This window comes from Solanum dulcamara, chromosome 7 (genome assembly GCF_947179165.1).
Source record: "Solanum dulcamara chromosome 7, daSolDulc1.2, whole genome shotgun sequence".
Taxonomy (NCBI): domain Eukaryota; kingdom Viridiplantae; phylum Streptophyta; class Magnoliopsida; order Solanales; family Solanaceae; genus Solanum; species Solanum dulcamara.
The window spans coordinates 1,476,474-1,541,442 of NC_077243.1; the positions used below are offsets into that span (position 1 = coordinate 1,476,474).

The 64,969-nt window shown below is 34.1% G+C and overlaps 5 protein-coding genes across 6 annotated transcripts; 2 read left to right on the plus strand and 3 right to left on the minus strand.

Annotated features, from left to right (window-relative positions):
* The first annotated feature begins 323 nt into the window (after window positions 1-323).
* Window positions 324-17,317, plus strand: LOC129894301 (WD-40 repeat-containing protein MSI4). Its single transcript, XM_055969922.1, has 15 exons — window positions 324-569; window positions 2,655-2,718; window positions 3,301-3,387; window positions 3,484-3,546; window positions 4,943-5,008; window positions 5,164-5,238; window positions 5,320-5,395; window positions 6,501-6,696; window positions 7,086-7,167; window positions 11,676-11,749; window positions 11,954-12,065; window positions 12,184-12,258; window positions 12,745-12,824; window positions 16,311-16,410; window positions 16,731-17,317. The coding sequence occupies exons 1-15, from the start codon at window positions 433-435 to the stop codon at window positions 16,821-16,823; spliced, it is 1,380 nt and encodes a 459-aa protein (XP_055825897.1). The 5' UTR covers window positions 324-432; the 3' UTR covers window positions 16,824-17,317.
* Window positions 17,318-18,328: 1,011 nt separating this feature from the next.
* Window positions 18,329-22,143, plus strand: LOC129894994 (transmembrane 9 superfamily member 7). The gene is made up of 7 exons (XM_055970605.1): window positions 18,329-18,579; window positions 19,428-19,592; window positions 19,719-19,828; window positions 20,053-20,161; window positions 20,248-20,360; window positions 20,485-20,635; window positions 20,733-22,143. The coding sequence occupies exons 1-7, from the start codon at window positions 18,475-18,477 to the stop codon at window positions 21,888-21,890; spliced, it is 1,911 nt and encodes a 636-aa protein (XP_055826580.1). The 5' UTR covers window positions 18,329-18,474; the 3' UTR covers window positions 21,891-22,143.
* Window positions 22,144-22,921: 778 nt separating this feature from the next.
* On the minus strand, window positions 22,922-27,933 carry LOC129896128 (uncharacterized). Of its 2 annotated transcripts, XM_055971960.1 has the most exons (7): window positions 27,099-27,933; window positions 24,310-24,362; window positions 23,826-23,913; window positions 23,626-23,724; window positions 23,308-23,435; window positions 23,145-23,222; window positions 22,922-23,022 (listed from the first exon to the last, which is right to left on the minus strand). In XM_055971960.1, the coding sequence occupies exons 1-6, from the start codon at window positions 27,771-27,773 to the stop codon at window positions 23,186-23,188; spliced, it is 1,080 nt and encodes a 359-aa protein (XP_055827935.1). In that variant the 5' UTR covers window positions 27,774-27,933; the 3' UTR covers window positions 22,922-23,022; window positions 23,145-23,185. The 2 variants fall into 2 exon arrangements, with proteins under 2 accessions (XP_055827935.1, XP_055827934.1); XM_055971959.1 differs by having other exon boundaries at window positions 22,922-23,222.
* A 934-nt stretch (window positions 27,934-28,867) lies between these two features.
* On the minus strand, window positions 28,868-33,013 carry LOC129896683 (uncharacterized). The gene has a single exon (XM_055972620.1). It carries the CDS (start codon window positions 32,801-32,803, stop codon window positions 32,168-32,170), a length of 636 nt encoding a protein of 211 aa, XP_055828595.1. The 5' UTR covers window positions 32,804-33,013; the 3' UTR covers window positions 28,868-32,167.
* A 1,539-nt stretch (window positions 33,014-34,552) lies between these two features.
* LOC129894157 (beta-galactosidase) lies at window positions 34,553-40,989 on the minus strand. Its single transcript, XM_055969698.1, has 19 exons — window positions 40,653-40,989; window positions 40,382-40,477; window positions 40,182-40,294; window positions 40,035-40,101; window positions 39,822-39,914; window positions 39,557-39,700; window positions 38,625-38,713; window positions 38,409-38,514; window positions 38,227-38,314; window positions 37,705-37,823; window positions 37,453-37,617; window positions 37,133-37,305; window positions 36,910-37,019; window positions 36,512-36,621; window positions 36,302-36,412; window positions 36,110-36,220; window positions 35,708-35,913; window positions 35,289-35,625; window positions 34,553-35,181 (listed from the first exon to the last, which is right to left on the minus strand). Exons 1-19 carry the CDS (start codon window positions 40,818-40,820, stop codon window positions 35,071-35,073), a joined length of 2,517 nt encoding a protein of 838 aa, XP_055825673.1. The 5' UTR covers window positions 40,821-40,989; the 3' UTR covers window positions 34,553-35,070.
* Window positions 40,990-64,969: the final 23,980 nt, after the last annotated feature.

Consider the following 64,969-nt stretch of genomic DNA (forward strand, 5'->3'; position numbering starts at 1 on the left):
AAATGGTAGAAATAAAAAAAATTAAAATGAAAAAAATATAAATATAAATATATATATTTTTTAAAAAAGATTCATGTAATTAAATGATGTAATTACACCAATTCTTTACCCTCCCTTGAAAATTGAAGAATGTAATTACCCCATTTCAATTATACTCAATTTATCTTTTAGCAAGTAATTATTTAATCTATCAAACATATCAAAAAATATAATTACACCCAATTATAACAACAACAATAACCCAATATTACATCCAATTACATCGAATCCAATTATATTATCAGTGTCCAAACATGCTCTAAATGTAAATGGGAGATAAGTACCGGAGCTATATATTTAAGTGGAATCCTAAAAGGTACATACACACTGTTCCGCGTGTTGGTTGTCCTTTCATTCTAAAGAGGCGGGAAAACGCGAGGAAGAGAGGAGAGAATGAAGGAGAAAACGGAGAAAGGCGGAGAACATCCGCCGTCGGTGGACGAACGGTACACACAATGGAAGTCTCTGGTACCTGTTCTATACGATTGGCTTGCTAATCACAATCTCCTTTGGCCTTCACTCTCTTGTCGGTCAGTATATCTACACTCACATACATCCCCATTCCTCTATCTAGGGTTTTGTTAACCAGCACTTCGGTGCATTTAGCGTGTTAAACTGCTCATTGTTAGTTTAACGAATTTGTTCATACTCTTGCTCTATAGTGTTTTTTTCTTTCATGTATGAAGTACTAGTTGGTTTCATTATGGAGTAGCAAATAAGTTGCTTTAATTTGTTTGTATGGTTTTGATTTGACACAGAGTTCTAAGTGTTCTTAAACTAAAAATACCTAAAATGTATCAGAATGTCCTTTAATTTTGTGTTAAACATGCCATGTGGGGATATTATGTTTTTGAAACAAACTAAAAAGTAAAGTAAGACAAACAAATTGATATTGAAGCAAAATATCTGTTTGTTCCCTGTACAAAAGGATATCTCAAGACTAGGGAGCCAACAAAGTTAAGCAGAATCTACAGGGGATACATTGGCCCAACTATATAGATCCAAGAGTTGTTTAGCCTTAAGAGAGTGGTTTGGAGTTGATAGTCCATCAAAATGTCTTCTATTCCATTTCATTCCATATGCTCCAGGAAAATGCCATGTAGGTACCAACTTCCATATTTTGTTGTTGGTACTGTCAACTTTCCAGCTGCACAAACTCTCAAAAGCTTCCTTCATGATGTATGGCACGACCCAGTTAATTCCTAAAACAGAGTAAAACATATTCCATAGATTAGTTGCAGCTAGGAATAAGTGACTGTAGATTTATGCATCCTTATGGCACGTATACCATCTGTTAACTATCTGAAAGTTTCTTTTAATAAGGTTGTCCTGGGTTAGGCATTCCTTCATAGAGTGCAGTCCAACTGAAGCAGATGATAGTAGGTAGTAGCTTAGTTTTCCAGATTAATTTCCATGGCCAGCGATCAGTGATTTCAATGTGAGCTCCTTATAGCTTGTATCCTGCCTGGACAGAATACAACCCTACATTTCCACTTCCCCATTTGAACTTGTCTGCCGCCAGTTCATTCATTGAAAAGCCATTTAGTGCAGCTAGCTAGCATCCTGACCAAGTCGTCAAACTCTCAATCCTGACCCAGTCATCAAACATAATCTTTTTTTCTTCTCATCTTGTCATCTTGATTAGTGGGCTTCTTGAATATCTTGAGTGGCTTTATGATGATTTTACTTGGAAATATTAAGCTGTGAACATTTTCTTTAAAGATATTGACTAGCGAAAATTGATAGTATTTTGCCTTGGTTTCTTCACTCTTGGTATTTTCTTGAGCCGAGGGTCGATCGGTAAAATCCTCCCTACCTCCTAAGGTAAGAGTAAGGTCGTTGTTCACACTACCCTCTCCAGACCCCACCTGTGGGATTACACTGGGTATGTTGTTGTGACTAGCGAAAATGAAAATTTAATTCGTTGGTGTTGTTTTCTCAACTTATTTCGGTCTTTTTTCTTGAATTGCACCTTTTCTTTCCACCATTATTGTTTTGAGAAGTAGTTTTTGAGCGATGTACATACATGATTATTTCTATGTTGTTACGAGTCTAGAGGTTCTGCTTTGCTCCCTCTTTCCATTTTGGGTGTTTTAGGTGTGTGAGTGCATTGGGGGGGGGGGTAGTGCTTCGTGCAGCTACTTCTTGAGAAACTCGTGTTTATAGATTTCCTGTCAACCTAGACATCCATGTGAAAATTAATTAAGAGTAGACAAATGATACCCTTGGATTTTACTTACTTATTTAAGTAGTCTTCTCTATGTCTGTGTAGACGCCAGTGAAGGTTCCAGTATTTTCTTGCTGTTTGTTGAGTGACGCATCAAATTTAATCAAACTCAGCCTACAATCATGTCACTAAGTTTGACAGTGAAGTGTACTGGCAGAATATTGGTTCATCTGTTGTTGGGATGCAGATTGTCTGCCGTATTTGATTGCAGATTCTTTGGCCATTGGTTTCTACTTTTATACTTCTCTCTATGTTTATGTGTCTGTTTTGGTCTTTTTAGAGATTTAACTGTTTTACTGAACTTCAGCCTCTTCATGTGATGGTATTGCTTCTTTGCTCTTTTGTTTATGGATACTAATTAATGAAATTACTGATTTTTCTCTTTAAGATGGGGGCCCCAGTTTGAGCAAGCAACTTACAAAAACCGCCAGCGCCTCTACCTTTCCGAGCAGGCAAGATAATCGTTTCATGCCTTTAATTTAGGATTGCTTTCAGTTTGTATCCACTATGCTCATATAGGTTTCTTGCTTCGGGTATGGACTTGAAGTGCATAATGATCTTTCCGTAGCAAAAAAATTGGTACCTTGTCAAAATATGTTGCACTACCATGAGTGTATTTTTCCGTGTTGATGGTGGTTTATGGAACATTGGAGAGAAGGATGGATTAGTCTTATTCATGCCAAAGATTTGACGAAAACTCAGCCTAAATATGAACAGGAACTTTAAATCAAGACGGAGTAAATGCCTGAAAAATGTAAATTAAACATGGAAGTTTCTATTTGACATTTATATGTTATGTTTTCATGATGTTTAACACATTAGATTAGCCTTGATAAATATTCTTATAAGGTTGCTAGTAAAGAGCTTGGAAGTATCAAGAATATTTGTTTGTTCAGTTTTTGCTTTAAATTCCATAGTGAGTGTGGTAGTTATTGTTATCACATCTTTCCAGTTCAGTCATCTCATTTTTCTCTTACATCACTCCTAAGGCCATCTCAACTTTCATCATAATCCCTTTTTTCCCCTCCCTGCAGACTGATGGCAGTGTTCCAAATACTCTTGTCATAGCTAATTGTGAAGTTGTAAAACCTAGGGTTGCAGCAGCACAGCACATATCTCAGGTGTTCTCCTGTGCATAGATGCAAGCTTTTTCCTATTTCTTCCTGTTGTTGTTTCCACTTATTCACTTTTTATGATATTGATTGCCTGTTTTTCAGTTCAACGAAGAAGCACGTTCGCCTTTTGTAAAGAAGTTCAAAACTATTATTCATCCTGGTGAGGTAGGTACATCTTTCTTTGCCCCATCTTACTATAGGATCCAAACATGAATTTTTCTCTTTTTGGTTTATTTCATAATTTGATTATATTGTTAAGATTTTGTATTACTTTAGAATACATGTGGTGCACTAATGCACTCAGTTAGTAGAATTTCCTGAATGGTTATTTTCCACTGGTAGCTTGTTTCATCACTAATGCAGTGGAGCGTTTAGTGCATTTTATTTTTTCAATTAAACTAAGAGTCGAACCCTCTTGTAACAGCCTCATTTTTCCGGACTATTTTTGCCTATTATAGTGAATAATCTGTTATACACCTATAATATCATTACATTTACATCTTATGTGGCTAGTATAGACAAAAACTACTCAAAACTCATTCTTCTCAAAAATTCTCTCTTATAAAACATAGGAAAAATCATTTAAATTTAAAATCTCAGAAGATGTTCAAGTTCACAAGAACTTTTGACATTCCAGATTCCTAGTTGGGACTTACAAAATTAATTGAAGTTACGTCTCCAATAAAATAAGATATAATAAATATATATTTTTTGTTATTATAAAATAATAAATATAATATATGGATATGGGAGTAAGGATGTTATAGATGTAATTTTTCAAAGGGTGTACCATTATAATGATGGATGTTACTGTTTTACGTAAAAACTGTTATACAGGTGAAATATAACATAAAAATTTAGATTCAAATAAAACTTGCCTGTTATAGTGTAGTGTTGTAATAGATGGTGGTTGTCATTAGGTGCTTATATTGAAATCCTCACATGGTTTCATACTTAAATTCTTGTTTTAGACTTCATAATGGCTTTATCTGGTTAATGTTGTGGAACTGTGAATTACTCTTGCATAGTTAGCTTTGGAGCAAAAATTGATGAAACTTATTGCATAAAGCCAAATAAAATAGCGATATATTTTATAAAGCCAAACCAGGTGATGTTTCCCAACACAGATAATTTGGGGTCATAAATTTGGATTTAGACTTGGAAGAGATTCATAGTGAGTATTAGCGCTTAGAGGTCCCCAATTTCTGGTTTGATTAATTGAACTTCTGCCAGTATCTTTTTCCCCTCATTTAGTGGGAAAATAAATTTCCACATAAACAGTTTCCAATATAATTGTGCAGCTGTTTTATTTGTCATGATTCTTTTGGTGTCAGTTGTACTTTCTACTGTGAAGATGAATTTATTCGTCGTATTTTGCTGAATCCTTTCAATTATACTAATCGTTTTCCTTCCTTATTCTCACTATAAGAATGGGAGTTGATTGACCGATCCGTGTTGCTTAAAAACATCAATTACAGAAGCACTCATAACATGGAATATGTACTTGAAAGACAATAATCTGCTTTAATAGATACACTGGCATTCTATATTATGATTTCAGGTGAATCGAATTAGGGAACTGCCTCAGGATAGCAAAATAGTGGCTACACACACTGACAGTCCTGATGTAAGCATCTGCTTCTGAATATTTCAATTTCCTTTTCTAGCCCTATCATACACAATTGATTCCTCCCTGGTGGCTGCTGTTTCTTTTTGGCGTCCATATCAGTATTTAGTTTCCATTGAAATCTTTAAGGTGACCTTGGAAAATTTTGGAATCAGGTTCTTATTTGGGATATTGAGTCTCAGCCTAATCGTCATGCTACCTTGGGAGTAAATAATTCACAACCAGACTTGGTGGGTTTTCTAAACAACAGGTTCAGTTTGCCAACTTTGTATTCTTACAAGTAGTAATTGAGAGTCTATATTTACTTGCAGATATTGACTGGGCATCAAGACAATGCTGAATTTGCGCTCGCAATGTGCCCTTCTGAGCCTTTTGTGCTCTCTGGAGGTTGACCGACCAGTCATTGACTGTTATCTTCTTTTTAAGGATTTTGTGATTACTTTTATTCCAACTAGCAGCTCATTGTTAACTGCACTTTTGTTGACAGATAAAATGTGTTGTTTTTTAACTGGTAACCAGTTGGTCACACTTACTACGCAATCTTCAGAAAATTTCTACTCCCCCCGTTTCAATTTGTTTGTCCTACTTTCCTTTTTAGTCCGCTTCAAAAAGGATGCCTTTCCTTTTTTGGCACCTCTTTAATTCTAACTTTCTACATGGCATGTTTGAGACCACAAGATTAAAGGGCATTTTTGGTAAATTCTACATATTTTTAGTTTAAGACAACAAGATTCAAAAGTCTTTTTTATTTTCTTAAACTCCGTGCCAAGTCAAAGCTAGACAAACAAATTGAAACGGAGGGAGTATTTCTTTTTAGCTTTTCCCCATGGTGACATGTTCTGATCATTGGTGGTGGGTGGTGGAGTATGGTTTTTGTAGCTTATTCCTTGGATAGCAATTTTCAGCTACCGGTGTAACCCATATTTTGTTACAAAACAATTCCTTCTTTTTGACGCCTGAGTGGATTTAGTGTTGAATTGCTTCTGGCTAGGTAAAATGAGACCAGTATAATGAATACTTTCAACCTCATAATCGTTTTAAAAAGTAACAATATATGCCACAACCTAGTTGGCATAAAATCAAATCAGGGTTTGATGAAGAACACCATGCTATGGTTTAAAGTCGAATTATTAAATGAATTTGTAGTTTTAAGATTTAAGAGTTATATGGTATATTTTCTTTATGTAAGTGTGCATCGACGAAGCATTCGGACGCAGGACGCATGAGTGGTGTTCGGCTTGTGTGGTTAGGTTGGATCCCTGCTCGCGCAGCGACGTCCTGACGCCGCATGAACTGTGTTGGTGGGACTATAATCTCGTCCTTAAATGGATATCTGTAGTTAACCTAGAAAACTTTTGGAACACATCAGAGTTCAGCCTCTTACTATTTGCAGTCAATTATTATTACCTCCTTTAGTTCTTACCTCAGATATGTTAACTTTTCCGAGCTTGTGTATTATAAAGCTAATGCAATCATGGATTAATTCTTGTAGGGAAGGATAAATCGGTTGTTCTGTGGAGCATTCATGATCATGTGTCTACTTTGGCAGCAGACCAGGGAGATACAAAGTCTCCTGGATCTGGAGCAAGTAACCCAAAATCTTCTGCAGAAGGCCCTACTGTTCAAGCTCGAGGTATTTTCCAAGGACACGATGATACTGTAGAAGATGTTCAGTTTTGCCCTTCCAGGTAGCTATCACATCTCCCACATTGTATAAGATACTGAGCTTAGTCCTTCAGTTTTTTTGTTAGGAGTTGTGATACTTGATGTTGTTTGGGGTTAACACTGTCAAAACCTTAGTGTAGCACGAGCTTGATTGAAGATGAGCTAATACACATATGAGCTGTTGTATCGCATCTCAAACTTCTTTTCTTCTGAATCATGTCTTAGAAATTTTAACCTTAAGCCATTCTATTCCTTTTTTTGTCTTTTTTGCCTGGATGAAGTAGCTTCCTGACCACTTTTCAAATAAAAGATAAAGAGAGAAAAATAAAAAAGACAACAGAAAGAAAAGTAATTTGTTCATCACTTATCCTGGCCTAACACATCCTTACTGGATTCCTCTTTTTTGATGAAGTGCGCAGGAGTTCTGCAGTGTTGGAGATGATTCCTGCCTAATACTCTGGGATGCAAGAACTGGTTCTTCTCCTGCTGTCAAGGTTGTATTCATTTCTTTTACTCAAGCACTTAGTAGCTTGTTTTCTACCCTTTTCTTTGTGGATAAGTGGAGAGCTTCTCTTGATTTGCGCTTATATAAAAATGACTTCTCCTTATTTTTAGTGAAATCTTACTATAGATATATGGCCTCTGCGTGCATGTGTGTAGAGGTCACGAGGGAGTTCCTGTCGTATTTCCTGTTCTTATATTGTAGTTTGTGATATCAGGTAGATAAGTGTCGTGTCCCAAAATACCCCCAAAATGTGATTGGCAACCCAACACACACCACCGGCAAGGCGAACCCAATTTTCATACCTTAACCATTAATTCACAGCATTTGATAAATTAAATAAGTATTCAAACAATATGATAATCAACTACGAACAATTAGCTTTTCAAAATATTAATCTAAAACTCTTGCCTAAATCTCATTCTAGACCATGGAGCATCTAAGAGAATGAAATGAGTTTGAATGTCGTGTGTGGCCTAGTGGTCAATGAAGTGAGTTGAGCACCCGGAGGTCTCATGTTCAACTCCAGTAGAGACAATAACAATAGGTGATTTCTTTTCATATATTCTATCCTTGATGGACCGAGTTATCTGGTACCAGTTGCTGGTGGGAGGTGAAAGGTAATTCGCGGAATTAGTCAAGTTGCGCGCAAGCTAGTATGAACACCACAGTCCACAGTTATAAAAAAAGAATGTCGGGCATGTAAACCCAAAACAAATGAAATAATCAAAAATAAACTAAGTAAAGCTGAAATGACGGCCTCCCTGAGCAATGCGGTTGCTCACCTCAACAACAAAATCCACTCAACAAAATCTTTAGCCACTAGCCTCGTCCGCAGTAATGGTGTTTGCATGGACATACAGGTAAGAAGTGAGTTCTACGTAAATATAATTGACCGTCACTTTAAATACCCCTGGAACAACTGTTAGAAAATACAACCACACCACGAGCACAAAAATTTATGCACTAAGGGCTTGTCATAAATGGTAGTAATGGTGTTTGCATGGACATGCAGGTAAGGTCAAACAACTGTTATCAAGAATACTTTATATCTCAACACAATTTACACTAAGGACTTGTCATAAATGGCAGTTAAAGCAATTAATCAATACTACGGGTCCTCTGCAGCATACACAATACTCCAAATGTATCAGTTTCCATATGATTTTTCCATCCTAATCATTGCCATGTCATTATTTTCAATCGTGACATAAGCATTGATTCCTATATTCTACCTTGCCCTCTTTCCCAGTTGGTCAATATTGATTGAAAAAGCATACAAAAGTTTAGCGATACCTGACGCATTTCTTATAAATCTGTAAGGACTCCCACTGTAATGTCTCTTCGTTTGCCGTCATCAATTTGGTCCAACTTGGGTATACTGTCTGTCTCCATTAAATTGGGAGCACAAATTATCAAATATATACCTTAGGTCATCTCATGTGGTCAACAAGAGAATGGTGGGTCTGGTCCACATCTAATCCCTTAACCAAAATCTCCAAATCTCACAATGAATAAGTATGTAAATAAATATCATTATTATAATAAGAAGTAAGGGGTCGTTTGGTAGTTGGTTAGGAGTAAATATTATACATGTATTAGATCCTACATAAGTAATCTTGCACAATTAATACCATGTTTGGTAGTTGGTTAGGGATTATGTATAAATTAATACATTGTTTGGTTTGCAATTTAGAAACCTGCATAATTACTACATGTATAGGGTGTGAGAGAATCTATGTATAAGTTATGCAGGATAGAAGGTGGAATAACTAATACATGAATAACTAAACCCTGCGTAACTAATCTCTGCATAAAATAATATATAAATTTCCTCATAACTAATTCATGTATTACTAATACTTGTATAACTCTAGCCAACTACCATACGAGTTGTAAATGTCTTAGTTTGCAACACAGATACTTATTAAAATATTATAGGTGGGGAGAAAATGAGCCAATTTGACCTTCTGATGTTTTTTCTTCAACTGGAAAATCGAGAATTCTATTTGTTGGCTACGGCAGAATGCTTTTGTAATTTCTTGTCTTTGCAGTTATTTTTTGGTTGCTTCTGGTCATGTTTCCTTCGATATTTCTTGTAGCACATTATATGAGAAAACCCTGTTCTCTGAACCATCTTCTTGAGTTAAATTAAGCTTGAGTATAGTAAATCTTGGCAATATGTGGTAGTGAATAGCAGCAGGATTTAGGAAAAATGGTGATGGATAATTGTTAATTATGAGGGGTGGTGATAATTCTTAGATTTACTTTTTGTGTATAGCCCTTTCATAAGAAAACCATATATTGCCAAAGCTAGGCACTTGTTGGCTTTCGGATTCTACTTTATACATCCCGATTTAATTGTTAGTTTGACTCGACACATTTATTTAGGGAAGAATTGAAAATATGAGTTTAGTATTTGATAGGACAACATGTTGGCCTACACATTAAAGTTTAGCCTTTTCGGAGAATAGATTAGAGAAAACGTGTGTTGCAAAGACTAACTTATTAGGAAGAGAACCGTTTTGGGACAGCCCACTTTGGGCTATCTTTTATGTGACTGAAGGAGTGTTGATTTTGGTAATAGGTAAATGAAGTCTTACCTGGAAAGCTCTTCAGAGTAGATGCAACCCATGCAGTTCTTGACTCATCCACTTATCATCAGTCTTTCCATTCAATTATGCATCTATTTGTTTTGCATTCCTTGAAATTTCTTTTTCCTTTTTTCTTATCATTTTTATTTCTACGGTCGAGGAGGTTAAGGGTGTTGTTCGTAGGATGCGCTGGAGAAGAGCGATTGGACCTGACGAGATTCCTAGGGAATCTTGGAAGAGCGCGAGCTCGGTAGATTTGAAGTGACTGACTAGGTTATTTAATGTCATCTTTAAGATGTCAACGATGTCCGAAGAATGGAGGTCGAGCGTAATGATCCCTCTATACAAAAACAAGGGGAATATCCAGAGTTGCAACAACTATAGATGTATCAAGCTATTAAGCCATACTATGAAAGTGTGGGAAAGAGTGGTGGAGATGAGGGTGAGGAGAGGCGTGTCTATTTCAGAGAACCAGTTCGGATTTATGTCGGGACGCTCAACTACAAAAGCCATTCATCTTATGAGGAGACTGGTGAAGCAGTATAGGGAGAGGAAGAGGGATTTGCATATTGTATTCATTGACCTAGAAAAGGCTTACAATAAAGTTCCAAGAGAGATACTATGGAGATGTTTGGAGGCTAAAGGTGTACCTGTGGCGTACATTAGGGTGATCAGTCCATTTTTATTTGTCTTGGTGATGGATGGATTGACGCGACAAATTCAAGGTGAGGTGCCATGTTGTGTGCTTTTTGCGGATGACATAGTCCTGATCAATGAGACTCGTAGCGGAGTTAACGCTAAGCTGGAGGATTGGAGATATACCTTGGAGTCTAAAGGGTTTAAGTTGAGTAGGACCAAGACAGAGCACTTAGAGTGCAAGTTTAGTGAGACACGTCAGGAGGTTGGAATGGAAGTTAGGCTTGGTGCCCAGGCCATCCAAAAGAAAAGTAGTTTCAAGTATCTTGGTTCTATTATACAAGACAGCGGGGAGATTGACGATGATGTCACACATCGTATTGGGGCAGGGTGGATGAAATGGAGGCTCGCTTCCGGAGTGCTATGTGACAAGAAGGTGCCACCACAACTTAGGGCAAGTTCTACAAAGTGATGGTTAGACCGGCTATGTTGTATGGGACAGAGTGTTGACCAGTTAAAATCTCCACGTTCAAAAGATGAAAGATGCCGAGATGAAAATGTTGAGACGGATGCGTGGGCACACTAGGAGCGACAAAATTAGAAATGAGGCTATTCGGGACAAGGTGGGAGTGACATCGGTGGAAGACAAGATGCGGAAAATGCGACTGAGATGGTTTGGGCACGTGAAGAGGAGAAGCACAGATGCCCCAGTGCGGAGGTGTGAGAGGTTGGCCATTGATGGTTTCAGAAGAGGTAGGGGTAGGCCGAAGAAATATTGGGGAGAGGTGATTAGACAGGACATGACACATTTACAGCTTACCGAGGACATGACCTTAGATAGGAGGGTGTGGAAGACCACATTAGGGTAGAAGGCTAGTACATAGTCTCATTATTCTTCCTTATTAGTAAGCGCATTACAATTCCTTGTGCTCTGATTTCTGTTATTATCTCTTACTGTTTTTACTTTGATTACTCTAATTTATCTGTGTCGCTTTCGTTATTTGCTTTCTCATATCGCTTTGAATTTCTTAGCCTTATCTGACCTCTTTTTATGCTTTTATTGAGCCGAGGGTCTTTCGGGAACAATCGTCCTATCTTGGTAGGAGTAAGGTCTGCGTACACTTTACCCTCCCCAGACCCCACGTTGTGGAATTTCACTGAGTTGTTGTTGTTGTTTTATTTCTACGGTCGTTACTATATTATTTGCGGTATCTTTTGGTCATAATCATGTCTCTAATTGGACTTTGCGCTCTCATAATTTTCCCTGCAGGTAGAAAAGGCTCATAATGCTGATCTTCATTGTGTTGATTGGAATCCTCACGATGTAAATTATATTTTGACCGGGTAATGATTGTAATTGTTTGTCCTATTGAACTCAATAAAGGTTTTCGAGTAGGTTGATCCTTGTACAGTGCATTAAGCTTTCTGTAATATTTATGTGGTGTGTATCCTTGTTTTTTTCCTTTATGTGAATGTCTGGTTCCATGATTCCGCGGATGCTTTTCAATTTTTATGGAAGCCTTAAGATTATAGCTATGTCTCCTTTAGGTCGGCGGACAACACAGTTCACATGTTTGATCGACGAAACCTCACTTCTGGGGGAGTGGGATCGCCTATACATATCTTTGAGGGCCATAGTGCTGCTGTGCTTTGTGTACAGGTTTGAGAGTTACTGACATCTTTGCTTGCTTTTGCTGTCCACCCTACTTTACATTGATAAGGGTAACCTATTTGCTTGAGGCCTGCACTGGTGTTTGATAAAAAATTCTCTGTTCCAGTGGTCCCCAGATAAATCATCAGTCTTTGGAAGTTCAGCAGAAGATGGTATCCTGAACATCTGGGATCATGAAAGGGTTAGAGATCCTTATCTTCTTATTTCTCTCTTGTCTTTCCTTTTCCTCGCAGACTATATGCTGAGGAAGTTCTTCTAGTTAATGTTGAAAATCAAGTTGTTAACTCTTTTAGAAAATCACTTGACTTGCAGAAAGTAATGTATTTATATTTATGCAATGATTTAGAAAAATAGAGTTTTTATGCATAAAACCTAAGAGGCTCTAAATTGACTGCTATTTTTGTGGTATATATAAGCTCCTTTTTTTTCCTAGTAAGACATCATTATTTGTTAGGCTTCATGATATTCGGAAGCCCTTTCTTTGATCTATCTATTGAGTATTGACTGACATTGTTAACAAGGTTATAGCTTATCATTTGCTTCATTCAAGTGGTGGCATTGCTTTGATTTAAGGATTTTGTTCCTATCTAACAGTACTTGTGGGATTTCACTGGGCATGTTGTTGTTGTTGTTGTTAATAGTTTCAATGAAAATTATTTTCTCCCAGATTGGTAAGATGAAGGAAGCTGTTGATAGAAAAGCTCCAACATCTCCTCCAGGCTTATTCTTTCGTCATGCTGGACATAGGTATAAATTTTCTGTTCGATTATTTTATACTAAATTTTGTTTGCATGGTTCCAGTTTTCTTTTCCTTCTATATCCTTAATATGTTTGGAGATGCTTCTAATTGACTTATTATCAAAGACCCCACTCTGTGCCTCCAAAAGAAAAGAAAAGAAAAAAGAGAAAATGGTGGGGCGGTGGGGGTTGGGTAGCAAGTCCAAAATAAAGAAAAGAGTAAACTCCTCCACGGCAGTTATATTTTTTTATTGTTGTATGTATCGACAGATCATTTCATTGACCTTGCACCAAGACTGTGTCAAGTTTTTATGGTTGCATAATGTAGTGTAGATGCAGTGCTGCATAGACAAAACATCTCCGATCAGGCTTCCCTCCATGAACATCCTCTGTAGCCATTGGTGTATTAATTGCATTTCAGGCTATGTTGCTCGAACTCTTCATAATTGTAGCTGCACCCGTGTCAGATTCTCCAAAATGCACTACTTTTGGAGTTTCCAACACACACACGTCAACATTTTTAAAGAGTCTGAGCTATATAGATTCCAGGGCATATTTTCTCGGCCATGTAGATGGTAAAGCCATTCGGCAGAGTGTAGTGCATCAGGGTATTGACAATCTCTTGCGATCCAGGTTGGAAGCTATAAATCCCCTCCACAAGGCTCAATAAATCTCCCCTGTCCAGGAAATCATTCTATTCTCTTGAATAGGATCTCTTGACCAGAAGTTCGTAACTTGCTCATTCTTCATTCGTTCAATTTTTTTCAAAATGAAATCTGGAGGAGTTGATTTTCCCCCTCTTTGAGTCAGACTAACCGTGCCTGCTTCTGAAGATCAGTATTGTCTTCAATCAACACACCTTCCCATTCAAATATAATTGCTAACATTCACAAACAATTGTCTATGGAATGATTTATGAAGAGCTGGATTATCAACCATATTTTTTGTTGGCCATAACCCTGGTTTTCTATTCACATCAATCTCAATAGATAATTGGAGATCTTTAGGTAGTCTTGCCTCCTCTCTATATGAAATATGCCTCTTTGGTCAAATCCATAGCCTGGCCTCTAATTGAGGAAATCCTTACACTGTTAGGTCTTAATCTTTGTAAATTACAACCAGAAACAAGCTTTTAGCCAAGAAAATCAGCAGAAGGCAACTGGCATATATCAATTTGCACCTGTTTATTCCACATATATTCGCTTTGAATTATGATAACCTCCCAATACCGGCATGCACCATTAAAAGTGGTGTTCCACCAATTGATTCAACTATCTTTCCCAACAAAACTTTCTTGCACCCCAACAAATCTTTAAAAGTTAAAATGATTTTAATTTATCCAACAAACCTAGTTGAACTTTCCCTAATCACTACAGAAATAAAGAGATAGGGAAAAAAGTGGTGATGCTTTTTACAGCTATTGAATATGAATTTGTAGCATTAGAGTTGACTGGTTAAGAAATGTCTCAACATATATTCCATTAGGAATACCTGCTGAACCGATCTTGCTTAGGACGAGTGACCATTGGCGAGATCCAACGATGAACAACTGCCCAAAAGAAAAACCGCCTGGAAGTCCGAGGACCTGTGTAAATGAGTTAGGAGCGAAGAGTGAAGACCAGGAAATTTTGCTTTTTCTCGGCTAAAGAAACAGATTACTCGGTCTATTTCCGTATCACTCATGATATATATCTTAACTCGGACGTCCAAGAGAAAGAAATGAAAGCCCATTTCGGGTTGATTCGATTCCCCCGCTTGAAAAGCTTTTGAAAGCACTTGAAAATGTCTTGTAGTAGGAGGACCCAAAGCCCCTTCCTGAATAGGTAGGCACATAGTATCAAAAAATCTCCAGTGAAGCTTTCTTTTGTCTTCATCACTGCCTCACCAAAAGTTAGCTAACATTTTTTCCAACTGGTCAATTCCTAGCTAGGTTCTTCGTCTCAGTGCTCCCTCGGTGGCCAGCTCGTCAAAGTACCAAACCCTGGCTTTCTACCGTGAATATTGGGTATCTTCTTCTGGCCCCTTGGGGTGCCAAGGTCGTCCTCTCCAGATCGTAAGCAAGGATTTCTGATGCGCGGAGGAAACTCGGTGATCTCAAAGTTTTTCGAAGCCTGGTGAGAGTACGACTGGTTAGGGGATTTGCTTCACTGCAGAAGAATCCCTTTCTACGCTATGTTCCCAATTAAAAGCCGTCATCCTTCTGTACTAGAGATCGGAAGACCCAGAGGAAGACTCCATAGCTGATAGAACCAAGGACAAGATCTGAAGCAAGAAGTCCTTGAACTCTCCTTGGGCCTGTTGATCGGCTTGGAGTGCCAAAACTACTAATGCTAAGAATGCTTCGCCTTGACTAGCTAGTCTGGGAAGGTAACGAAACTAAAGCTTCACACGGGTCTTACTTCTTTTTTTCCAACTTGAAAGGGAATAAAGCATGTGCTGGGCTCTTTCTTTCACTGCCAACCCCATTTTCAACATGCTGAAACTTTCTGTTTCGTCGAGCCGATTATATTATTGTGGGATGCAATGGACTCTATTTAGAGGTTTGTCAAAACTACGAGAAGGGCGCAAGAAGTTTTGTGAAGGTAGAGAGAGATTTTCAAATCAGACTTCAAGTTGGTGTGCCGCGTGTTAAGAAGGGAACAACCGCGCTGGTCGTACCGATACCGAAATAAAATCCAAGGAAACCCATGATTCACCAACGTGTTGACGCCTGCTATATTTATACATTGTGATTACCAAGCTTCAATAGCCGCTGTGAAAAAACTAAAGCCTTCAGTCACATAATTACACACATTTCTTTGAGGCATAATAGGTTAAACAGTTGTTTAGAGAGAATCATTTCTGTAAATTATGTAAAGTAAGTGAATAGGGCAGATCCTCTGATTGAACATTTGGGAACGTCTAAGAAGTGAAACATCGAGGGAAGTGGCGAACCCAGGATTTGCAGACAAATGGGCAACCACTATCTTTAACATATTCATGACAATTAGTAGCTACAAAGTTTTGGTGCAACTCTCTCAAAACTTAAAAATTACGATAAATTATGAGAAAAGTATGAACTTCAAAATAATCGAATATCATTAATTTAATTCTAAACTTCTAATATAACAAAAGTACAACAGCCATTCATACTTGACTTCAATGTGCTTTCATAATCCGAAAACGGTCTGTGATAGTATTGTCGCTTAGATTTACAAATCTGTCCTTGATGTGCCAATCTAAACAATCATTTAAAAATGCGTCACAAATATTACTGCACGATCTTTCTTGATGTGCTTTATGGATGAGAATGCTCTTCCTACAGTTGCAGTAGTGACAGGTAAAGTTAACTTCACAAGTGGATATTATTATAAGCGGAGTCGATTATCCTTTTTCTCTTTTGTGAGGGGAGCTCAGAGGGTTATCACTTATATTTATGCCTGTGAAGTTAAGCAGAGAGCATCTACGTTCATTTATACTCCATATATGGAGTTCTAACTTTGTGGATGAAAATAGGGATAAGGTGGTCGACTTCCACTGGAATGTGTCAGATCCATGGACGATTGTTAGTGTCTCAGATGACGGTGAAAGTACTGGCGGAGGTGGTACATTACAGGTAACATAAAAACTTGTTTATTATGCTGGCTAGTTGCTTTTTATCCATCATACTAGGTCGACTTACAGATACATTTTATAATTATCGGTATGTGATTAAACTAAAATTTGAATTCTATGCTGTGTGTATTAAATCAAATTGTAAATGATGATTGAAGCACAATAAATTCAACTAGGCATTGGCTTAGGCATGATAAAGCAAAAGGCCTTCACGTTACCCTATTGTTGATTTTCTTTTATGTAAATCCCAAACATAATACGTGATAGCGCATTAGCATCTTCAATTGACATTTCTTAAATCTCATTATCCAATCTTTGCAGATATGGCGAATGATTGATCTCATTTACAGACCAGAAGATGAGGTTCTAAATGAACTGGACAAGTTCAAGTCTCACCTGCTTACTTGTTCTTAATGTCTCCTCATAGGCGATGTCACTGATGTTCAAGCCACGTTAATGGAAAACTAATACCAATCTATGAGTTTGTCGAGTCGATCAAATGGCTAGCTTTGGATATTTATGTATTGAATCCCTTAATCTTATCATCGACTTTATGATTATGAAAACACCTCCTTTTAGGCATATAAAGGGGCTTTAAGGAGTTTATGTGGCGTTTTGTTGAAAAAGAATTCCATGGATATTTCTCTCCACAGTTCTAAGGCCTACAAGAGCAAAAGTGTGGGAATTCAATGTTTAGAAAAGAGTTGAAAACTAATTAGTGTCTCAGAGAAGATGAAGTTGCAATGAAGGTTTTATCAATCAAATTCTTATCTCTATAAATTATTATATTTTCCAGAAAGGACATAAGCCACGTGTTATTCCCCGTAAAATTGCGTGGTTTTCGATTTTAGATTTCATGTTTCATACATCTTAAGCTTTTAATTGTATAAACTCTTATAACCATTGTCAATTATTTTTTCAACAAAAGGGCATAATGCTACATTCAAACTCTTATCCTATAATTGCCATATGCTAACAACCTTTTGCATCTGTAGAAAATTCTCTGGTGATATATTATTGATGAAATAGCTACTTTTGGTTGGTGTCAAAATTCATGGTATTCTTTTATCTCTTCAGATAAGGTGAGGCTTAGAAGTGTTTCACCAGTTACACCCCGTAGTCAATTTCTTCATAGTAGTAATTGCAATATTTCTGTTATATATAAAGAAGATCAAATTGATAAAAAAATGTTTGTATTTATTGGCTTAATAGAATGTCCTTTAAAGATTCACTAGGCTAGAGCTAATCAGTGTTCAAATTCAGTGTCTACCTTTCCTTGTTTTGGAAACTCGGATTAGAAATTATTACTATCCATATCTTGTATGATTCAATAATGCAAATGCCAAATGTTGTTTCTTGATTCTCAAATTTTCACATAACAAGGTTGAAGTTGTTACTTTACTTTGTATATATTAGATTACTTTAAATATTGAAGGTGTGACCGAACAATAATAATAATATACCAAGTGTAATTCACAAGTGGAGTATGAAAATGGTAGAGTGTAAATAAATTTTACCCTCTTCTCTGTGAGTTATAAAGACTGTTTTAAAAATATGATTAAAAAATTAATTTCATCAAAATGTGTCATGAAAGTTTAAAATCTTAATTTAAGTAGTTAATTGACTTATATTTATAAATAAAAAATCATAGGAGGTGTATATATAAATTTATTTTTGGAAATTTTAATAGCTCAGTTTAGTTGGTTGCGTTCATTTTCACCTCGTTAGAAAAGCCTCATTCCCCACCTTATTTTTTAAAATTTTTAAATAAAAAGTCATAAGAGGCGTATAATTCTCTTTCTTTTATCTCCAATTTTATTTTTTTTAAAAATAAATCTATTTTAAGAAAAATGTTAAATTATTTGGCAACATATCGTATCAAAATAGAAAAGAGTATAAGTGTCATAAACGGATACACATAAAGAAATAGAAAGAAGAGAATTAAATGGGGTTGCAGAAAAAGAACCTGGAAATAGAAGAAATAATTTTCGTCCATAAAAGATAAAGGCTCCAAAAATTGTTGACTGTTCAGTTTTTGGGCGTATTGTTGAGTTGAGAATTGAAGATGGATAGACGAAGATCGCTGTGGCTCACTGCCATCTTCATTTCTCTGTTATCTTCTGCTCACTCCTTTTATCTCCCTGGTGTTGCTCCTCGCGATTTTCAAACTGTATGTTCCTCTTTCTTCACTCAAATCTTGTTCTTTTTTTCCTACAAAAAAATATATGAATTTGTTCGATTCTAGTGTTGATAATCATTTTTTGAATGATTTAAACCCTTTTTAAATCTTGGGGTTTTAGTAATTTCTGTAGTCTTGAGTTCTTGTGACTGAGAAGGGTTTGGATCTGTTGATTTTGACCGACCGGTGAGGTTTTGGGAGAGAGTATATCTATTCTTGATCTGGGGTTCTGTTTTTTTCCTCGTTGGGTAATGGGTATGATTAATGATCTATTTTTGTTGATAGGCCAATCCCATTCAGGCAATCGAAGTGCTTTGAGTGAATACATTTGATTGATACCTAATTAGTGTTTTCCAGCTAAGGTGAACTAAACAGAGAAATGGTGTGTGTGTTTAGTTCTGAATTTTCATTTCGAGAGAGGAAGAGGCTGTGAGGATCTTATTCCTAAGCAAATGTTGCTTTGGCAGTTGAGCTTGATTGGCTCGAAGACTGAAGTTGTTTGACGAATTTTTCTGATGGGTTAAGACATAGAATGTTATGGAAATTGTATACAATAAATTATTGGGTACATTTTGGACTGGTTGTTTGGGATAGAAAAAACAGAAAAGAGTATATGTTGAAAGATTCAATTTTGCTATGTTTGAGCATCTATCTTTTGGATTTCTATTTACTGTTTGATTGTTCCTCCATGTGAAAATGAAAATTTTCTGGAAACTCTCTGTAGCTGCCTTCCTCACTTTGTCTTCGGGTTTCAGAGTTGTGAACTAATCTCTTCCTTTCCTATGTTTGATTGTTTCTCACTAGCTTTCTTTTTTGACTTTTTTTTCTTTTTCTAACAGGGTGTTCCTCTTAATATCAAAGTGAACAAGCTGTCATCTACAAAAACACAACTTCCCTATGACTACTACTTCTTGAAGTACTGCAGACCTACCAAGATTTTGAATAGTGCGGAGAATTTGGGGGAGGTTCTTCGAGGTGACCGCATAGAGAATTCAGTGTATTCTGTAAGGAAATTTTTTCTATCTAATCTGATAATTGCAGAAGGAAAAAAGGAGGAGGATTTTTTTTGTCTAATATGTGCTTATGTGTAAACTTGCTGAGTGAATCTATCCTTGTGAATTATTTTACAGTTTCAAATGAGACAAGAACAACCATGCCAAGTGATTTGTAAGCAAAAGCTCGATGCTGAATCTGCAAAGAGCTTCAAGGAGATGATTGATGATGAATACAGAGTTAACATGTAAGATTAAATTTAGTCTGCTCGTCCCCTAAATTTACTTTAATCCTCATGAACATGATTTTTGACTCATATGCATCAATTAGCGCAAAGGTGATGTGGAAGACTAAATTTAGTTTTACTCTTTTCCCACGAGAATTTAGTTTAGTCCTACCATGCATTATTGTTTCCTCATGCTTTTACACCTGAATTAAAATTCAACATTGAATGTTCACCTGATGATGCAGGATTCTGGATAACCTTCCAGTTGCAGTACTTAGACAAAGGCGGGATGGAATTCAATCAATTACTTATGAGCATGGCTTCCGTGTTGGGTTCAAGGGGAATTATGCTGGGGTTTGTGCAGTCTTTGAATTACTATAGACTGATGGCTTAGTCCTCGCGAATGTAGTTTAACTGTTTTTGCATTCACTTTCTGATAGAGGAAAGAGGAGAAATATTTCATCAACAACCACTTGAGCTTCCGAGTCATGTACCACAAGGATCCTGAAACCGATACTGCTCGTATTGTTGGATTTGAAGTGACGCCAAACAGGTTTCAGTGCTTTACACCTATGCCTTGTGTCTTTCTTTTTTCTTTCCTTTTCCTCTTTATGTCCCGGGGTTGGGGAGGGGAATTCTGTTCTTGCTCTTCTTTTCTCACATGATTCTATTTATAGCATCAATCATGAGTACAAGGTGTGGGATGACAAGAATCCTCAGGTGACAACGTGCAATGAGAATACAAAAAAATTAGTTCCAGGTAGCACTGTTCCCCAAGAAGTAGATGCAGATAAGGAGGTTGTATTCACCTATGATGTTTCTTTCATGGTATTCTCTTATTGAACTTTTGCCCTTCCTACGTCAGGCTTGAAGCAGTTTTTATTTGTCTGCAGATATCTTAGTCACTGTTGTTGTTCTTCCTTAGGAAAGCAATGTAAAATGGGCTTCTCGTTGGGATACATACCTGCTCATGAATGATGATCAGATTCATTGGTTTTCCATCATAAATTCCCTTATGATTGTCCTATTCCTTTCTGGTATGGTTGCGATGATCATGATGAGAACTTTGTACAGAGATATCGCAAACTATAATCAATTGGAAACGCAAGATGAGGCTCAGGAGGAAACAGGGTGGAAACTTGTTCATGGGGATGTTTTCCGCGCTCCAACTAATTCTGGATTACTGTGTGTTTATGTCGGAACCGGTGTCCAAATATTTGGTATGACACTTGTGACGATGATTTTTGCTCTTCTTGGTTTCTTATCACCTTCGAACCGTGGTGGGCTTATGACTGCTATGGTTCTATTATGGGTTTTCATGGGCTTGTTAGCTGGCTATTCCTCTGCTCGTTTCTACAAAATGTTTAAAGGAACAGAGTGGAAAAGGATTACCTTGAAAACTGCTTTCATGTTCCCCGGAATACTTTTTGCCATCTTCTTTGTGCTGAATGCTCTTATCTGGGAAGAACATTCTTCTGGAGCATTGCCATTCGGGACTATGTTGTCTCTAGTGTGCTTGTGGTTTGGGATATCAGTACCTTTAGTATTTGTTGGCAGCTACCTTGGTTACAAAAAACCAGCCATTGAAGACCCTGTCAAGACGAACAAAATCCCTAGGCAATTACCAGAGCAAGCATGGTACATGAAACCGGCATTTTCGATACTTATTGGGGGCATCCTTCCATTTGGAGCTGTTTTCATTGAGCTATTCTTTATCTTGACGTCCATATGGCTGAACCAGTTCTACTACATCTTTGGCTTCCTCTTCATAGTTTTCGTGATCTTGATAATCACATGTGCAGAGATAACTGTTGTGCTCTGCTACTTCCAGTTGTGCAGTGAAGACTATAATTGGTGGTGGAGAGCTTATCTGACTGCTGGATCCTCCGCGTTATACCTGTTTCTCTACTCTATTTTCTATTTCTTCACCAAGTTGGAAATCAGCAAGCTGGTTTCAGGCATATTGTACTTTGGTTATATGTTGATCGCATCATATGCCTTCTTTGTGTTAACAGGAACAATAGGCTTCTATGCTTGCTTCTGGTTTGTTCGAAAGATCTACTCCTCGGTGAAGATTGATTGATTAATCAAAGGAGAGAGCTCATATTTGTTATTAGTTATAGTGAAAAGGGTCTGTAATCTTAGTTCTGCTGATGCTGAGATTAGGAAAACAGAAAGCACTAAAATTCTCACTCCATAGCACAATGAGCCAAAGAGTAAGTTGCAGCCTGTATAACAGTTCAGCCTTATGGTATTAGCTTAGGGCTTGGCTTGTAACTTGGATTCCATCTTCTTTTCCTTTACACTGTTGCTCAATTGTACTTTATTTTTAGCAATGCATCCGGTAGATCCTGGTAAAAGAAGTTTTGGTCAAGTTTTATGATCCTTTGTTGATAGGATTTTTCGACAAGATCTCATATGCTCATTCCTAGAAACCACTTAAAAGAGTTTGATCAACTTAGAATATTATTGTGCGAGAATATTTGTATGATATATCTTTTTTTAACACAATTCAACTCTCCTGTTTTTGATTTTGGATAACAATGTTGGAAATTTTCAAAACGTTAATTCTCCCTAATTCACTTCTACTGGAAAAAATATTCTCTATACCAATAAAGTACATCCAGTTAGGCTTGCCCAGTTATTGAGTCAATTTATTCCAAAAGATATATTATTTTGAGTTTGGTAAGAAGTAGCTAAAACTGTGGCTTGGAATGGGCAAAAAATCAAAAAAGTTGGTAAGATACTAAATCAAGTTTGAAATTGTGTCTAGAATAATTTAGAATTTGAGTCTGTTAGGGCCAAACAAAAAGTGTCCTAAAAACTCCAAAGACAAATTTTAGTTATCATGTGAGAGATGTCTTCCTGTTAATAGCAGAATTTCGTAAGGACCACTTACCAATTTCAAACTTGATGGTTAGAACTATTTTTCTGGGCCAGGATTAGTGACATTAGGGATATATTTATACTTTTCCTATCACATATAATACGTGTAGTTTACATACACTTTATCACTTCACCTCAATTCATTAACATGTATATTTCATGTTATCACTAACTGTAAGTATGAGTAAGTTTTTTTCTCTCATAACTAGGAAAGGAATAGAAGAAAGATGAGGTATAACTGTCGTTAGCATATATAGATAGACCCTCAAAGGCCAAAAGTAGTGCATACGACCCAGATATTTACCATATGCAAGGCGCATGGAGAGTACCTAACAAAGAAGACAAAATGTTAAATGGCTATTATTCGGTCCAAAATCAACCCAAGAAGCACAGGCACCTAATAAAAAATTTCCTGTAGTAGGTAATGACTCTGGCATCAAGATATACATACTGCCATTAGTGATATTCCAACTAAAGCTAAAAAATAAATCCTCAGCCGGAGTACACTTTCGTTCTCCCATTCTTCTGCCTGCAATTCAAAATAATATCTCGTTAGCAGTCCAAACCGGTGGAGTGGGGGAAGCAACAGTGGATGAAGAGAAGGAAGCACTGACCAAAAAGCATCCTTCTTTTCTTGTGCTAATAACTCTTCAAATGAAATATCAGGCAACTCAGCTTCTGTGTTTTCGACTAGTTCACTGGATTTTGCTTTCATTTCCATGTCTGCACCAATTTCAAGCATCTTCAAAAAGGAAAAGAAAAGGTCAATAGAAAGTGGCAAAGTACAGACTCAAGGAATCAACTTTGCAAGAAGAGACTCTAACACTACGCAAGGGGAAAAAGAACAAAAATGGAGATTGAAATTCAACCAACCATAAGAAAGGAATTTTAATGTTGAATTCACAACGTGATAGCATAGTACGATTTTATACCTTCTTGTAGGCTGGTGAGAGCTTCAGCTGTTGCTGCAGCCAATTATATACAAAAGCATCCTCTTCCAATCGCTTTTGTTCTAATTCTAGCTTGTATATCTTGCAGTCATAAAAAAATCAGTTAATATTTCTTATTGGGGAATGAATGAAAAATAAATTTCCAACTCAAGAAAAATCGATAGAAGGGAGATGTCCACTACCTGCTGCCGTAGGCGAACAAAGGAAGACCTATCAGCCTTAAAGAGTAAGGCCTTTGTTATTGTGAATCTTCGTTGAATGACCTCAGACCTGTTGAGGAAGAACACATGTAATTACTAATACAGAGGATACACACTCTGTCTCTACTCTTAAAAATAGGTGCTTTGGATGGTCACGATTCATGTGATATAATCTGTAGTCATTCAAGTAAACCTAATAAAAAACAGAGGCCTGAAATCTGAATGGAGAAGAAGGGGGTGAGGGTGACAAAATAAGGTATCTTTGACAAAGGTTGATTTGCATGTGTTCAAAACTGGAAAACACTCTTGGAAAAGAAATGTCAAAATCATAAGCAGTCAACTTTGTAAGTAGCTATATTTTAGCCTCATGGTTCTTTTGTAAATCTGGCTCCCAGCACATAATTTTGTGCTGATGAATATACTGTTACCATAGAATAGAAAAAAAAGAAAGAAATATAAAACATACTTGTGCTGTAGCTCATTCCTTGCTTCAACCAAGCAATTAACAAATTGACCAACCTGCATCATAGTACAACAATTTATGAATCTCAAAGGTCTGAACAATCAAAGCCAATCCAATTATATAAACAAAAGAATGAAAGTTCTAAGAGAAAATGACTTGGGAGAATGACACTCAATCAAGCTGGATTATATTCCATTATTTATTCTTAATGAAATAAAATATTAACTTCATTTGAATTGACAGAAGTAGGAGAGCAATGATGAATACTGTTATGTCCTCCATACATAACTACAGTAAATCCCAAATGGAAACTTCTCTCTGTAGATGCACAAATCATATTATACAATACCAGGATAGCTATGCTAATAGATTAATCATGAGTTGTAATTTTAATGCACTACTGTGAAGCTCTAACTTCTCAAGGTCATTCATGGCATAGATAGCTTTAGGCAGAATACTCCACAAGAAGATTGGTATCACAGAACTTCTCTCTTGTTCACTTGGAACAAAAAGGCCGTGACTGCCAAATTCTAAACCAACCCATTTTTGACTACCTTGCACTATGGTCAACAGATGTTTGATTCCACTAATCCATCCAATAGAAAGATCAAATGAGTGACCAAAGTTACATCTCATGAACTTCATCTAATGAATGCTTTCTTAAGCCAGCCTGTTCAGCAATTAACCTACTGTGCATTCGGAAAATCAGTTAAGAGAGAAGCATAGATCATCAGTGACACCCGATAAATATGATCACATGTAACCAAGAAGCCTTGACTGAAGTTTATACTTCCTGATTAGCTAATTAACTACATAATATATCTCTGCTTAATCTTCCTCCATGCCTCTCTACCCTACCTTTGTGGGGTAAGGTTTGTGTACACCACACCCTCCCTAGACTCCACTTGTGAGACTATACTGGGTTTGTTGGTGTTGTGCTGATACGTCTTGGATCCACAACAGATTTGACAAGCTGGTAGTTGATAAAAGCATGGGCAAAATAAAAGTGTTCTTGCTGAGCACTTGCTGCATATCTCTAAATTCCTACTATTCCATTTAGATAAGCAACGAGCTCGCACAAACTTCAAACTGATTCCCACAACCTGGAAAGATATTTCCACTTGCTAAGGCATCCAAGGTATAACTCATAAATCATGATGCAGAATCATTTCTTCAAGGCAGAGAACTTTGGAGAGACCAAGCCTATTGTTGGCCTTCAGTCTTGAAGGTCGTGAGGAGCATTGTCTTAAAATGCATTCTCAAGGGGTACCTTGAGCTCGCTTGCAAGTTGAGGCGTTTTCCCCTGTGCTTCAGGCACACCTTCATCCACACCTTCTCTGAGGATATGCTGATAGACTAGCCACACAAGAGAGATGCACCATTACTCATATCTATGGATTTGACTACCAATATGCTACCCCACCCCACCCCCCCACCCAGTGAAAAGCTAATTCTTCACAAAGTTCCAAGAAGTCAATTTCTTGTTTTCTAGCTAAGGTGGATACTTATTCAATGCATAGACACCTGAAAAATTGAGGTAATTTTATTAACAATCATTACCAAGGTGGTACTGACAGATAACCCAAAAAGTGTGGATCTGCCCCCTTTACTAGGTTAGACATGATTGGGGCTTTGCACACTTTGTAATTGTTAACCCACTGCCGTCTGCCTTAGTGCTGTCATACTGTTAATAGAATATCATTACTTATTAAGAAAAACAAGACAATTATGTGTGCTGCACCATCTACAACGTTTCTCCTAATCCAAAAGTGCAGATTATTTTTTTTGAACAGGTTAACCAAAGTATAGTTTTTGGAGACATCTAGACTTTACGAAATGAAGTGTGTTCCTCTTTCCCTTCAAAACACTTGCTTTCATTTATGACCATATTGTCCAGATGATGCATAATGGAATTTCCCTCTAGCTTTGACTCTGTATCTTATCTATTCTTTGCCCCTGTCAGCTGTTGATTTGTTATTTCAAGTCGTTTGGCATCAACCACTTGACTCTAAAAATAATCATAAACATTGACCAAATTTTCGAATTAACATTTTCCTTCCAATTAGTTAATTGACTCAGTACACCTAAACAACTTCTTTCACCTACTACCTCAAATTAATATTTTCCTTCCAACTTATTATGTCAGACGTGTCTTTGCGAAAACAAACTGATCAGCCCCAAAACTGTTACTCTTGAAAAAGACTGGAGTAGCTTCAAAAAACAAACACTACCCTGGATAATTTTTAATTCCTGTCTTGAGAAGAAGAAAGGAAATCGTTAAGAAGGTGCGGAAGTCTACTCTCTTTTACTGGCAAACATTTAATCGTGTCACACTTTTACCTAGCCCCCAATGTATGATAAGATTTAGCCCAATGGAAAGTTAAAAATTAAGCCAAACCGATGGTCAAGCTCATGAAACCTTAAAAGGAAATAGAACTCATGTTCAAGCTTGAAATGTAGATATCCTTCATCATGGAGGTTGAATATAGAACAAACAACAACAACAACGTACCCAGTGAGTTCTGGGGAGGATAGAGTGTACGTAGATCTTACCACTACCTCTTGAAGGTAGAGAGGTTGTTTCTGAGAGACCTCAACTCAGAATCTCAGTACAAACATCACAGGCAGGTAAGTTATTGCAGTGATGTGTTTGTATCTACCTTAATTTAGTCATACATACATAGAAGAGCCGTCCAATTCAACAATGACCACATCAAGACGCAACCTTAATTAAATTCAAAGATTGGGTATATGCTTTATACAATTAACATTCAAACAGAGTAAAGAAAAACCTGAGCCAAAGTCAATCCATTCGACTCGTGAGACCTAACAAGCTCATCGTAATGTTGCTTAATTTTTCTCTGAGTTGCACTAGACGACTTCGTAAAAGGGTATAAACACACCAATTCCTCCTTCTCCTTCACAACCCCAGAATCCCTCTTCCCTTCCTCCTCACTATTCGAATCGGGTCTCTTCTTCTTAGCCCGTTTCTTCTTCTTCGTCCTCTCCTTATCCTTGTCCTCTTCCACCCTTTCTGCATCAAAACCCGATTCAACCTTATTCGGGGTATCACCCAATTCATTAGCGAACAATTTCGCCCATTTAGGTGAATTGGAGGGTAAGATCTCGAGAAGAATAGAATGGGTTAAATGGGTCGGGTCAGATTGATGCGTAATCTCCTGGTCTTCCTCATTCTTGTTATCTAAAGTAGATTCCTGTATAGATAACTCTTCTCGGACTTTAATTAGATGTTGATGGGTGTCATTAATCTTCTTCTTAGTAAGCTTAGAGTAAAGGGAAAAAATGAGAATGGTGAGAGAACAAAACGAGAAAGTGAAGAAGAAAAGCAAAAAAGGGGACAATACTGATTGCTTCTGCTGCTGCTGCTGATGATGAATGTGACAGTAGGATGGAGAAAATTGGTTAGAGTGGAAGAAAAAGAAGAGAAAATTAGGAGTCGCCGCCATGGGAACGCGTCATTTACAGAAGAAAACACACACACACAGTAGTTAGCACCTGGAGTTTTTGTGATATATAGAGAGCCGAAAGAGAGACTAACAACAGTTTCTTCTAAAACACTGACTCCATACTTTTTAGTCCATCTCTCTCTATTCTTATTTGTTGTTATCACTCAACTCTATTCGGATTGGTAAGTATATGTAAGAAAAAATAAATAGAGTATGGGTAAAATAAAAAATATAAAATAAAATTATTAAATAATAAGTAATGAGCAACTATTAGATTATACCATATCCATAGTTATATAAAATAAAATTTTCGTCGTCATCTAATAATAAATATAACGAAATTTGATATTAACTTTTTGCTACTTGGCGATTCGAACTCATAATTTTAGAATTGAAATTGAAAGGTACTTACCCTCCGAACAACTCATTTTTGATAAGTTAAAGATATTTTTATAATCTGTTTAGAGATTATTTTAAAAAATAACTTTTAAACACTTTTAAAATGTGTAGATAAAATTTAAAAAAATACTTTTAATCACTTATTTTTAAGGCAAAAGCTATAAATCCATCTAAACATGCTCTTAATCCTTTATTGTTATTTAATCGAAAGTCCTGTTTTTTTTAATAGGTGAGGTAATTTAGGATCTAGGATTCCGGTTTTCTGTTTTTTCTTTTTCTATTCGAAATTCAATGCACTCCTTAATGTAAACTTACTACTAAAAAGGTTAATTGACTTCTGAGTTGTGAGTTTACACAACAGGTTTTCTTAAGCTTTAAAGAAAATTAATCCTAAGAAGGGAGAATAAAATTAAAAGGAAAAAGAAGATGGAATAATAAAGAGCTTCAAATAGAAGATTTTCTTTCACAGGAAAAAGCAACATAAAGCTTTATTTGACCACAATGTATTCAAATTCTTTATCATTTGAAATTACTCTATAGACTGCAAGACAACTTTTTTTTGAAAAAGATTAGTTCAGGGCAGTAAATGTTCAGTCCTCAGTGTAGATATGTACAATTCTCAAATTTGAAATATGTCATCAGAAAAGGGTGAATTCAATGCACTGTAATGTAATCTTGTTGATGTGGAGATGACAATATAAAAAAAAGTAAAAGTTTCCTAAGAGTATTTATTTCTACATCATCTTTAGTGAAAACTGAGAAAAGGCCAAATTGTTGACACATTAATGTAACTTACTCCCAACAATCAATTATTCTAAAGAGTTAATTTCCAACAATTAGTTACAACAAAATTCATGACCAAATATACTACTATATGCCCCTTGGAATTGAAAATGAAAAGCTTGCTACAGTTTGTATAAACATGAAGCTACCTTTCATCTATTCTGATCTTTGCACATCTCTATTATTGCTGTAAACAGGTAACAACCATCCACCACTGAGTTTCCTTCTCTCTTATAACATCTCCGATAAACCACAAATATTGCAGCCATCACATAAATGGGAATCACGCATTTGTCTGTCCTCATATCAGCAGCTACTACACTGTTTCTTTTAGTTCAAGTATACAGAACTAAAAATTACAGTTTTGAGCTTCAAAATGTCCATAATCATCATATGGCCGTGATACACAAGGATTGTTATATCTAACTCAACATGAAAGACAATGATAGAAAGTAATTCTGCTTAACATATCGAATTGTTTCTAAACACCCTTGTATTACTTCATAGAAACAGAAGTCAAAACAATTAGAAATTCACAAAGCCACTTAAAAATGACATTATTTAAGCAATTAAAGGGAGTAAAACTTTCTGTTACCTGTCCAGATCAAGGATAGGATTATATGCAAGCATTTACAAAAGAATGCCACAATGGATTGTAGTAAAGTGACTTATTGGACCAAAACATCCTTGTATATGTTTCTAAGAAGATAAAAAGTATCCATGCATCAATCTCAACCAAAAAGAACTTTATAACAAACCTCCTTAACACCACATGACAAGTGAGAAAGCCACCCAAACCTTTTCACAGCAATGAGTCACATATATGCATGGACAGAGCTGCAAAAGGGAAAGCAAAGGAACAGGAGTTTTTATCCCTCGTTCTTCCCATTCAAGAAGAAAGACACATGCAAGGCAGACCTATTTCCACGAATGCCAAGCTCCAAAGGAAAACCGACAATCCGAGAGGACTTCATTACTATGATAATCCACCTCATGATTGGCTAAAACCTAGAAAATATTCCTAATTATTGTTAATGTCAAGAATATATAGCTGTGTAAGTATACTAATTCAGTTTTATGTTATATATACAAAGGCAAAGCCTTCTATTGTACAAGTACTATAATCAGTACAATTAGTTAACTGTGGATTGCTAGCTAAGTTGCTTGAAGTCTTCACTTGCAACACCCAATGCGTGTTGACACGACATGGGTGTAGGAGTGGGATCCAAACTGAATTTGGTCAGCCGATTTTGGGTACTTTGACCAGAATAAACATAGATATTCGAGACAAATACAATGATTCTGTAATCAAAACAAAAATTAAGGTGAAATTGAAGGAAATAGATTACCTTGTATATAGAAATTTCTATCTTTTCCTTATATCACCTTCTGGATTCTCCTCCCGATCAATGTATTTTCCGCATAATACCTAGTAAGTTTTCCACATAATGTCTCATAATTTAGACATATAACTATATTTTTAGATACTTGAATTATCTTTCCCGCACCCGTATTCGTACCCCCAAATCTTAAAATTTAGATCATGAACTGACCTCTAGATCTGCACCCGTATCGGATACCTGAGTCAGTGCAACTTAGATTGCTAGAGCCTAGACTATCAAATAAATTTCTTCTATACCATTGATATCTGATGAGGATATGTTGAGAGTACCTCTAAGGGGTCGTTTGGTAGATGGATAAGAAACAAGTTATCCATGTATTATTTTTCGTACAACTTATACAACGTTTGGTAGGTAGATAAGAAATAAGTTATTTATGTATAAAATTAATACAACGTTTGCTTGACAATTTATAAACCCACATAACTAAACATGTATAAGTTGTAAGAGAATCTATGTATTATTTTATATAGGATGGAAGGTAGAATAACTAATCCCTTTATGACTGATGCATGCATAAAATAATACATAGATTCACACATAACTAATATTTGTATAACTCTAACCTATTACCAAACGACCCCTAGGGTTATGGCTCTTAAAGATTTTGCATTTCACACACTACAACACTTGCATCTAGTTTTATTTCACACACTTTGTAATACATACATCTAGTTTAAGGATTAGTTGTCAAAATATAGGTTTGCAAATAACCCATCAATTCTTGTTGCAAGCTGTTTAGTTATCCCTCTGGTTCCTCCTGTCAATCTAATGATAGCTTGAAACAATTATCTCCTTTTATAAACAATAGATTGAAACAACCATTCTTTACATCTCCTAAAGTTAAACTCAATGATCCCTCTGGAGACTATGATCCAAGTACATTGATGGAGCAAAATACTGAGCACAAATGTTTGTACATAATTAATCTGTGACTATGTACTAAAGTTGCCTTGAATAGTCAGATTTGTATTTGCTCAAGTGCAGGGGAATTAGAACTTGCACCAATGAAGCTGACTACCACAACACTTTCTTATGGGGTGGAAAAGACCACAACACAACCGTCTCATGAAATAGTCCTCGAGATGAAATAGGTTAACTTGACACGATAATAGGTTAGATCGTGTCAGCACCAAATAACAACAAAGGGAAATAGGAGTACACAATAAAACAATGATTATTGATCTCTTCTCATGTTTTCTTCTTTTTTTCTGTGTGTGTTATGATTGTATTATACTACCTAGGCACTGCCATGCGTGATTCAATTAAACAAATCTTGAATAGGATTGTTACATCACGGTGAGTCAAGTCTGCAGTGCCAATGATTTCACAATCCCAGTAACATTATCTGATATATCTTGTGTATAGGGTAGCCTTCGAAATTACAATATAGAAGGTACTAAGATCAGCTTATGCTCTAAATGCCAATCATGTAGCATCTTTGGGCATTATGAACAGATGTTGATCTCTGTATTTTCTAATGCAGTCATTTCGAAAGTTATCCATAAACTCAAACTCAATGCATAAGATGTTTGTGTTTGTTGGCCTTCTCCATTCCATAAAATAATTAACCAAAGGACTAGAGGAATTGAACAGTTAATTCCAGGTCAGAAAAGAAGATCAAGCAAGAAGAAAGGAAGGGCGACCCTTCATAGCCTAGCATTAACAAAAGATTAACCTCCAAGTAAATTGTACTCAACGAAGTGACATGACAAATTTACAAATAAACATACTCTGTATTCGTTTTACCAATTAACCAACAACTCAGATAGTCTACTTACATCGACTGCTCTACTAATAATCACTGTCTAGCTAGCCTAATCGTCTCCACACCACCATAACAAAACAATTGTTAGAATTACTATTATAAAATGTACCTATTATCAAATTCGACATAATCTGATTCAATGTCAAACGCTGAAGATCATCATCATCATCATGAGCTGCACCTCTCTGTGCTTGACCCGCCGACATTATAGCAATGTAAGTGAAAACAGCAACTGATACACAAGTATTAGGCCCAAATCCAAATTCCCCATAAGCAATATTAACAGTAAGCATAAAGAGTACATTCAGTACCCGAAAATCCCTAAGCCTACCAAAGCAATACATCAGGTGAAGGTAAAACATAGTTGCTACCACCACACAAGAAGTCACATTTATGTCAAACAATTTGTGGCTAAACAGTGGCGCTACACATAGCGCCACAAATGGCCCTAGGATATCACAATGACGGCGTATTCGTCTATGATGGTCAAGATGAAAGAAATGATAAAGACAAGAGATATAAGGGCAACGGCGGTGGAGAAGTACTAAAAGTAGTTCAGCTAACAGAATGGAAGCAGAAGTAGAGATAAGCCATGTGAAGTAGCCAAGAACAGTTGCAATTCCTATAATAAAGAAAGATAGGGCAAGTTTAGCTAAAGATTTGAGTTGTTGAATGTTCATTTTTTTCTTTCTTTAGGTAAAATTGACAAAAAAGGAAGAAGCTTTTGTCAATTTCCGATCACCAAATGAGGTATTCACCACCCCTTTTACTCAACAACAACACCATTTCTCCGGTAACCCTTCTCCAGAGTTCCGATTCATAGAAGACGAAGACCAAACAGTTTGGCGTTGGTGTTGTGGAAAGGCGAAAGTTTTTGGACTTTGCCCATTTGACATGACATGACATTTCGTATTGGTAGCTATTCAAAATTCAAAAGAAATTGATAATTTAAATTTAAAAATTATTAATTTATTGATAATATATATTGATTTAATGATTTCGATAATAATTTTATTTTTTTTTAATTATTGAATTATCAATTTTTAATAATTTTTTTAAAAAAATTAACGGGTTAATTAATAATTTGATAGTAAATTAATAAATTTACATCATTCGGTATATAAATTCATTCACTTAGGGTTTAGTTTCACACTTTTATTTTTCTCTGTCTCAAGCTTTCGATTATTTTAATGTGTTAGAAACGTTTTTGAATAAAATCCAATTTGTCAACTCATGTGCATAGTTCATTTGGTTTGTCACCTTATTTCTAAGTGATCTTCAATATATTTTTTTTATTAAATCTTAACAGTTAAACTGATAACCGAATCAATAAATCGTTAACCAAGAAATCAATATCTTAATGGTTCTATAACGATTTAACATGTATACAAATCGATAAGTCAAACCAATAAACTCAAACCGAACCGAATCGACCGATATGCATGTTGAACCTTTCTCATTGTACATGTTTACTTGTTCACGATATTAAAAATATAGTTGTATTTTTATTTTAACAAATAGTAAATATTTTTTATATTTTATTTTCAATATTACTTATTTATTTTACAAATTATTTTTCATGAACTAATCATTAGTTAATATAAATATTTTGATGAAATACTTATATTAATTATTACACTATTTTTTAATGGCATGTATAATTCATAATAGATAAGTAAAAGTGAATGAAAAAAATATTTTAACTCTAAAACATCTAAAATAAGCCAATTTAAAAAGGCTCTTAGATATGGTAATCCTGCGTGGGTTAGAGCTAATACCCTCACTCACGTTAGCATTATCTACTTTTTCGGTGTTCATTATGCATTTTTATTTTTTGATTAGAAAAATTAATTTGGAATTCAAGATGGAAATGAAATTTTTTGGTCACTTACATTGAATAGGATAGAAAAAAATAGTTTTTTTAGATCATGTGCAAAAACAAAATATTTTATTAAAAAGATATCAAACTTTAAAAAAAAAATTACAAATAGCCTGCAAAACCAATTTTCCTCAATTTCCTCAATAAAAGGGATCTTCAATATAGTGAGGAGTATTAATAATCTCAAAGAATGGTATCCAAACTCGCTCAACAATAGTAAATACATAATATGTTTTTAAGAAAATTATTTACCTCAAGTACTCGAAGCAATAAATTTTTGTTCTTGCTCTTCTGCAAAGGGACTTTTCTTTATTTTCAAATCTAAAAATTATATAGCTAATAGTGTTTGTGAAAGGGCAAAACTGTCAACTCAACTTTTGAGGGTAAATTTGTAATTCAAAATGTTTTCAGTAAAATTAAACTTTACCTAGCAACAAAGTCATAAAATCTATAGTTAAAAACTTTGATGGATACGTTTTTTCGCTATAATTAATAATTTTTGCGACATGTCAGATAGCAATGCTGAAAAACAAGATTTAGAAAACATCTGTAAAAGAGAATTTGATGTTATTTCACATCATCATAGGCAATGAAAGATTGCTGTTTTTACATAGATGGAGTAATAAAATACAGAAAATCCTCAAATCGTAAGACTTGCAAATTCTAACAGTAACAATATCTACACATGGACTAATCAAGAATCAGTCTCGATGTGCTTCTTGTGTTATAACCATGGTATCCAAGCCAGCTTGTGCAGACCCAGATTTTCCTTCGAACCTGCTACCTCCCACCGACACAATCTCGATGTGCACTTGGTCCAATGACTATACTACTATGTTTTACAGTTGCAAACCAACACCAACTTGACAGTGACCAACATATATGTACAGAATCTTGGGCCATTGAAAAGGTGTGTTGCATATCTGTACAACTTCACCCCATCAAAGCCAACTTTTTGATATGTAATGGATCTTCAAAAATATCTTCAGAAAGTGAACACGTAGACATTGCTATACAGTACTTGAGATAACTAACTGAAACCACTTTATTTGTTTATCTTCAGTGTCATCAACTGCAAATAACCTCAACTGAGAGTTTCTTCATAACATGTGGACATGGATCACCTCCAAAGATCTCTGGTGTCACAGGTACTGAGCACGAATTTTGCCCGATGCAATACTGGATAAAAAGGGAGATTTGTTCAATCAGGTCTTCTACAGAAGAGAGCTACTTCAAGAATGAAAAAGAAACAGGTTATTCTAACAAAGAGTAAGATTTGTAAATACCCTTTCAAAAGCATCATATGAGTGGAAGGCGTGGCAGCTTCCTTCCCGGAAGCTTCCGCAGACCCCCTGTGGTGTTCCAAAGCTTGCAAATTTGATTGAAGTAATCTTCTGACCAGAAGCACAAGAGAGGTGAGCTTTAGGCCTTAGTGGTCTGTCGACTTTACCAGATGCTTGCATTTGCCAATTCATCAACTGTGGTTGCCATTCGTTTATATCTGCACAAACACTTGCGACTTCTCTTTTTACCAAAGAGATTCCATGAGGCTCTCCTCCTGATTCCTCAAATAGAACTAACAAATTTCCCGTAGGATACAGCCAAGAACGGGGAACATGATACCTGAATTATAATTCCCAGTTAAGTTAAGTTAGAGCTTCTTGTTACACCGCAGGAAGATGCCACAAGGTTTAACATTACTTACCATCGTTGTGAAGCCTCTCCACAGTTACTTAGGCACTTTTTCTCATCAAACCAGCCTGCATAGTTACAGGCACCGCAGTTACCAGATGCTTTATATCCAGGCCAATAGCGTCCGAGGCTTTGACCATTTATCCACACTTGGCCTTTTCCCATGGTATTCAAGTCTAAAGCCAAAGGATCATTTCCAGCTGGAGCATTGAAAGTGCTCTGTATAGATAACACAAAGAATCAATAGATATTTTAGTCTTTTTAAGCCATGAAATTCAAATTACTAGGTAAAACTGTGTTTAGGTGAAGATGCTTAAAGAAGATTTAAGTATTCCTTCCTTGCAGAGGGATGACTTAATGCCAAAATATACAACTAAGTTGGTACAGAAGGAAGGTTTTAGTATGAGATATGCACCTTGTACCATGTGAGTGGCTGTCTCTGAGCCACATACGAACCCTCGACCCACTCAACTGACGAGCTACCACTGAGTGAATGAAGGCTCAAGGCTTCACCTTTCAGACCAACCTGATAAAAAAAGTGGAAGTTTAGATAACCATGCAATGGAGCATCCGGCTTCTGTTTTCGGAACATTTTATACACACAAACCTTGTAAGACCATTTCTGCCATGTTAAATCTCTCTTCCCCTCGTCAAGACCACTGAGTGAAACTGGCCCAAGAACACCAGCATTCCATGTCTCAAAATGTGGGCCAATATTCTGCAGTTGAGCACATGAGTAAGGAGGCCAAGTAAGCACATATAAGATTTAGCATGCATATATAATATAGCAAGAGGGCGACAGTGAGAGAGAACACACCGGAAGGCCAACAGCAATGCTCAGCAGAGAAATCTTGTTAACACCTGCTCTTAGATTTACAGCTTTACTGAAAGTTAGTTTCGGTTTTTCTAAACTTCCATATGCAGTTCCTGCAAGAAATTTGAACAAAGAGAGATGTAAAAATCAAAAACCGCCACTATGTGTCAGGGTGATAGGGCTTTAGTTTTTTTATTACTATTACACAAACTGTATACTTATTGTATTTGCTTGATGACACCAAATAGCCCTCAGCTTTTGATTTAAGAAATTTTACGGCAAACAGATAAATTGAAAATGGCCCGCCACTTTTTCTTTTAACATATACACGGTGGTATAACACGCACAAGTAATGATTCAAATTGTAAATCACATCAAATACAAATAATTATGCCACATACCTGCTAATTGACCATTCACAAAAACATGCAATGCATGGCCAGCTGACATGATTGTAAGCCAAGGCCATTTTCCGCCTCTCAAAAACTTTTCTCGTGGATCAATCTTGACACTGAGGACAGAAAACCAATCATAAACACGTAGCTGATCAAACGTAATTCAAGTGTGTGTGTGTTTCTTAATTTAATATGTGAAGAGGCTATCAGAAGCTACATAGGCACTTACTCAGTTGAATACCACAAATAATCAGACACATCTCTTGTTACATTTATCTGTTCCAGTAACCCAACAACTGTAAAACTACTGTCTTCATAAGATGCTGTCTCTTCATTGAATGACTGCCAGGGCAATCCTCTGCTGACTGGAGTCATCTTCATCTGAGCGCTTTGAGCACCAATCTTCACATGGAATCAATAACGTTATCAGTTAGATAGGAAGTAATCTCCAGGTCATGAATGATTTATTTGAACTACAAGAGAATTTCTCATTGTTATGCTCTAAATAGCATAACTATTTCAGGGAGAAAGTATATCCTTTCTTCTTACCCTTGCTGTGTTAAATACAGTGTTCTTGCAGTCTGGAAGAATGCTGATTGACCATGGTGGCAAGTTGTAATGCCTGTTTGCAAATGCTACGGTAGCAAAAGAGTGTTGGTCGTAGTTTGCAAGGAATGCAGCACAAGAGCCAGACTTCGACCTAAAAACATGGGCCTGTATGAAAAACAATGAAGCTTCAGTTACTCTCGTTCCGAACTTTGTAATGGTGACCAGTTCAAGAAGCATTTAGTTAAATCTCACCTCCTGCTGGTGTCCAAGTGCTGTCACAGTTGGATCTCCAGAAACTAAAGATGGTTCACAAAGCTTTATTGCTCTATGCAGATCTTTCAGGTGACCCCATTTAGGTTGTCGCAGTAATCCTAAAGACCAGATGGAAAATGTTAAAGTGGGATAAACAATACATTTCTTTGGCCACAATTTTTTTAATAGGAATTTTCTTAAGCTGCAGATGGTCTCTTCTGAGTTTTCTTCCTAGTTCTAAATCATGGACTTGATATTAAAGAAATCTCATCCATAAGAAGTTAAAATTAACAGCTATTGACCAACTGAAAAGCATGATGCAAGTTTGATGAAGGGATATGCCTAACTATTTTATTAGATGGAATCATTGAAATCAACTTTTTTCAATTCTATTTAGGCGCTGACGAATAAAATTCTCGCTATTCAAATTCAAGTGGTTATAAAAATGGGATTCTTATTTTTAACCTTCTGCTGACATGAAGAAACTCAGTCTAAACCACATTACAAAGAAAAGGTGCATACCATATTCATCAAGAGGTGCGTCATAGTCATAACTAGTAGCAATAAATGGGCCACCAGCAGTCCGTCCAAAGTTTGTTCCTCCATGATACTGCGCAAAAAGGAAAAGAAAATCATAAACAACATAGTTTCTTGGCCTCAGAAGAAACACTAACACACTTAAATATCATAGATGATAAACATACCATGTAATAATTGATGAAGGAACCTCCCTTCTGTATAAATTTTGCAACAGCAAATGCCAAGTCCTCAGCAGGACGGTAAGGAACTGGATTTCCAAAACCAGTAAACCTGCAAAAAAAAAAAAATACGTCAGAAATTTATTTCCACATGTACTCTAGCAGAAACATAAAACTAGAAATTTTATTTATTTAATGCATTGAAAAGATATATGTACTTACCATGCAGTCCAGGCTTCAGTCCATATCTTTGGTTTATAAGCCTTGTTTGGAGAAAAGTAGTCACAGTAGAAGCCATTGCAAGCATTAATCTGAACAGGGGGGAAATGTATATCAAAGTAGGAAACTGGATGAAAAGTACAAGGAAAAAAAGAAATTTTTTATCACCTAGATAATTTTAACAATATTGACAACGTAGAGAATTCATATACAAATTTCTCAATGTACTGAGCAAGATTAAACATATTAAGACTGCTATAGTTCTGACTCCAAAGAGTGAGTACTCTTTCCGTTTCAATTTGTTTGTCTTACTTTCTTTTTGAGATTGTTTCAAAAAGAATGTCTCTTTCCTTTTTTGCAATCTCTTGAGTTCTAACTTTTCACATGACGGGTTTAAGACCACAAGATTAAAGGATATTTTGGTACATTCGACATATTTTAGTTTAAAGACCACAAGATTCAAAAGTGTTCTTTATTTTCTTAAACTTCATGTAAGTCAAAACCAGACAAACAAATTGAAATGGGGGAGTAATACATTAATTTGCATAACACTACCAGGGAAAATATGGCAGAGGACATGACAAGAGTCAAAGACCATTGAATGCTTGATGAAGAGGCAAGAAATACAGGAAGTAGTTGGAAACAAAAGCAACCCATGTGCAGAGAGAGTCTTGCAATTCTGAAGCATCAAGGGGACAACCATTGGCACATAAGAACCCCACTTGGAACAGGAAACACAGAATGAAAGCAAAACAAATATAACAACAACAACGACCCCTCAATCCCAAGCAAGTTGGGGTAGACTCTATGAATTCTCACAGAAGATTTTTCTCCATTTAAACTCATTCCAGACCAATATTATACAAAATAAAAATAAAAAGAGATCTGACAATGATAAGAGAAAAATACTGAATTGTACCAGAGGCAACACTTACAATAGGATCAGGGGCATCATCTTGCTTGCACATGATCCATGGGACACCAGTGTCAAGACCCACAGCCATTTTGGCTGCCCACTGTGCGTAAGCTTTACCGGGTGCTCCTAGTTCCCATTCCATGGGTCCATATTCATTCTCAATCTGTCGAAAGTTTTAAAATAAAAAAAATCATCAATTCCCCATATGTTTTGGACAAATCATAACCTCTGTGCAACCAACAACAAATGCAGCAAGATTACTTAAATGAGCACTTTTGAACAACCTGAGATAGAATTATTGGGCCGCCTTGAGTTTCATACAATCGTTCCTCTTTCATCATATTGACAATCTTGGTAGTGAACTTTTGCATTGCAGCCTAAGGTACAATATTTTGACATGAAAGGGCATACAGTAAACAAAAATTAGAAACCAATCACATCAAAGAAAGAAACTTTTTGAGAAAACATCAAAAATGGAAATTTTCATATTGCCTAACCTTGAAAGGTCCATTATCTGTTCTGAAACTGATACCTGGAACATATTTGAGCCAAACAGGAAAACCCCTGAAATTGAAACAGATAAAGTGAGCAATTAAATCCATTATCATTCTTTTTGCAGATAAAATAGTCATTTTGATGAATACCCAAAATTCCATTCAGCACAAGCATAAGGTCCAACTCTGAGATGGACATAAAGTCCTGCTTGGTGCACCAGCTTAATAAACTTCACTAAATCATATCTCCCTTCAAAATAATACTGGAAAGAGAACCACAAAAAACTAAATATCAAGAACTGATGAAAAAATACAAATTGAGAAAATTTAAATAGTCTAATTAAACTTACTTTCCCTTGTTGAGGCTCATGCCCATTCCAGAAAACATAGGTCTGAATCACATCCACACCTCCTTCTTTAGCCTTTTGAATAATACCTGGCCACATCTGTATAACCCCAAAATAAGGGTTCAAGAATCCATTTTGCAAAAAAAAGACAACTTTTAACATTTACTAACACACCCATTCATGCAAAAACAGAAAGAAAAAAAAAGGGAATCTTTTCAAGAAAACATGGGACATAAATAACTAAACTTTTGAACTACATTTCACATGAACATACCTCAGGAGTGCTTCTTGGGTAGTGAACAGAACCAGAAATAAGGATTCTCCTTTGTCCGTTTACAATAATAGCCCTATGGTCATATGAAACAGAAGCCGTTCCAGAAAAAACCCATGAACCCAACAACACCAACAACACATTCAACATTAGTATTAGCTTAGAACCCATGTTGTAAATTATCTCCTCCTTTATCAAGATTGTGCCTTTTGAAGGCAAAATGAACTTTTTTTCCTTCTTTCAAATTGCACTTTATTCTTTTTTCAACTTGCAAAAAATGAAGAAAATTAGCAATAGTTAATGAGAGAGAGTAGTAAGTGTGAATAAATGAGGAATTGGGAAGTTGCATAATATTGGTACTAAGCAGCTGCTTTTAAATACAGAGAGCATGCATTGTTTGAAATTGACTGTGGGGTCCATTATTGAAATTTGGACCCACAAAGTGGGACCCACATAGGCGGAGTAACATCCAACAAATTAATTTATCGGTTTTTTCAACAAAAAAAAATGAAAAAAATAATAATTAGAGAATTAAAGGCCTGTTTGGCTGTTACTAAAAAAGTGAGTTTTTTTAATTTAAAGGCTGATGTATAAAGATTCTTTACGGTCGGTTCCTGTTTTTCGGCAGTAAGCGTAATGTTTGTTTCTTGTGTGGTGAATTCTCAAACGATTGAAAGCGAGTGAAGTGCATTCGCTAGGATTTATCATATGGATTTGGTAAGTGCATTCACGTTCTTGGCTAGAGCGTGGATTAAAATCTCTCTTCATAATTACGTCTGTAATTGTAATTATATTTTCTATTAAATCACTTTCTAACTGTGCTGTTATGTCTGCGCAGCCTCAAGGGTTAGGTTTACCGCGGTCGAAATTTTTGAATTCTTAGAAAATGTTATTTACGGCTGGTGAATTCAATTTATTTTGATAAAATCTAACGCTCATCTATCGATATTTTAAAAGAGTTCAAATAGCATAATAATTATTTTTTCAAATTTTAAATTCTTCAAAAATATTGTTCACAATCATTGAATTCACACTATTTTGAAAAAATCTAACACTCATCTATTTTAAAAGAACGTAATAATTACTTTTTCAAATTTGAAGTTTCTCTATATTCCTATTTCTATTTTTTTTTACTATTAATGTCAGTAATAACGGAATGAATTCCAAAAAATTTAATAATTTTGATTCAAACTCATACATTTATATTTAAAAGTTTATTTAATATACGTATGTAAATAGTCTATTAAAAGACACGAACTAAAATTTATAGCTAGGTCTATAATGTAAATGGTGGTTATATGGCAAATTTATGAGGCATTGAATAGCCCTTAACATTCCCATGAATATATGATCCATGCTTTAAGCTAAATTATACCGCACAATATTTATTGTGATAATCCACTAAGTACGTTCTATTCATTTTAAAATTTTATATCCATCTGGATCTAAACACATTTATTTATTATAATATGGTAGATTTGTTATCTGATCTTGGTCCAACTTCAAATTTATAGATGACAAAATTATCCCAAAGTGAAAAATCTAATATGTATTCGTCAATAATTTTGAAAAATTCAAATAACGTAGAATGACACTATTTTTTACGCGAAACCAAACCTCAATACATAAATTTTAATCTATCTTTAAATTTGTATAGAGTTGATTGAATAAGTAGACATATATTCTCTACTTGGCGTCTACGTGGCATTTTGTATATTCTACGTGCCTTTATGCGTGTATTATGCCACATGAGAAGCGTGTGTCTATTATTCAAATTTATACAAGTTTAAATATTTATTTGGAAACAGTCTCTCACAAGGTAGCGGTAAGATCTGCATACATTTTACCCTCCCTAAATCTCATTTTGGAATTTCACTAGTATATATGTTGTTGTTGTTGCTAAGTACTCCCTCCGTTCTTTTTTACTTGTCAAATTTTGACTTGGCAAACTTGTTAAAAAACAATAATTGGTATGGTGAGTTTACCATTCTATCCCTATTAATTGGTAGAGTTTTAAACATATTTACTCATTATATTTTTCAAAGACATTAACTCAATATTAATAAATAAAGGGTATAATAGAAAGAAAAAAAATTATATTTTCTTAATCTGTCAAAGTTAACATAAAAAAAAAAATTAGTAACAAAAAAAAAATCTATTTGTGCACGATTAAAATTAAAAGGCATAGATGTCATTTATGTTCCCTTCCTTTGCCAGCACAACTGAACATTTCGGCTCGAATTCAAGTCCTTCCTCTGTCTTTTCTTTTTCTTTTTCTTGTTTATATAATGTTTTTTTCCTTATATGACACTACTTATTGTTAGAGGCGCAGCTAGAGTACAATATACAGATTTACAAAAATTTATATTTTTCTATAAATAATGATAGAGTTAAAATATTTACTAAAAAAATTCAAATTAAAAAAAAAACTCTATTTGTGCATGTTGCATGTTGGCGTGTGAAGGTAATCAAATGAAAATGCGAAATCTTTCACTTTCAGTAATCAAATGAAAAAAAGAAAGATTATTTTGTTAGTTTACTTGCCGGGAAGAGAAAGGAAAAGAAAAAGAAAAAGAAGTAACCAAAGGAAAATTAAAGGAAATTCGTTTTCCTTTCTGTTTTTTGTTAAGAAAGTCCATTTTCCCCCCTCTAAACAAAGCAATATGTTGCCTACACTTCTCCACTACGCACCTCCATGCATCATTGCACACACCAAACACCATTCCATTTTTTCCCTTTAAATATTTCTTTTTCTATTTGCTAATTCTATGTACTATCAGTAGTAAACTCAGAATTTTTATATAAAAAATAATTTTAATCATATATAAATAGTGTAATTTTTCGTTAAAAAAGATTCGCATGAATCCCCAGCTACCCCCAAGTTGGCTCTACCAATGTACTAATCCTTTAATTATAGTGTGTGTAAGCTTAAGTCAACAATCTCATGTGAAAAATATCATTTTCTTCAATTATTGTCAAATTGTGAGCACATAAACTCAACAATCTATTGAAGATTGAGGAAATGCAGAGAAAAAGAAAGGAAGAAAGAGATTTTCATTATCTCTGAAATGTGTACCATGTGAGCATAGTTATATAGCTAGAACATAATGTCAAGTGTGCACAAAAATATCCTAACTAATTAACTACCTATCACAGCTCATTGTCAGCTCATACATCTAACAACTCTAACTAACTTGCAGCTGCAGGTACACTGTTGCAGTGCTGCACTAACTATTATAACAAACTAACCACTTCTTATTGGAACACACACCCTCAAGCTGAAGGGTGCAAAATACTGAGCACACCAAGCTTGCCCAAAAGATGCAAATGTTGAGCTTGACTCAATCATTTAGTCAATAGGTCCGCAACCTGTTGTTGAGTATGCACATAGATAGTTTCAATCATGCCAGCTTTGATCTTATCTCTGATGAAGTGAAAGTCAATTTTAATGTATTTAGTCCGTTCATGAAAAATTGGATTTGCAGCCAATTGAATGGTTGATTTGCTGTCACTCAGGATGGTAACAGGTAGCTGGAGAGGCACACCTAGTTCTTTGAATAAACCAAACAACCATATGACCTCAGATACAGCTGAAGCCATGCTTCGATACTCAACTTTTGCTGAACTCCTTGACATAGTGCGTTGTTTCATAAATTTCCAAGATATCAGAGATTCCCCAAACTTGACTACATAGCCAATAATGGACCTTCTTGTATTAGGACATGCAGCGCAATCAGAGTCACACCAACAGATAATCACAGTGGTAGCCTGAGCTCTCAACTAAATCATTTGTCCTACTGTGCCTTTGAGATATCTAACAACCTTGGTAGTTGTTTCCCAATGAGCTTTCTGTGGTGATTGCATAAATCGACTAAGAGTTTGTACTGCATAACTAATGTCTGGTCTTGTGATGGTAGCATAAAGAAGTTTACCAACCAATTTTTGATAAAAAGTAATATCACGAAGGACAGTATTCTTAGTGTTACCAATGGTTAAATCATGTTCCACAGAGGTAAGTCTCAGGTTAGTCTCAAGAGGAGTGGGTGCAGGCTTAGCACCAGTGAGGCATGTATCTGCAATGAGTTCTAAAATATATTTGCTTTGGTTTAAAATGCCTCCCTTTGAAGATCTCATAACTTCAATACCAGAAAATACTTGAGTTCACCTAGATCTTTGAGTTTGAATTGTTGGTACAAGCTATCTTTGGCTTCACTGATCATTGCAGCATTATTATCAGTGATAAGCAAATCATGTACATAGACTAATATAATTACTAGACCCTCCCCTCTCTTTAAGGTAAACAAAGAATAATCATATGCACTCTATTTAAAACTAATGACCAGTAAGGCATTAGTTAACTTCAAATTCCGCTGTCTGGATTTAAGACTGTATAAGGACTTGAGTAAGTTGCATACCTTGGTCTCCCCTGTCTTCTTAAAACCATCAGGCATTTCCATATATACTTCTTCATCTAAATCCCCTTGTAGAAAAGCATTATATACATCAATTTGATACAAGTTCCAATCTTTGGATATAGCTAAAACAATCACATATCTTACTGTCATCATATTTGCAACAGGTGAGAAGGTATCATGGTAGTCTAAACCTTCTTGTTGACTATAGCCCTTGGCTACCATCCTAGCCTTGAATCTTTTTACCTCACCATTTGCCTTGTATTTCACCTTATAAACCCATTTAGAACCAACTGTATTCATCCCTTTAGGTAAGTCAACTACTTCCCAAGTATGATTGTCTTCAAGAGCTTGAATCTCTTGTTGCATGGCTTGAATCCATCAATCATATCTAGTTGTCTGTTTGAAGGTTTTAGACTCCACATAATCAGAGAACTTACTCAAATAGCTTTGGCAACAAGGAGTCAACTTGTTATAGCAAAGGGAGTTGGCTAGAGGATGTTTAGTGCTTCTGAATTTGGTATCAGGTATTGCATAGTCTTTCATCTAAGTAGGTGCCTTAGTACTTCTTAAAGTCCTTTTAATAGGTGGAATCATATCTGCAAGAGGTTGTGTTTCCAGTGCAATAGTTTGTTCACTAATAGTACCTTCTTAAGCTTCATTAGCCTCATTACCTTCAACACCAACCTCAGTGGTTTCAGTAACCATAGTAGGGACTGCATCTACCACATCAGTGGTAGTCTGAATGTTATTAAACTCTTCATTGCAACTTAGCTTGGCAGCTTTCTCATTAAAAAACTCCAAAGAAGAACCAACCACTGTTGAAAGACCTATCTGTGGTAATATTTTAGCAAAAGAAAAAACATCCTCCTGAAAAACCACATCCCTATTCATAGATATTCTATTGGATTTTATGTTTAATAATAAGTAACCTTTCTGCAACTCTGAATAACCCATGAGAACAGTATGAACATCTTTTTCTGCAAATTTATCTCCCTTAGGTAACACTAATGCATAGCCTAAATATCCTTTCACCCTTAAATGAGCTAAACTTGGTTGTTTAGAGTAAAGGAGTTCACAGGGACTACTTTTATTGTCATTAACTGATGAAGGAAGTCTGTTCATTAAGTAGACTGAAACCTTAATGCAATAACCCCAATATCTAATAGGCATATATTATTGAAATCTGATAGCCCTGGCCATATTTAGAATATGTCTATATTTTCTCTCCACTACACCATTTTGATGTGGTGTGTGAGAGCAACTACTCTGATGTATGACTCCTAGAGAATGAAATAAACTTGTGCATTGAGAGTTAAAGAACTCAGTACCATTGTCAGATCTCACAACTTTCACACGTGTACTAAATTGAGTCTTGATCATTGACAATAAATTCTTGATGGTAACAATAGTTTCAGACTTCAATTGCAACAAATATATCTACACAAATCTATTGTAGTCATCTATAATCGCTAAGAAATAATGTTTCTTGTCTATAGTAAGAATCTTATAGGGTCCCCAAAGATCCATATGGGTTACATCAAAAGGCATATATGCTCTAAAAGTGTTGTTAGGAAAAACATGACTAGCTTGTTTAGCTAATGGACAAATTGAACAATTAGTCAATACTTCACTATCCTTATTACTATGAACCAGTCTCAAGTATCTCAAAACCTGAGGCAATGGATGTCCAAGTCGCTATGGCACAAACTTGCATCCTGTACTACTGCTCCAGCATTTACTTTGTATATTTTTTCTTGTCTTGGCTTTGTTGAAATTTCACTCCTGAAAATGTAAAGTCCTCCATCTTCTTTACCAATCCCATTCACCCTGCCACTGAAGAGGTCCTGAAATATACAAAAATCACGATAAAAAGACACAAAGCAAAATAATTCCCTTGTAAGTTTGGAGATTGATAGCAAGTTAAACTTGAAGTTTCACACATATAGGACATTCTTCACAATATCATTATCAAATACATATGCTTCACCAACATGACTAATATTCACCCTATCTCCAATGGGTAAATGAACTTGATTTCTTGGTGATGTAGTTACATTATAACTCCTATGTAAAGATTGTTTATTTGCTGTGACATGATGTGATGTCTCAGAATCTACAATCCAGTTCTGTGCAATAACATTGGACATTAAACAAGTAGCAATACCTGCCATGTTGACTTTCTTATAATTCTGCACATCTTTGTTCAACATTGCTAATATTTGCTTGTATTTCTCTTCTGTAAATGCATGTCCTTTTTCCAAATAGTCCTTGTCCTCATCTTGACTGGTTGTAGTTTGAGTGTGATTGTCTGCTACATTGTTTGCTAGGTATTGTACTCCATAACCACTAGAACAGAAAGGTCCTCCAATTGAATTTTTGTTTATTGGATATTGTCTCTCATTGCTACCCTTATGTTTCATGTTATTATAGCATGTCTTCTTCCTTTGCTTCCAATCATCAGGGTAGCCAATTAACTTGTAGCAGTTATTCTTAGTGTGTCCAGTGAAGTGACAAAACTCACATTTCTTTTCTTTGTAGTCTCTTCCTTGATTCTTATTGACATGCATCACAACTTGATCTGATTTTTCAACTATGTTAGCCATATATGAAGAGTTTTGAATCTCATCTTCTATGATCATGGCATAAGCTTGATTTATAGAAGGTGTAACTCATTTTAACAAGATTTGTCTATAAGTTGAATCATAGGACTCATTCAAACCACTCAAAAATTGAATTAGTCTTAACTGTTGAAGATGATCACTGTACACTTTTGATTGAGGACAATTACAGTAAGGATTTGAGGCTACAACATCAAATTCATCCCATAATGCTTTCAACTTTGTAAAGTAATGTGATATAGAGTTTGTACCTTGTGCGAGAATAATGATTTTCTGTGTAGCTGATAGACTCTCATACGATTCACTTTATCAAATTGCTTCTTTAGATCTGTCCAGACTAAGAATGCACTTGTTGCATACACAATTCCACCAAGTAACTCCTCACTCACTATGTTCATTAACCATGAGAGCACCATGGCATTACATGTTTCCCATTGTTCATACTGTTTATCATCATACAGTTCCTTAGTGCAAGCTCTTGTAACAAAATCATATTTTTGAATCTTCACGGCTGCCATTTCTGTGATTTTGAGAATCTGAAGTTGTCTGTAACTCTTCCTCTAATCAAACATCCAGCATCGAATGCTCTGATACCATGTCAAATTGTGAGCACATAAACTTAACAATCTATTGAAGATTGAAGAACTGCATAGAGGAAATGCAGAGAAGAAGAAAGAAAGAAAGGGATTTTCATTATCTGTGAAATGTGTATCATGTGAGCATAGTTATATAACTAGAACATAATGCCAAGTGTGCACAAAAAATATCCTAACTAATTAACTACCTATCACAGCTCATTGCCAGCTCATACATCTAACAATTCTAACTAACTTGCAGCTGTAGGTACACTGCTGCAGTGCTGCACTAACTGTTGTAACAAACTAACAAACTAACTACTTCATATTGGAACAATTATCTTATATTTTTTTGTTACACGTTCGATTAATCAATAATGTCACGATTCTCTTTCCTCCTTCCTTGTTACTATTTGGTGTGTGTCAAATCAATAAATATATTACGTGTATAATTCTTTTATGTACGTTCTTATCATTTTATTATGATTTTCATAAATAAAAATCAAAGAAAAACTTAAATATCATCAAATCAATAAATGTATTACGTGTGTAATTCTTTTATGTACATTCTTATCATCTTACCATGATTTTAGTAAAATAATAATAATAAAAAAAATTAAACATCATCAAATCAATAAATATATTACGTGTGTAATTCTTTTATGTACATTCTTATCATCTTACCGTAATTTTAATAAAATAATAATCAAATAAAAACTTAAAATATCATAATTATAAAGATTTTAAAATTTTCAGTGTTGGAAGTGAAAATCCACCCTAAGGAGGGCTTTAAAAGCCAACTATAAGATAATTACAATAAATTTAATTATGACTTGAATAATATAATGAATGCCATTCAATTACCTTCCCGCAACGAACCTTCTTTCACTAATAGAATGTTATTTCTTATTGCAAATTCGCAATTGGGAATTAACAAAAATGAAAGTGATTATGTTGATCAAATGATGCTTGAAACTGCCCAAATAATGGAAAATAATAGGAATAGTTATTAGTATTTAGTTTAGATGGATCGTGCAAAGTTAACAATTTTGTGTTATTATGATACTAATGAGTCCAATAATAATATCTCACTGTAATGCACGTAGAGGAGGTGAATTATTTATTTGAAAAATAATGCTGCAAATTTAATATTTTAAAATTGAGTTAATTGATTGGATTGTGCGATTTTAAAACTTTGTTGTTCAATAATTCAATATATTTTGTCAAAGATTTTGGTATATTTCTTTATTTCTATTTATCCTTTGCAAACAGTGTGATGTGAACAGATTTAGAGTCAACTTATTTGTTGATCTTATAACTGTATATATTTTAAATATTTAAACGTGACACCACTTTTCCCGCACCACTTGTAGAATTATAGTTCCAGTCCAAAAATAATATATTGAGACTTTGGAACAATTATATACCGAGGCGGATCTACATTGATTGGAGGGGGTGCCATACCACGTCACAATTGAATATTTATATATATATTTATAAGGAAAGTATAAATATTAAACGTGACACCCTTATAAATAATGAGGCTTATGATGTCAGTGGTTAACTTTTTTATCATGCAAAACATCGCTAGAAAATTTATTGTAAAATGAATTGTGAATAAATAAATTAGAATCCAAGATCTCTTGTAAGTAAAATCTTAACTAAACCAGCAGAACAAATTTAAATTTTGTATGCAAATTTGCTAATAAATATTAAGTATTATCTTGCTCTAAGCTAGAATTTTTGCTACTAGGTTACTGTTCAAAGAAACATGGTACCCAGAGATTCAAAATTCGGGATCCACCTCTGATTATATATATATATATATATATATATATATATATATATATATATATATATATATAATGCTACTTTCCAAATCACCAAGATTTTATTTTCTTCTTTATTTTATTTTGAAGTTCCAATTCAACCAGAGTGCCAAAAGTAAACACAATTAGGTACTGAATAACTAATAAAGAGAAAAACGTAATATCGAAGTAATTGTTAATGTGCAAGACAATCTGCAGCCTGCTGGTGAGATGGACTAGCTTCTAGGTCATCCACATTATGTTTGATATGAGATTAGGATTTAATCATGAACATGAACTAATGTACTCAATCAATTACTTCTTCTGTATCATTTTTCATGTCTTAATTTGATCAGACTTAAAATTTAAAAGGTAAAATAAGATTTTTTTGAATTTTATGTTAAAAAAATTAAAATTAACATATATTATCTCGCCTTACGAAGGTTTAGACTTATTAGAACAGTATTATTTGTACTTTTGTAGTTTGTGTTATCAGCTTTTGACTTAATTTTTGACTGTACGAGGAGGCATCAACTTAAATTGCAATTGATAATAATGAGAAAGTAATAATCATATGTTTATTATTGGTTACTCTTTCCTACAAAAAATTAAATAGGGCACACATGACTTATGATTGGATCAATTGGAGACAATAGGTGGTTAATTTTAGTTGTATTTCATAACGGTTCTGTTTAGGTCGGCAAATAAATTTAAAATTGAGCTTAACTCAGAAGGTGAAAATTATCTAAGATTGTACAATGAGTCAACTTGTCATTTCATTCATCAATGTGAAATTACTAATACCCTTGTACGCTTAGATCTAATTAACTACCAGAGATTATGAATAATCAATACTGAGTAAATAGAAATCAAATGGACCTAACTTTGATAATATGATAAGAATATTAATTTGAGTTTAATACAATCTTAAAAGTTAATTTAACCGCAATATAATTAGGATCGGCCCCACATAGCAGTGAAGAGAAAGGAGTATGAAAGAAAGTTGTGAATTTAGGAAATAGCATTGGAAGACAACCTTATTGATGATTAATGAATTTGAAAGACATCTCCAAATGGGAGTAATCCAATTGGCTTAACACAACTGGAATACTGTACTAACATTAGTTGCTAAACAATTATGAAGCTGTTGCACATGATTTTTTCACATCAACGATTCAATCTAGATGAGCCCCCACCCTCCAACTCCCAATTAGGCAAAACCAAAAAAAAAGGAAAGATTTATATCCTAATAAAAAAAAATTCATGGTAGCCTATGAATATTTTAGATTACGATCTAATTTTATGAAAAAAATATTATATTATATTATAATTTAATACTTTATCTGTGTCAAAGTCTTTATTTACATAATTTTAAAAAATAAAAATAAAATTTAAATGATGGACTTAAAAGGGACATTTTGGGTATATGAGTAAATGACCATAGCTTTATTAATTCATCTCCATTTTATTAATAATCTCATTAAAAAAATAGCGACACACTATCTTTACGGTGGACCTGCAATTATGTTATAAGTGTGTGTAAAAGTCGTAGCCAAAATCAAAAAGTAAAGAATCTAATCTGCAGCATTTTTTCTTTTAATGTTGTTGCGTTGCCTTTGAATATATACTATATTCCTATACAAATAATTAAATTTTCATTTTGAACATGTTATTTAGTAACAAGCAAAACTTACTTAAATGGTTGAACATTATCATCATAAATCAATAAATTAAGAGTTCGAATTCGCAGTCATTTTGTTGTATTTATTAAGAAATAGTAAGAAACTCAAGAAAGAAAGAAAAAAAAAATTCTTTTCTGTCATATTTTCTTTTTTTTCTGTTTTTAGTAGACGAACTCTAGAAGTGTAAAACATGTGGATCCTATAAAATTCACTTTTAACCCCCACCTTCCAGAAAATCATTATCATTACGTTACATGACTTATATCCTTTCTCTTATTGGAACATATAACAAATTATATATCATGCATAAATTCCCCCAGTATCTTTCCCCTCAAAGGATAATGACAATGACATGTTATAGTAGTTCTACTCTTTTAGTCTTATTTTACGTGAGCTAATTTAATTGTATATAAAGTTTAAGAAAAAAGTGTTTTTTTCTTCAAAAAAACTTATTATAATCTAAAATAATTTAGACATTTATGTGATTATAAGTTATTTCATGAAAAATAAAATTATTCTATAAATATAGATGGGTATCTTTAATTTCTACTTTACTATTCCCTCCCCACTAACACACCACACAAGAGGTCAACAGATAAAAACAAAATAAATGAGGAAAATATGAAATTTATTGAAGATTTTTGTTGTGTTCTTGAATGGAGGTTGATGATGCCATTATAATTTCATCATTTATATTGTTCTTATTATATTTTCACAAGAAAAAATTAGAAACGGAAGAGTTCATTCGAATTTTTTCATTAAAAAAAAAAAGAAAAACGTCAATTTACATTTTTCGTTCATCATATGATATTTTTTTTTGTTTAAGACAAGCATAATTCCATGAACCTAGCTAGATAACTTAATTTTGAATCATAGTCTATTATTGGGGCTGCCTAACTACTTTCATATAATCATTTTTAATGTCCAAATTAACCTATCTAATTGTTCATTAATGATGATATAGACTAGTTAAAGCTCAATGGCATGAACTAAGATGAGAATGCCGAGTCAGTAATCAGGGGCGGACTTAGAGGTAATTTAGGGGTTCATTTGAATTCCTTCGATAAAAAATTATATTGTATATATAAGATATTTTTGAAAGTATTTATGTGTATATATTAATTTTGAACCTTTTGAACAGAAGATTAGAAATTGACTTAGTGATTGAGAAGTTTCAAGTTAACCTTAAAGTTCCAAGTTCAAATCTTAAGCACTATTGAAATTCTATATCCGCTACTGTTAGCCATGGATAGTGGACCCATATGGAAATACACCAAGATGAGGATGACAAATCAGCCACACACGTAGGACCAAAAGTACAACAACGACAGCCACCAATCAATTTTTTTATGGTTATGATCACATACACTTTGTATTTGGGCCATTAATTAAACAACTTTGACAATAAAGAAACTTCAAATTCTAATAAATCTAAATGAATTTGCTAAGCACAATTTATTTCTTTTCAAAAATATTTCTTTTAAAAGTTACTCTGACAAAGTTGCTTTAATAAGCTTTATTATAATCTTGATCAGATAAGTTCTGACCTCTATACGTAATATATAAGGCTTAACTATCCATGAATAGATCTTTGTATTTCGAATTTTTGATTTTGTTAGGATTTTGTTAGATTTTCATATCATATTTGAGTTTACTTTTCTCTTAAAGGAAAGTCAAAGTATTATTATAATTGTTTTTATTTTTCTGAAAGTAAAATATAAATTTCTTTCCTATTTGGCTATTTTTCGAATATCTATAAATTAAAGATTTGTCCTTCTAAAAAAAACACGAGTCATTTAAAGTGTCTTGTTTAGAGGGAGATTATTCTCCTAATAATTATTTTTAATAGAGTTTTTAATATGTAGCTCAATTGATCAAATCATATCAAATAATATAATTTTTAATATAATTTTTTTTATTGTCTAATTTATCGCCATCATAATTTATAATTAGCTTCCACATGACACCTTTTTGATTTCGATCGAAACAGATTTTTGTTTCAATCGGAAGTTCTTGTTCTTGTTTCATTCTTGCATTTTCATTTTATTAAATTTTTTTTAAAAAAGTTGGAGATGTTTTTTTCCAAAATAAAATAAAATAATGTTGGATGGGAAAGATGCCACGTAAAATCCACACAATAACTTGTTAGCTCCTTTATCTTATCATGTTATATTAATGGGCCTTGCATATTTTGGTACATAGATATAATGGGCCCACTTTAACCTTAATCCATTACAACAGTAGCCACAGGTCTCTATTCATAGGAGAAAAATGTGTGGGTCATATTTTAAACGATTAATGAAGTTGCCTAAAACAACAATCTGTAAGCAGTAGTGATCATCTTTGTAATGTCCTCCTCTTGTTTATTCAATAAGTGGGCCTATTATTTCTTTCAATCTTTCATAGTTAAATCCGTTAAATAATAAGTCATAATTCAACTCGTTAAACACAAAAAAGGCCATGTCAGGTACAGTGATGGACGTAACTGCTTCAAATTTATACTTAGATCATTTCTGCTATTTGCTTGTGAGATATCAATTGCAAATAGCAATGATAAATAAGTGGGTCAGGTCAGAAATAGATTAAGCAAAAATGGATAAATATTTGATCCGTTCATGTTTAAGATGGATAAAAGAAATGTTTTCATGATTTTAGGTATAATCTGGTGAGAACATAAGCTAAAAGCCAAAATAAGCTTAGATTCTCATAAAATAAGAATTCATAACAAACAATTCATATTGTCCATCGGAATATCCATTTTTTACTGGATAATATGAATAATACCCATACTTAATTTGATTTTAAATGATAAATTATCCAACTAATATTTAATGGATCAAATTGAATGATTACTTGTTTAACCATTTTGTCAATCCTAGTTGCAAATCACGACTGAATTTTGTCAATAATAATAGAGTTAGTTAAAGAAGATAAAGCTCATAACACAAAGTGTACAGATATTTTATTATAAGTATGTTTTAATATTCTATTTTTTAATTTGAAGATTGTGGTGTGTCATCATTATGTAAAAAACATAAATACAAACAAATACTCATAATATCTGTCATACCAGCAAAAGAGAAGAGCACATTATCTTTTAAAAAAAATAAAAAATACATTTATTTTGTAAGGTGGGGGAAAAGATATATTAGTGTACTACTTTTTCAAGCATAGATCTTGTTGTTGTCTTTATATTGCAACCAGCGATTTAGTTCCCTTTGAAATATAATACAGTATTTTCAGAATCCAAGTCCAAAAAGAAAAGCATATAATAACTGATTTAATTTAATTATATTAAAATTAACAAATGACAATTAAAAGTTAGAGCTATATATATATCCTACACTTTGTTTAGAAATTGAAGAATTAGGCACGATTACACAAACCAATAATATTTAATACTTATCTACTTACCGAACCTATCTATTTTAACATTTAACTCAAAAATATTATTTAAAAATAATTGTCATTTTATAAATTCAAAACTTAAGTCGACTATTGAAGCAATGCAAATTCATTTAGCGACGTAACTTTTATTTGTTGTTAAAAAAAAAGTATATAAATATAATAAATTGCAATTGTCTGGAATTAATTGAATCTATATTCTTCATAAGTTTATAGTTATGATTCTATACAAATCTTTTGCTTTTAGCTATGGTTATGTCTGTATAGATCTTTCGTCCTTATTTTATGTGATATAATTTAATTTTATATAAAGTTTAAGGAAAAAAATAGGAAAAGATGAACTGATAATTTATGGTGCCAATTGAGCCAATTTCTCGTAACTGATCCTAATAATATTTCTTTTCATGTTTTTGGTTAGTAATTGTGAATCCCTCACCATGCACTTTTTAAACCCACCTTCCAATTCATAATCATCATCATCGTCACATTATTTAGATATTCTATTTAATTAATTCTGATTTCAATTGAACGTTTTAACTTCTAATAAAGTGTTTTAATTATACAAAAAATTTTGTGCTTATTTTCATTCATTTATCAAATAATTAAGTTTATGATATAAAATTATTTTATTTTCTTCAATTATACGCATCAACCTCATACACAAAATGTTGCATTTCGCATTTACATAGAGCTTGACCCCGAGGGGTTGAAGTAGATAGTCTATCATACTATAAGTATTAAACTATTAATAGAGATAATTTTTCCATTGATCCAAAACAAGAAAAAAAATATAATGATTCCATTAAAATTTATATAAAAATACTAATCCATAAGAATAAAACAATTTAAACCTCATCATTTCGACTACTTTTTTTAATATTTATTTTACTATCAATTATACCTAGCAATATCGTCATTCCGACTATATTCTTAAATAATTTTTCAGAGTTAAAATTACATATGCATTTGTGTGTTTTGCGTGATTACCCAGAGCTAAAAGCTCAAACAAGATGAGAATGCCAATTCAGCAAAGGAAGGGTGGGACCAAAAAGTACAACAAAGACAGCCATTAATTTAATGCTTGTGATAGAGTCGATTCTGATTTTAAATAATTTCAGTCGTCCTATCACACGTTGGCTTTTCGCTTCAACCTTCTAATGCCATTAATTTAGTTTTGATTTGAGTAATAAATAAGAAGACATTTTTTTTCAAATAAATAAATAAAAATAATATATATATTTTTTTGGATATTCTCTTTTCTCCAAGAAGGTAATTTTTTTTCTATTTAAATTATAATTCATCATCGTAGGAGATTTTTTTTTTAATCAATCCTGATAACTATTTAAGAAAAAATCACATCTAATTTGGGGGTAGGGGAGGGGAAACGGCGGGCCAAAAATTTCAAAGTGGAACTTCCTAAAAAGGTGATGGGCACAAAGGGCCAATTCAAATTGGGAAAATTATGTGGATAAATAAACATATACTAGTTAATTAGCTAATATAGATATAATTTGAATTAATTATGCTCGCGACAAACATCTAGCTGTAATTATAGTTTGAGTTTTGTATAATTCGCGCGATTATACAATTGAGTTTTGTATAATTCGTTCAATTTATACAAACGTTGTGCATAAATCGAATTGTATAGCGAAATATATAAATACTACAAATTGTATAGCAAATTATACAAATGTTGTGCCTGAATTGTATAGTGAAATATATAAACGTTATACAAAAACTGCAAATTGTATAGCGAATTATACAAACGTATACAAATACTGTACGAATTATACAAATGCTGCTATAACTACAGCTACGAGTTGTAATTAGCAAACTGTTGCTATGGAGCATAATTAAGGTATTTTTGAGTGCGAAAATTTTCCATTCAAATTTACTCAATAGCTTCAACTTACTATAAATGGGCCAGGTCTTGCCATCTTCATTCACTGATATTATGGGCCCACTTCCTCCTTAATCCATGCAAAGGTCATGGCCCATGGGCCTCTCCATTTTGAGCATAGATCCGAGGAGAAATTGTGTGGGTCAGGGTCACGTTAAAAGGATCAAGTTGCATACCAAAAAACATAATTACACTAGATGACCATTCAGTTATTTTAATTATCCAAAAAAAAGATATTTCAGTGTATATTTATATATATTCAGTATATATTTTATATATGGAGTGTATCATAATACATATTCAGTGTACAACTCATGTATAAGTAATCTATATTGTATAATCAGTATATATTTTCTATGACTTTTGACAATTTACATTGTATAGTCACTGTATATTTTCTATGATTTTGGCTATTTTTAATGTAAATAAAACATGACTATATTTATTGTAAACTAATTAGTTTATTGTATATTTTTGAAATTGTCCCTACCAAAAATAGTTGCTACTATTTCCATGTATGTATTTCTAAGATATATATATATATATGTATATATATATTAAAGTTGTATCAATTTATTTTATATATATAAAAAAGGAATATCTTTTTTTTAAAAAAAGAATAATTTTATTTTTGCGAAGTGAATGTGAATTATTGGAAAGTTGGAAATTAAGAATAAAGTTGGGAGATAGTTGCTCGCTCTTATCTTGCAAGTTGGTTATAGTTACGTGTGAGTTTTAATTATATACAATTTTATTTATATCAACTTCATGTCACACTTTTTGACGATGATCTTATCCAAACCCAAGATTTTGCCGGGTATTCTCCCTCTACAGTAATTTTATTAAATTGATCAAATCATTTTCCCATATTGCATGAACATAACAATAAATAAATAAAAATTCAGCGTAATTTACAAGTGAATTTTGAAAAAAATTTATAATTTGTACACATTTATTGAAACAGTTCATTAAAGACATGCATATATTTGCATAATTAAATAAGGTGAAACAGAGTATGCGGAGAATAACAACGATATTTATGAAAAAATATAAAACAGATACTTTCTCAAAGTTGTAAGCATCTCAAGACAAGGCAACCACGTGCGACGCACATGTGATGAGCCTAGTATGTATGTATGTATATATATATATATATATATTAAAGCTGTAATAATTTTATTTTTTATAAAATTATAACTTGTACACATCCATTGAAACAATTCATTAAAGACATGCATACATTTGCATAATTAAATAGGGTGAAACGGAGTACGTATAGAATAAGAACGATATTTATGAAAAAATATAGAATGGATACTTTCTCAAAGTTGTACGCATCTCAAGACAAGACAATCACGTGCAATGCACGTGCGGTGAGCCTAATATATATATTAAAGCTGTATTAAATTTATTTTTCTATATATAAAAAAAAATATTAACTTTTGGAAAGTAAGACTAAAAAAAAGATTTGGATTTGTATGAAGTGAATATGAATAATTGAAAAGTTGGAAAATAAGAATAAAGTCGGGAGATAGTTGCCAGGGTTGTCTCAACAAGTTCGGAGGCCTAAAGTCAAACTTTACAGAAAAGCCTTTTTCTTCAAGTTGTCATATGTTAATTGAATAACTATAACATACTCAATGTAATCCTACAAGTGAAGTCTCGAGAAGGTAGGATGTACGTAGACCTTATGAAATAAGAATGTTAACAATGAAAATATTCAATGAAGAAATATAATATAAAGTTAGAATTATGAATCTGTATCAAAATTTTAAAAGTTTATTTAATGATACTAGTATGAATTTGTTGTAGTGCTTAAAATTTAAAGAGTACATCAAATAATAAATTTGATATTTATATAAACACAAAACAATAGATTTTGCATAATGCAAAAGGTTTGACCATTTAGTAGACGTTAGAATATTCAATAATGAGATAATAAAAATTGATTGGGGAATAAAAAAGGTAAATGTAAGAATTGTAATGTGGTTTCATGATAATCACCAAAATATAAATAAGTTTAATAAAATAGGTAGCCATATAAAAAAATGCTACAATTAATTAAATACTATTCAATTTCTCAATTATTACGACGACCTCCATATTAAATAAAGTATATATATAGAAAAATTGAAGACCCTAAAAAATTTAAGCCCCAAGCGGTTGCTTTAATGACCTTATGATCGAGACGGTTTTGATAGTTGCTCTCTCCTATCTTGCATGGTTATAGTTACGTTATGAATTTTAATTATATACATTTAATTTGACGATGATCTTATCCAAACCCAAGATTTTGTCGGGCATTCTCCCTCTACAATAATTTTGTTATATTGATCAAATATTATTTCCCATATTGCATGAACATAACAAAAAAAAACGTATATATGATGTAATTCTATAAGTGGATTTTGGGAAGAGTAGTATGTGCACAAATCTTATCTTAATTTTATAGAGAGACTATTTTCGATAAATCCTCGACTCAAGAAAAAATATATTAAAGCAGATTGAAAAAAAGAAATAATAAAATAGAGATCGAAGTCATGACATAATACTAAAAACAATATGACAAAACAGAACAAGAAAAAAAATGCAAAAACATCATTACCTTTACCTCAATCCTAAACTAGTTGAGATAGGAACTACAAAAATGCATGCCCAAAATAAAGGAGAGAAAAAGTGGGAAGTTATTATTTGCAAAATATGTGTTATTATTTGATGGATTGATGTAAAGGTAGTTATTGATCTAATGTCCTATCATGCTCTAATTTTCTTAATAGAGTATTTAAAAGGTCTATCATATTATACAAAGTTAAAGTGTTACAAATATATTTAAAGTATTCCGATTTTTGAATTTTTTATTTGAATTATTACAAAATATTTATTGAAATATATCTCAACTATCAATTGTTTATTTTAGTTTTCTATCTGAAAAAATGAACAATTAATAGTTAAGATGTGTTTCAATAAACATTTGATGATACATATGATAGTTCAAGCATTGAATACAATTCCATAAATGAATTTACTATTTAATTTTTAATAATATATTCAGTATAATTCCATAAATTAAGATTGGAAATGTTTGGAGGCTAAAGATGTACCCGTGGCATACATTAGGGTGATCAAGGACATGTATGAGGGAGCCAAAACCAGGGTAAGGACAGTAGGAGGGGACTCAGAGCATTTCCCAGTTGGGATGGGGTTGCATCAAGGATCAGCTCTAAGTCCATTTTTATTTGCCTTGGTAATGGATGCATTGACGCGACAAATTCAAGGTGAGGTGCCATGGTGTATGCTTTTCGCGGATGACATAGTCCTGATTGATGAGACTCGTAGTGGAGTTAATGCTAAGATGGAGGATTGGAGACATACCTTGGAGTCTAAAGGGTTTAAGCTGAGTACGACCAAGACAGAGTACTTAGAGTGCAAGTTTAGTGAGACACCTCAGGAGGTTGGCGTGGAAGTTAAGCTTGGTGCCCAAGCTATTCAAAAGAGAAGTAGTTTCAAGTATCTTGGGTCTATCATGCAAGGCAGCGGGGAGATTGACGATGATGTCACACATCGTATTGGGGCAGCGTGGATGAAATGGAGGCTAGCTTCCGGAGTGCTATGTGATAAGAAGGTGCCACCACAACTTAAGGGCAAATTCTACAAAGTGGTGGTTAGACCGGCTATGTTGTATGGGGCAGAGTGTTGGCCAGTTAAGATCTCTCACATTCAAAAGATGAAAGTTGCCGAGATGAGAATGTTGAGATGGATGTGTGGTCACACCAGGAGCGACAGAATTAGAAATGAGGCTATTCGGGACAAGGTAGGAGTGGCCTCGGTGGAAGACAAGATGCGGGAAATGCGACTGAGATGGTTTGGGCATGTGAAGAGAAGGGATACAGATGACCCAGTGAGAAGGTGTGAGAGGTTGGCCATGGATGGCTACAGAAGAGGTAGGGGTAGGCCGAAGAAGTATTGGGGAGAGGTGATTAGACAGGACATGGCTCAGTTACAGCTTACCGAGGACATGACCTTAGATAGGAGGTTGTGGAGGACCCACATTAGGGTAGAAGGCTAGTACATAGTCTCGTTATTCTTCCCTATTCATAGGCGCACTAGCACATTACAATTCCTTGTACTCTCATTTCTGCTATTTCTATTACTATTTATTGCTTTCAGTACTTTTGATTACTCTATTTTATCTGTGATGCCTTCGTTATTTATTTTTCTATAGCGCTTTGCATTTTTTTTAAACTTTATCTGACCTCCTTTTATGCTTTTTTTTTTAGCCGAGGGTCTCTCGGAAACAGCCGTCCTACCTTGGTAGGAGTAAGGTCTGCGTACAATCTACCCTCCCCAGACCCCACGTTGTGGGATTTCACTGGATTGTTGTTGTTGTTGTTGTAATTCCATAAATTAAGAAAGAGTGGAATGTATATCGACTTTAACTCCTATTTTTACTGTTCCGATAGTGTTGAATTATGAATATGATTCTCAAATTAAATTGCCTTGGCCAGTCACATCATCACCAACAAGTAATGCGAATATTTACTGTTTAGGATAAGCAACTAACCATATTATATACTTTCATCTAATTAATAAGATGCAAATGATGATGTCTGATCTACTAATATATAAAAGCAGACGCTTCATGCCAAAGCAAATAAATTTTATTTTAATGATTTAATTAATCTGTTAGTGTTACCCTAATGTCCGTGGCAATATTATAGTAAGATCTAACTAAATAATTTTGAGGATCAAAGTAGGATCATGCAGAATATCATTACACTTGCGACTCTTTTGTAGCAATAAGTTTGGAGTATGACTTTCTTTTAAATACAATAACAATAACATATCCAATTAAATCCTACAATAAGTAAAACTTTATTTAAATATGTATCTTTAATTTTCTTTAAAATACATATATATAATTCAAGTCGAAGATTATATGTATACGACACCTAACTACTCTTCTTCCTATTTAACCACACATTTTTTTTTTATTATATCAGCATTGAATGTCCGAAACTCACTAGAACACACCTTATCCCAAACGGTGTTACGAGACAACACTTTTTTGTTAACTTTTTCGAAAGTTGACATTGCTTGAAGATGAAATCATGTATAATCCATTACATTCATTAATCCAAATTTATCACTTAAAGGCCTTTTTAGCATTTTATATCAGAAGTTTCTCTATTTTCAGCCTAGGTTACAATTTACACCCTCCTAATTAAAAGGACAAGATCCATTATATATGTAAAATTAATGTAAATGTTGTTGTGATCTCTTAAGGAGATTGTAGAGTAGTAGTATATATACATGTCCAAATTCACCAATTAATGATGGGTTTCAAGACATCAAGAACCTGGTGGGGTGAGGAGGAATATAATAAAATGGTTTGGTTAAAATATTGGACCAAAACTCATGTTGTAGTAGGCATTGGGTCTATGGTGACTGTTTCAACAGCTTATAAAGGGGACCATGAAATGAAAATAGACTGATCAAAATCTAATTGTTTTTATTGTGTTCAGTAACCGAGTTGATTTCTCATATAATCAATAAATTGATCGTTATTATCTTTAAAAAAATCATCTTTTTATTGATTTTATATTTTTTTAAAATTAAAAAAATAAACTTTTTATACTATCAAATGAGTGATGATCGAATAAGAAATCAATTCTTCAATAACCATCTTAAGTATGAAATTAGCAAAGACAAATAGGTGAAAAGTAGGGTTGTGGAGCAATGTTCTTCAATCAAACTTATGAGATATTATCCGTCTGTTGGGACTCAAAAAGGCCAAACAATCTTCACTTTTGGACCACTATGACCCTACCATTCTCTTTTCAACTTTTATTTTCCACTCATGAGATTTTTTATAATTAGTGTTCAACCAAATTTACGTTTATTTCAATAATTTTACTGGATATCAGTTATATCCATCAAAACTTAAATAGATTGCCGTCTTTACAAATATTTAAACTCTGATCTCCTTATGCTTCACCTACTTCATTGATCAATAGGTTATCCGATTGGATCTTTTCACATTTAAATGTCTGAAAGATCAAAATTTGTACTTTTCATATTGTAGATCCCAACCTTGAATTGTGGGAGGCTAAAAACTAGCGTAAAATTAAGAGGTGTAATGTCCTAAAATCAAAATTCAAACATAAACTTGGAACCAATTAATCTTTTTAATTTTAACATAATTATCACCGTTTCTTCTTATTCTTCTCTCTTTAATTACTTCTCTACCGGAAATGCATTAATTTCAATGAATGTAATCTTCATCTTACTGTTGATGGCAACCATGTATGACTTGTTCAATCACCATATTAAATAATTGACAACCCCTCAATTGCTTTCTCCCATGATCCACTTGAAGAATCATCAAATTATTTTAACTTGAATATATTGGAATTTATGAAATGGATAAAGCTTATATATCCTAGTCATACAAGAGAAGACCTTTTTTTTTCTTTTTCCTTGTTGGACTTCTCATTCATTTAGAGAAGAACATAAATAAGATACATTGTTCTAAATATGGACGGAACTAATTGTGTATACACCTACGACAACAATAACTACACCTCAATTTTAAACAAGATAACGTTGGCTAATATATGAAATTTAACAGTATGTCACTCCATTTAAGCCCGTCTCAATCCAATATTATTTATAATATTCAAAGAAAAATATAGTCCTCCCAAGTAAAAAGTGTTATCCTAGTGTTTATGGATTGGGTTGCCACACACACTTGGGGTTCAGAAGAGTTATCCATTTTCAAGATACCAGAATCCAATGGGCCCATTTATAAATCCATTTCAAAAAGTCGATTCCTCATTTCCTTGTCATGACATAAATTCTGTTGATTGGATATTAGCCAATATTATACTCCACAGACTTCTTTAAGGATCTGTATATTAAAATGAGACAAACACCTCTTTTGCGTAAGAAGCTTAAAGAAGGGATGCTTTTTGACAAATATTTCAACGTCCATTGACAAGCTTGATATCTCCCTTTCATGCACTTCAATTTTCTTTCACTTTAAGAAAATATTACTGGCATTTTTATCTGTTGTTTAAAATTATGGTAGAATAATTATTTCTTTAACAGTAAATTATTTTTTTTATACTCGCTAAACAAATTGTGAGCGTCTTTTCCTTCTAACGACCCACTAAGAACAAGGATAATGTCAGAAGTCATTTGTGCCAACTTGGTAGCTATTTCCTTTTACCTTTTTATCTAGTTAGTGGAAAAGAAAGAACGGACGTTAAAATATCATGACCATCTGTCCCTGACTCCCTGGTGAGAGTTTATAAGTATCTCCTAGAATTAGTTCAGGTGCACACAAGCTGGTACAGACACCACAATTATCAACAAAAAAAATAAAATACAAATATGTACCTTCTCCCTAAGGCAACAGCAAAATCCAATTTTGGCATTGACCTCACTGGAAATTTAGTTTTAAGCGTTTGGCACAGGCACATACACCCTAAGCAAATGGCCTACTGCCTCAGGTTTTGTCAAACAAATCAAGTCTTGACTGTAACCGAGTGAACTGCAAATTAAAGATAGAACTTTTGTCATGAAGATAGCAAAGACTCTTTTATGCTTCTTCTTCTTTTTATATATCACAGCCACATTGGAAAAATAGCCACGATGCAGCCAAGTTTCAATGCACTAACTTTCACAGAGATTCTGCTCACTATCCCCAGATCTTGAACAATTAAGCATAGCAAAAGAAAAAAGTAAATTGAATTCAGTCATACGCATCACAAGTTCATTACATGCATTGCAATTTCATTTGATAATTATCACATTGAGAACAGAGACCAGAACATATATTGCTAATGTTAAAGACTATATAGAGACAATTTTCGACTAAGACTTTTGAGTTCAGGCAAAATTTACAAAACTAATAGG

What these genes read in the sequence shown, in the direction of transcription:
- LOC129896128 (XM_055971960.1), bottom strand. Translation starts at nt 27,773, where the DNA reads ATGGCGGCGACTCCTAATTTTCTCTTCTTTTTCTTCCACTCTAACCAA. An exon ending in ATGGATTGACTTTGGCTCAG is followed by an intron (nt 24,363 to 27,098) that starts GTTTTTCTTTAC and finishes ACTATGATGCAG; the next exon opens with GTTGGTCAATTTGTTAATTG. An exon ending in GAAAAGAAGGATGCTTTTTG is followed by an intron (nt 23,223 to 23,307) that starts GTCAGTGCTTCC and finishes TTTGAATTGCAG; the next exon opens with GCAGAAGAATGGGAGAACGA.
- LOC129894157 (XM_055969698.1), bottom strand. Translation starts at nt 40,820, where the DNA reads ATGGGTTCTAAGCTAATACTAATGTTGAATGTGTTGTTGGTGTTGTTG. An exon ending in TGTGAATGGTCAATTAGCAG is followed by an intron (nt 36,622 to 36,909) that starts GTATGTGGCATA and finishes AATTTCTTGCAG; the next exon opens with GAACTGCATATGGAAGTTTA. An exon ending in GGAGAGGCTTCACAACGATG is followed by an intron (nt 35,626 to 35,707) that starts GTAAGTAATGTT and finishes ATTATAATTCAG; the next exon opens with GTATCATGTTCCCCGTTCTT.
- LOC129894301 (XM_055969922.1), top strand. Translation starts at nt 433, where the DNA reads ATGAAGGAGAAAACGGAGAAAGGCGGAGAACATCCGCCGTCGGTGGAC. An exon ending in GCCTCTACCTTTCCGAGCAG is followed by an intron (nt 2,719 to 3,300) that starts GCAAGATAATCG and finishes CCCTCCCTGCAG; the next exon opens with ACTGATGGCAGTGTTCCAAA. An exon ending in GTAAATTATATTTTGACCGG is followed by an intron (nt 11,750 to 11,953) that starts GTAATGATTGTA and finishes TGTCTCCTTTAG; the next exon opens with GTCGGCGGACAACACAGTTC.
- LOC129894994 (XM_055970605.1), top strand. Translation starts at nt 18,475, where the DNA reads ATGGATAGACGAAGATCGCTGTGGCTCACTGCCATCTTCATTTCTCTG. An exon ending in TAGAGAATTCAGTGTATTCT is followed by an intron (nt 19,593 to 19,718) that starts GTAAGGAAATTT and finishes ATTATTTTACAG; the next exon opens with TTTCAAATGAGACAAGAACA. An exon ending in TTTGAAGTGACGCCAAACAG is followed by an intron (nt 20,361 to 20,484) that starts GTTTCAGTGCTT and finishes TTCTATTTATAG; the next exon opens with CATCAATCATGAGTACAAGG.
- LOC129896683 (XM_055972620.1), bottom strand. Translation starts at nt 32,803, where the DNA reads ATGAACATTCAACAACTCAAATCTTTAGCTAAACTTGCCCTATCTTTC.